Genomic DNA, 70702 nt, shown 5'->3' on the forward strand with positions numbered 1-70702 from the left:
GTTGAAATGCAAGGATGTATGTGCAGAACCTGATAACTGGAGTGGTTTTGATTTTCCCAATTCAGAATGAGGATATTATAGCAGCAATGAAGATGGGAAAATCTGAAGATAAGAAAGAGCTTTCCTCTGATGCTGGCATAAAGAAGGGGACCAAGGAGCTGGGAAAGCAGCTCTTTCCAACATTTCTCTGTTCTTATTTTCACATGTAATTTCTTCTGGTTGTTCAGGAACTATTGAGCAGTGTTTGAGAGTAATGTTTGCTTGTATTTTTGGAGGGCCTGTCCATCTGTATGACACATACTGTGTGCACTGTACTGTGCCTGAGTATCTTTCTGAGTGAGACCATAAGGAACCAGGACTTCCTACTATAAAACCTAATACCTGTTATATTTTGAGGAAAATAAACATTAGTCTTCATGGTGGGGGGGGAGGGGCAAAGGTGAGAGAGAGGGTGGAATGTGACTCCAAGCTGCCTTCTTTGGCTTTTTCAGTGACAATCCAAAAATCTTTCTTTGCCCTTCTTGCCTATCTATTGCAAAGCTTTTGAAGATATAATAAAAAATTATGTTATACATAGGTACTAAGAAACTGTTTAAAGGAAAGCACAGTTTCAGAGAAAACTGAGGAGAACTGCAGCCATCAGAGAGAATAAAGTTCAGTGGAATGTGAATACGTAGAGTTACTCAGTAATCACACTGTGGGAAGCCACAGATCTTTCTGTTGCGGGACAAATGTGTGTTACCTTTCCATGGATCCTCATGCAAATACCATTTAACATCTTTTGCTTTGCTTTTTGCCAGTCTACACTTTTGTAGGCTGTCACATGTGCTGGCGTGGTTCAACACTTGGCACAGAGCGTGTCCCTGGGGAGGAGGCAGAGGAATGCCCTTCAGGACTATGTCTGCTCCAGGCACCGTTTGGAGTTTCCAGCTTTTCTCTGCTCTGCGAGCTCTATTGCTTGGCATTGAACTTTTACAGTTTCCCACAGGAGAAGCATTTGCAGACACAGTGGAGGGCTTACCTTCTATTTTAAAATAAACATCCATGATTTTGTGGGAGCTCTGCCCTCCACAGTAGGAGCTGCTGCCACTACACTAGCAGCAGAAGGTTACTTTCCAGCTTCTAGTGTTTTTCACCACATTTTTTTTCATTTCTTGTAGATTAAAATGGCATTAAGGAAAAAAGATTGCATAATTATAATTATAATTTATACTGTATTTTTTTGCTGGTTCTGAATTATCTAGATATCCCTGAAATAAGTTTTTGGGGTTTTTTTTAACAATACAAAGTTACTTCTGCTGTAGTAAACTAAGTGATATACTTGTTTCAGCCACACCTTCTCCTTTGCTCACGCACAAAATTCCTGTTGTAAGACTTGTGCTTTTTGGGCTAATATGTTAAAGCACTTGCCTTTATCACATTAATTCTTTTTCTTTTACATTTTATCTGAAAATATATAGGCCTGATTGTGCAAGCTAATAAATTCTAATACTGTTAATTTCACTCTTCTTTTCTTTTAACCAAAGTAATTTTAAATGGAGACAAACCAGATATACACAAAATTCCAATGTCAGTTGTTGAAAAGCATGTATAGGTGTTTTTTGAATATTTTATTTATCAAAGAGCTAACAGCCTGTGTTTTGTGTTCTCTTACCAGGCAATGGTATGAAAACTGTGTCTCTATAGGTAATTTAACTATTTCAGGCTGTATTTCATACTGCAATTGCAGCCATATGAAGTATCTCCAGACCACAATGGGTCTGCTTTATTCAGCAGTTCAATTTGTGTTGAGAACTGTAATTTACTGTAATTTTTCCTGCATATCTCAGCATTTGGAAGAGCCCTTTGAATCATCAGTTCTACAATGGTACCATTGTGCTTCCAGTGTTTACCTTCTTCCCATCAGTGAGTAACAAGGAAAGGAGAAGAGAGTCATCAAAGGCTGGAATATTTTTCCCATAAAAGCAAGTATTCTTCATGTACCTGTAGATTTTGGATGTTACCTACTGCCAGACTGGGCAGGCTGCTCCCTTCTTGTGACCCTGTGCTATTCCTTCTTACCACCTACTCCACAACATCCAGGAGGTGGTTTAGGGAACTAGATCGTAAGCAAGAAAATTAGCTTTACTAGAAATTTTCCTCTTGATTTGCTTCCCAGAGAACTGCTCGTCCCCAAGTCAGGCAACTAATAGTAGTCAGGCAAAACTGGGAGAAGGTTCAGAGTTTATGTACCCTAATGTTGAATTGTCCAGTGCCTAAACTCAGTCTGGTGAATATTTAAAAGTGGGAGGTAGACTTCAGTGTCATTTACATTTTTTGAAAGGATTACCATCATTTTTACTTATTAGACTATTCCTCTGTTTACCTAATTCTGCAGACTACTACATTTACTATTTAGTGTGCAGTGGGCTTATCATGATAAATAGCAATAATAATAAAAAATAATAAACACAGACAACCCATTTAAAAACCATCACTACAGATTTTAAAAATTTTTTAATGTTAATGATTAATAAAATAGCTGGAACAAGAAACTCATGCTACCTGAGGCTGAAACAGAGCTGAATCTTAGAAGTGAGAATGGCTGACCACTACTTAAAATTTAATGTGGGAATTACATGTCTCATTCCCAGCCATCACAGCGCAGGCCTTGTCAGAAAATTGTTCCATTATTCTGAAACCCTGGTTTTATTATGTGGGAGTTTATGAGGAAGATGGAGAACTTGGTCACACATACAGGGTCTTTCACAAAAAAAAATAAGCAATGGGTCTGCCTTTCTTGAGTGCAAGCAAAATTACACCAGAAAATCTTCTGTCTTCTCTGCTCTCTGACAATAAACCCTGAGAGGTCCAGTTTGAAATGCTGCCCCCAGTCAGTATTTAATAGGAGGCCCTAGGGGAATATTTTGATACTCCCCTATAAAGTGGTATTTTCCTTGAGACCTTAGGTAGGTAAGGCTAAAAGAGACCAAGTGCCTGAGGTTATGCTTTTAATGCAGATCCCTATCCTCCTCTCTACTTCATGTGAGAGAAGGTATCACTTATCTTCAGGGCACTAAAGTCATGGGTTTATTGGATCCCTACAGCATTAGGAAAGGCTCAAAGTAAAATTTTCTTTGAAGATACTTCTAGAGGACTATAGCATTTTGGCAAATACCTCATGGTGTATTTTAAAGTAGATGTCATTTTCATGAGGTCTCCTAAAAGTAAAATATGCCTAAAATTCATGGGGTTTAGGGTTTTATCTTTAATTTGGGTCTTCTCAGATAGTCTTTTTATTTACAGCAAACTAGACTTTAGGATAAAATCTAGAGAAATGTCTTTTGTTTTGTCTTTTATCCTTATTGCTTGCCAGTTGGGATGTAAGTGGGAAGAAAGAGCCAATTTCCAATATAACCTCCACTTAAGGAGAGGAATATCTTCCAAAGAAGAGAATGGTGTTGGTTTGGTTGTGTCTGATGAAGAAGAGGAATGGATGGTCAGCTCTGAACTCACAAGTTACTGGGCAACACAGAGGCATTGCAAGAAGCCCCATGGAACAACCTGCTTCAGTGCCCTCTTCATTGACTTCCACGATTGTCTTCTGGATGGCCTTGGACACAACCAAGCCATCTTTCATAGAGATTCCTGACAAATCAGCTTTTCCCCAGTCAAAAACATTCATCACTCCCATCTCCTGGAGAGTGCTGTTGAGAACATAACTTTCCTCCATCTTGAACTGGGGCAGGTACACCTTCACTTTCAGTGGTTGCATCATAGCCGAGCTGGTCCATTCTGCCAGTTTTTCGTAGGTGAGGGCACATTCAAGCTGTATTGGGAGTAATGATTGGCATCATAATGAATGGAAGTTCAGTTTTTCCCCCTTGTCTTCTGACCACACTGGAGCAATGCTAAAGCATTGCTCTCTTATATATGTTACTAGAGAGAAAATGAAGCGTTACCTGTTCTAGGCCAGTAAAGTCCTCACAATCGTCTTCAGGAAGAAGAATGAACATGCTCAGTTCATTATTGAAGTATTGGAGCTCTATGACTTTTGTTTTCAGTTCCTCTATGATGGTCATGTTAAAATACCCTTCTTGAAACATCATCTGCACTTTTCTTCTCTCATTCTGGAACACATGAAACATATTAAATGGAAAATAAAGAAATTATCACCCTGGTTTAATTGGTTTCACCACTGAGCTTAGAGTCCAGCTCAAAAGCATTATTTAAAGTGGTCATGGGTTTAATATACTTGTAGCATTTATATGCTCCTCTCAACTGTAGTCCCAATGAAGTTATCCATTTTAGAAGCATAAAAACTACATTTCCCTTTCTAATGGTGCCAAATTACTTTACTCACAACTTCCTCATTACATCTTTCTTTTTTCTGGTGTGTCAGATGAGGAAACTGATACATCTTATGCAACTATAAATCAAATTCTTCATGAATAATGTATACATTCCCCTGAGATTAATACTTTTTTTCCCTGAAAGCACACACAGTTCTCTTCATAAATAGTAGGAGAGAAGCAGAACCCTCACTTTCAATCTCAACAGCAGATTATTTTTGAAATAGCACCCTTAGTTGCAAAATCCCCAACAAAGTTAGTGCATGTGCTCAGTGGATTTGGTCCAACAAGGATCTCAGCTGCACAAGAACCACTTCTGATGTGAATTGGTACAAACATTTATATATTTGGTTAGGAAAACAGAGAGAAATACAGTCTTCTATTGTTCTCATTTATGGCCACTGTTTTGTCTAAGGATAACAGAGAGGAGAAAAGTCCCCATCTGTTATTATAGGAGACAGACATCTGACCTGCATCCCCCAGCTGCTTCAGTTCCTGCCCATACTGTACCTTGTTCAGGTGGAAATATGCTTCCTTAGTGTCTTCTTTCTTAAATTCTACTTCCCACTTTCCTTTAAAATATATAGCATTGACCAGGACAAGTACAGTAGAGGGATCAATAAAACCAGCAGCAAACAGGTCTTTGATTTTACCTTTAAAAATAATGAATTAAGACAAATTATTACTTTGTTCTGGCAATCAGCTGACTTTGACTATTAATAGTTATTTCTTTTAAATTGACAAGTGGTATAATGCTGTCAGGCAAATGACAAATATTTATGTACAGCTTTGGAACCAAGGAACTCAAGGCATTTTTGTTCCACTTACTACATTTATTTCCTGTTGAAAAAAAAAATAGTGCAGGTGTTTAATATATAAAAATCTTGCTATCTTTGGAAAAAGAGTGATATTCGTAAGTGTTTCAATTGCAAACCAAAAAACCTGCACATTTTCTCTTTACCTTTTGTTTCATTTTCAACCCAGAAGTTAATTTTGTCTCTGACTTCTTCTTCAGTGTATTTAAAATTTACTGGTTCCAGTTCTGCTCGATAGAATTTCTTTGTGGAATCCAAGTATTGCTGGAAAGTACAAATTGCAGAAGTTTATTGCATTGTGATGATTTTTATAAGATGGGTAATTTCATGGCTTCAGAATAGTTCCATGTAGTAGATCAGCAAGAAAGAAATTGGTAAAAAAGGCATATGTCCCTTTGTGCTTCTTGATGGAAAACATTCTGCTGAGCTCCCCACTCCTAGTAACTGTTACAAGGGAGACCACGATCCCTTACCTGGAAGAATGGATAAGTAATTTCTCCAAAGAGCCTGTTGGCAATGGTGAGACAGCAGCCTGGTCCAGGTTCACTGATTTCGGCCAACAGAGCCTGGAACTGGGAATGGACTCCTTCATCTTTGTCACACTTCAAACAGGAAAACAGATGTTTCGTGGTAGGCTTGAGCTTTCCTATGCAAAGTTGGACCTGAGGGTGAATTGCAGCCTCTCTCTGCATGAGAAACCCTACTCCACCCAGCTGATTCAAGTACTGGAATAAATGCACCAGGACACCACCTCCTATTCCCCCTGTGCCACATGTGCAGAATGACAAAACAGTTCCCCTTCTCGCTCTTTACCTCCAAACCACACCATATCCTACAGTGGTGTCCCTGTGCACACTAAGGGACAGCAAAAGGCTACTGGCTTAGAGACAGGGAGAAGCAAGCTCCAAGGTTCTTTTGGCATGCTCAATAGGCAAACCTTTGCAGGTGGCAATTGAAGCACTTATCACATTTTAGATTGGCACAGCTGTTTTGGTTAGAAACCCATAATGAGAAAGCTCAACTGCTGAAATGTGTGATCTCACAAGGCCCCTTAAATAACAGTAATAAGCAGGTCAGCAAATCAAGATGGAGAGGCTGATCAGCCCTGCTGTGCTTTCTGATTAAGTGATTGTCTTCAAGGAAAAAGGCTGACAAACTGGTTCCTGTTGATTCAGCTCAGAGCTGCAATTGTGTCTTACCTCCTCAGAAGGGTATCTGTTTTCCTGTCTCGTACTGCTCAAAACTTCTTTGAAATGAAAGACCTGCAATGTAAATGTTGGGTGAATGCAGATGAGTGAAGGTACTTCAAAGCTAAAGCAGTGTTGCAAGCCTATCCCAAAATACAGCCAGACACAGGCGCTGCAGAAAGGCCCCTTTGCTCTTTACCCTAAAATCCTTGCAAGTGAACAAGTAGTTTTAGGAGATGGTGAATGCATGAAATCTTTGAAGTTTTTCTATATGAGAAAGGAAGCTTTGGGTGTCCAGAGAAGAAACAAAAACACATTAAAGGTAAGGAGCTCTAAGAGTGCAGGGATACCTCCAAAACACTTTCTTTAGCACACTGAAAATCAATTCAATAATTATAATTATGCTTTGTCTGAAGAAGTTTGGTATTAGGAACAGAATAATGTATTTTTTAAATGGCTTTCTGTATGCATCAGCCCTTTGGATGTTTAGGAACTGTATCACATGGTACAATCAGCCTCTTGGCTCATATCTTACCAGCATTCCCTTTTCAGAGCAAAGCCCTACCTTCTCAATCTGCTCAAGTGTGCTGCCCCTGGCTCCAAGGACAACCATTCCAAAGGCAGCTGACAGACTTAATGGGGAGAAGAAGATGTTTTCATTTCTTTTTCTTTTGTTCAGCTCTCTGAAAAAGTCAAGACAGAACTTGGCATTGGCTGCACTGAGAGAGCACATTGTGGCACTGTGATGACCTGAAACAAGGGTAAAAACAATTTAGGTTTCTCATCCTTACACCTGCTATGTTTAGATGCCCTGGTAAGGTTTTTTGCAATAGCTAGGCTGAATTATTCTGTACTTCATAGAAATTCCCCGTTCATTACATTTGGGATTTCACAGTGAATCTGAAAACCAGTGCCTTGAATAGCAGAAGAAACACATTTTGCCAAAACAGTATTCTGAGTTGAGCTGCTTCTCCAGCTCAAGCAATAGCTATGGCTTTGCCACTTAGCCCTAACTTTGTCCTAACCAAATTTCCAGCTCAGTTTATATCCTGATCTTTTTGCCTTGAGTCCTCTAGGCACAGCACTTATTAATTACACCCTTGATCATATCTTACTCTTTGTTTCTCTCTAAAAACTTTGTGTGTATTACTTAGCTGTGCCTCAGATACATGTCCTTCTAAGGCTGATTGCTTAACAATTGTTTGACAGAAAATGGAACTACAGACAGGCTCACTTAGTAAGATTTTGAGCAGAAACACATTTTGCATTAGTAGAAAATTCCAGACATATTTTTTTTATCTGAAGCTTAAACTCTTTTTCCGGCAGCTTGAACTCTTTTTCCCAGATATCCTTCAGTTACAATCACAATTATTACAAGCAGATCATCTTGAATGTTCTGCAAAGCTCTTCATAACTTAGACCTAGAACAGAGTTCCTGTCTCATTAGAGACTTAAAGATGTAGTGTCTGCATCCAGTGAAGTGTTGTAGAAACACCTGATCATAAGTTCAGTATTTCAGAAGTTCCACTATTCTAAGTCACATTTGGTTTGATTCTTACTGAGTCTGAATAATTTCTTCCACACATGTAGTAAGCATATTTCCCGTATTGCACAAGAAGAATAAAGTATCCATATAAACATTTGGAAGATAGAGCACTATAGAAAGACTGTGCTCTTATAAATTATCAGTCTGGGTCATACAGAAGAAGTGGCAAATGGTTTTAATCTTCTTTAGAAGCACACTCAGAAAGTAGAAGTTTAGAAGTATCATTGTACAAGTTAAGCACAGATTCATTACACAGCCCATACATTTTAATGTAGTCCAAAACATTGTCGCTTCCTCAAAATATGTCACATGCCATATATATGTGCAAAGGAGGTATGTATATTACTAATGCACATATTGATCCTTAGATCCTAGTTCTGTCATTTAGAATTAAAGATCACGGAGATATTTACCTTCTCAGTACTGACGGTGTCAACTTGGCGCTTGAGCTTCTTGATGGAGCTTCTGGAGCAATGGGATATAAAACCATTGCCACTCCCAGTGGCAGCATAAATTTCACTCATGATGAATCACATTCCTGTCTGTTGCAACCAGTTAGAATAATTAGGGGACTTGTTGTGGAATCTTGAATTTTTCCATACCCCTAGGAATTCAGAAAGAAGTCACAATTTTAAATGTATACTAAGATATTAAAAAAAAATCTAAGTAGTTATAAAAAAAAAAAGGCAAACTCCTAGAAACAAAGGCAATTTCAGAGAGGTTTTTCACCTGTAAATAATTAATTCTAGGAATTTTGTTGTTTTGAGATAAGAAGTGGCACCGATGAATGCAACATACAGTTTTTGTAGTAGAGACAATTACACTGCTATAACCAGCCCGCTGATTTAGTCCTGGGCTGAACTATATCCAGAACTTCCCATTACTCCTCATTTTTGTCAGTGTCTCTGAGGACACCTGATCACTGTCTTATACTGCTTCAGCAAGGCATAGGCAGCAGGGACAGAGCAACCTATTTATAAGAAGTAGTATATTTCTGGTTTTATTTTCCTGAGAAATGATCTTTCTTCACATTCAGGTTGATATGGTGTGTGGGTGGGCAAGTATTAGTATGAGTGTATGCAAGCACTAACAACACTGTTTTGTAACAAGTACTTAGTTATCACTACTAAGATATATTTATGCATCAACCCAACCAGATACTCTGGTTTTTAGGAAACTCTGAAGGCAGTTTCCTATCAGTCATAAAGTACTTATGGGGTTTAAATCCCTTTCAGTTTGAATTTTCCCATAGCTATTTCTTGGGAGGAAATAGAAATTAAAAACACACTGTTCATTCAAGCCCTGAGAACAAGAGAGTCAGACCTGCACAGATTTTGCCTGAAGCGATGAAAGCCGTGCAGTCTGGTTTAACTTGCTTAACACTGGGGCAAGAAAACTTCCCAAAGAAGCATCTGGCTTGCTTTCCTGGTTTCTGGCTGCTCTCCACACAGTCACCTAAAAACTCACCTACTGAGCCTGTTTCTCAGTGCTGACCCTGGTCCTGAGTGCTAAACCCTGTCTGACCATCCAGGAGCCACTCCAGCAGTCACATCTGCACTGTTACAAGCCAGGATCAGGGCCACTTCAGAGCTGCATCCCCCACACCCACAGGTACACCAGATTTCCTTACCATCACAGAGCCTCAGACATTTCAATCCTTGAAATAATTTAATCATGGTGCAATAACAAAATATCAGCTCGAGCTGGTGCCTCCAAGGAGGGACCCCAAAGAAAGGAAACCTTGGGCTTTTATACCCTCACAACCTGTGTGTGGGAAAGTCCAAGGTCCTTGGTTCCTGCTGCATCTCCAAGTGTCTGGTTCCCTGGCCAGGCCATAGCTCCCTGGGCCCTTTGTTCTGCACTGGTTGGGCATTTCATAGCCCCTTGCCTGGGGCTCCCACCCAGAGCTCAGCCTGCAGCTGCACCCTGGGCTACCTGCACGGAATGGATTCCCCAACACACACCACTGCCACCGACAGGGAGCTGCGGAGCAGGACTGGGCAGATGCTGTTCCCTTTCTTGTGGTGATGGACTGTTCTCTGCAGTCTTATTTTGGGCACTAGGCACAGTTGGAGGAAAAATGTTGTGGAATATAAGAGAGAGTAAGTATACAGGTAGGAGCTACAAGATGTAACAGTTTTAAGTCAGGGTAGCATCCAGGTGTCTCCCAGAACAGAAATTAGAGGGTTTTTGAACAGCAAGACACAACCAAATATTTGTCTTTTAGGAACACTGGGAATTTTTAATCCAAATTAATACAGTGAATGGAAAATTGCAATCCTGAAGCACAATAATTGATGGCCTTTGGGCATGGGGGTACATGCTAAAAGCAACAAGTACCCCTAAAATGCATTCTGTGTAGGAATCTGTTAAAGCAAAGTTCAGGTTATCTAATAAGCTCACAGAGTGAAACACTTTCTTAGCCCCTGCTTAGTTTTCTAATACTTTTAACTGTCTGTCTTAAGTGAACAGGTTTATTCAGGTTTCCTCAACATTGTTTGTTATTTCTCTGGTTTTGTAGGTACTCCTGTTTTCAATTCATTTTGAATTAATCTGAAGGTTAACTATGGCTCCATTTTTCCATTTGGTGGATATTTGTTTCACATGAATAATTTTTTGTTAGCAGCCAAATTACACACAATGTAGTTGGACAGGCCTTCATTCCCAGAAAGGAACATTCTCTGCTGTTTTTCTAGTCTCCTGCTTTGCTATTTTGTTCTCTTCTAGGTTAGTTTAGCATAGGTTGGAGTGTGGCTTAGACAGAGATAGTTTCTTAATGGGAATATCGGAGAAATCCAGGCTTTTTTGTTCAAGCAGATTGAAGGATCTCCTGAATTGTAGGTTTTAAGGGGACTCACTATGCAACTGCTTGCTGAGAAAGGCAAAGATACAGCCCATCCTGCTGTTGAACAGAGGGCTGGACTAGGATTTGCACTGCATTTTCCAGATCTGTGACTCCCTTCTTGCTCTTTGAATAATGCAGAGGCTCATTGCAGGCCAGAATAAAGCTATGAGGATTGAAGATGGTCACAGTAGTCTCAGAATCAGGAGACTCTCTTTATTCCTTTCCGTTGATAACCTTGGTAAAAGAAAAGGATAAATAGCAGGAGGACTTCTTCTAAAGGTCACAGAGAAGCAGTTGCTGAGATGCTGTTGTGTGGAAAGGAAGGTGAAGATGTAAAAGCACTGCAAGTACAAAGGCACTGACAGAATTTGTTTCAGATAGTTAAACTACTCTGTCAAGAATACAAATTTCTGCCCTTTTAGCTAGTGGTCAGATGCTTGTCATAGTAAAGTAGCTTTAAGGCACAGAGGAATGGATTGCAGACTGACTTGCTTCCTACACCTAAATTTCGACACATTTAGATAAGGCTGTAAATAGTGCTACATCCTTAGGGATAAGTTTTGCCCAGCACCATTTATCTGTTTGCAGTTATTGTGGCTGAAAGTCTCAAAATTTTACTTCACTTTCCAGCAACATGTTTTAATGTTTCTGATGGCCTTGGAGCCAGGACCAAGGGAATGAAGACTTCTCTACATGATATTTAAACCACGAAGAGTTCTGATTACACGGATGAGATAAGCGTAGGAAGGCCAAAGCAAGGAACAAGTTCCAACTGGTGATGTCAATCAGCAGAACACAACCTCACAGCAAGAAGCAATGACTCACTCTGTAGCAGAACAGACCACCAGCATATTCCTTGTGATTATCCTTTGCTTCAAGAGAATGCAAGAAACCTGGATGTCTACAGTTCTCCCTTGGCTTTTTCCTCACTGTTTGCAGCCATATGCTTCCCTTGCTGTCAGTGTCTGCAGGACGTAGCAGGGAAGCAGATTCTTGTCGAAGAACTGATCTCAAGTTTGACAGCAAAGGCTTGTCTTGTCCCTTTCATCTTACAAAATGCACGTTCTGCTACCACCCTGCTCAGGTGGTAATTACAGAGTACCTGATTTGTCTGAGGTTGCCTGTGAGTAAAGGTACCATTAGATAAGTGGAGTTGCTGAATAGTAAGAATAAAACAAGGACTCCTTTGATTTTCACTGGCCAAGAGGGCCCCCCTCCCTGTTTGTCAGACATCTGCTACAACAAATAACAAGTCTTATACAATATATCAGAGCAATTATGATGATAAAGTATCTGTGGTGATCAACAGAAATTTTAGCATGACAGAAAACATACCTCTTGAATTTGAGGAAGCTGGAGTTACTTCAGATGTTGCTGATGGTCTCAGCTCATTTGGGAAGCATCACATGAGGGGATTCTGATATTCATTTCCGTGATCTTCAGGTTGTATAAGTCAAGAACCAATTGAAACAGCTTAAATAAATAGCACTGCTGTCTGCTGATTCTCTAATACTGAATTAACTGGCAACGAGGTACAAGAATTGATGACTGTGAACTTTCAGAGACCTGAGCCACCTCATGCTGGTCATTCAACTTGCCAGGGAAAAGCTGAGCCCAGCACTGCTGTTTTTCCAACTGAACTTCTTTGTGCACCAGAAGCTTTTTCACGATTACAATAAACCCCATTTACTCCCCAGCGAAATATAGACATGACATAAAATAGTCTTCATCTATGTTTCACTTATCAGCATCCAAAAATAGCTCTAGCAATACAGCCAGTTCTGCCTGTTGTACCTTCCCTGCTCACGCCTTTTCTCACTTGTTCACGAGCTTTGACTAACAGGATATTACATTTGTAGGCAGGGATGTCTGCATGTGTCTTCTTAACAGACTTCCATAGTGTAAGGTGATATGACCAAACAGATAATTATTTCTCCATGATGACCCTGTTTTATAATACTGGTTCAGGCTTTGTGAATGATCTCATTTATAGTATTTCTGAACATCATTTCTTTGTGGCAATTTAAGTCATTTTATAAGCCAGGTTTCTTTACCTTAATAGCAAGTGCAGCATTTTTTAAAGCTGTGAGATACAGAATGTCTATAAGTATTCCTCTCTTTGGTCTGCCTCAGTGCATAATTTTTCTTGTCATTCATCATTGTGGAATGCAGTAGAAAGTAGGAAATTTCCTTTGCATTTTAAAAAAGAGGCTGTTGTCCTATATTGCTTAGACAGTGAAAAAGATAACATAATTTCATGCAATGGAGCTGTTGTTGTTAACTTTGGTTAGAAATTACAGAACTGTGGCTGGAAGGATCTTTGACATTCCTGGTACATCTGCTGCCCTAAGGTGGGATGAAATATCTATATTACAATTGATAGGTGTTTGTTGAACCTGTTTTTGAGGCTTCTGGACAAAGTGTTTTCAAATCTCTGTCACATTTCTGTTCTTCCTTATTCCTGAAGTTTTAACTCAACTTTGTCCTAAGTTGTCCTGACTGTAAATTAAAACAGTTGCATTCAGTTATATTTAAACTTTGATTTGTGCTACTGGCTAAGTTGTTCAAATACTTATTAGTCAATTTATCCTTTGTACAAGATGTAGTATTTGGGAGTGTCTCCCTGGTCATAAAATGTAATTATTGTAGTTGTACTCATAACCAGGAACTTAACATTACACTAATCACACTACCCAAAACCTATTCGTATTGTTAGCTACTGAGCTACTTTACCAAATTATGGACTTGGAAACCTGAAACACCCTACAGGGCTGCTCAGCCCTGTAGCACATTGTATAATCTTCACCATTCTGAGAAGAAAGGTATTGCTTTTGGCCATCAGTCTGGATGTTAAAAATAATTGCTCTTCCTCATTCCTGTGACAATCCTTGTGGTATGATTTCCATAGCTAGTCAAATTACGCTGTGGCTTAGTAGTCCCATATATTATTTGCATAAATGTTAGTGTGGAAATTCTTGCCAATCCTTACAGCTAGTAAAGTCAGATGTATCATAGGTCCAGAAATGGAGCTTGTTTGGCAATATTGTGGACATATTTTTTTAGTGACTGAGTTTTGAAAACAAAATGAGATTTGAAAATACCCTTCCTAAGCTGCCAAGCACTGTGAGGAACAGGCAGGTGAATAATTTGAAAACACAGAGTCAAATTTTCAGCCAGTGTAAACTGATTCACCTCCAATTGAGGTGTGAAAAGAGAATTTGTTTCCATGGAAAAAGGTTCCTCTTCAGGCCACAGAATAATACAGATGTGTAAATGGTATGTTTTCCATATGCTGCCGTGGAATTTGTACAATATATCATTTCTTCATTCTGCAATTCAAATTCTTACATGCCTGGGGTAACCAAGGACTACTGAACTGTCCTGAAAATAAGTTCTCTATATCTCTTCACATTTCTGCTTTCCCTCATTTCTACTGATTTTTATCATTAAGTGTTTGCTCTCATGTTATCCTGGATAAAATTTGACAGCCCTTTTCTCTTCTGGCCTGCCTGTAACCCAGACAAGTCACCTTATGGTTCCCAGATACTTGGCTGGTTGTAAACATTTGTGTATAATCTAATGGGGAACCTGTGACCAGCATCACTTACCAACATCCTTCATAAAACAAGGTACTTTTACTGCACAGAATAAGATATTTAAGAAAACTTGCTTTAAAAGCATTATGCTTCCAAAAACCACTACTATGTGCAAAACGTGTAAAGTAGTTCCTGCCGTTGTGTTCTTGAGTAACCACTGGATGCAAACAAGAATGTCTTGACAGAACATGATGTTCAATATCTTTGGTGTTTGGCCTGGGACACCCAAATGAAATGCACACACACAAGAGCCTCACATTATTCCAGATGAAGGCAGGTATCTAACTACAACATGCTGATGAAGGGACATGGAGGGTGTGTGAGAAATCATGACACAACACTTCCCTTGCAACTCTCTGTGTGCCAGTGGAACAGAGATCCCCAGGTGGCATTTGGCCCTTTCCCTAAATCTCTTTTTTTTTTTTTTTTTTTTTTTTTTTTTTGTGCAAAGTAAACATTACCAGTAAGCCATGTGAGGCAAACAGGATCTGGAACACCATCAAATGCCTGTGGGGTGACTTCAAAGCTCTGACCCTGCCAGCAAGCCTTCTCATTTGAGATTTGGGAAAGCCTCCTGCATCTTCATTCACAGAGCTGAAGTTTACTGTATATTTAAGACGTGGTTAATTTTTTCCTCCTGTATTTGCAAACCAGAAACAGGATGTACCCATAAATATATTCTCCCTTTGTCTGCTTTTGTGCTACGTGGAGAAACAAAACTCTGTGTATTCAATTTCTAAACTGAGACTTCAAGTTGGCCTTTTTTTCTTCCTGCTCAGCTAGAGAACTGGGACTGAATTCTGTTCTCAGACATGAGTGTAAATCTATCATAACTCCACCAATACGTGTTCACTAATGTTTTAATAGCTTATAAACAAATTTTGCATAATTGCAAAAAATTGTGTAGGCAGAATAAGAACAGAATTAGACCAGAATCAGACCAGAATTGCTTTTGCAGTACAGTTTAGCAGTGGCCAAAATATATCAACACTGTTTTAGCCAGAAATCCCAAAAGGCTACCATACAGGCTGCTATGAACACAGTCAGCTCCATCCCAGTCACACTCAGCGCACCCCAGTGAAGACACGAGACAATGCATTAATATATTCTGAAATTAATATGGTACTTTAGAGGGGCTTTCATCCATTATGGAATTCTGGATTGAGAAATACTTTCCCTTCAGCGGTTGCATCTCTATTGTACAGTAAGATTGTTTCCCACTCATGAGGCAGAGGCTCATAGAACTGGCAGGGCGAGAAATTATAGACTGAGAACAATCTTCCTCCAAGGCCAAACACCTCATGGTCTCCAAGGATCACGGTTTTTCAGGCACATGTCAAACACCAGAGCACTAGAGAAGAATTTTCTTAGAAAATTTCATAGTGATACCATACAAACCCTACCTTTTGCATTCATTATTATTTTCAGAATGACAGGTCAGAGAAATGAAGGTGAAAGACATCCAAGTTCTTGGTAGTGGTAAATTACACCTTGCTGTGCTTGTAGTTCATGGATGAAATACAACAGGCAAGAGACAAGACATGGCAGAGGTTCAAAAGCATTGAGTGCCTAAGGAAACTTTCAAATCAAGGTTCAAAAAGCCGTACAAAATAAATGCTTTGAATACTTTTATTGCTGCCACACTTTACTACTTCCAAAGGGAGGGCCTGGAGAGAGTATCTGAGGAGAAGAGTGTGGGACAAATCTCTACATATCTCCATGCCCAACATCTGTATGGAGACTCACTCAGGACATGAACACAACCTGTGGGTTTCACTGCCTTCATGGCAGCCAAGAGCCTTCCCTCATGGTGGTGTTTAGGCACTGGAGATGGGGTTACTGGAGACATGTGGCAGTAAAGTGGGGGATTCAGCACTGAGCTGTCTCTGACTTGGGACCTGGTGGCTGGGGACAGAGGCCTGCGACACCTCCTGGAGTGTGGCCCCGCCATCAGCATTCTCGTGTGGCTGAGGAGGGGAGGCATCATGCTGGACTTCTGATTTATATAGCACATCATCCAACTCTTTAGACAACCCCACTGCAATGGGAGTTTTCATAGCTAAGAATGAAATAAGTATCAAATAAGCTCCATTAAGTCTATTCACTTGTTTGAGAAGAGGTCTAAACAGGAAAGGCCCATTATAATTTTTCCAGTTGTCTTGCTGAAGCAATGTGGTGTTTTTTTCTTGGGTTCAAGAATATAGATATCAGGAAATGTCAGTGGAAATTGATCGCAACATGTTATTTATGCCTTACCCCTTTCTACCACAGTACTGTGCTCTCTTTGTGCAGAAAGAAGCAGAACCTGCTCTATCCTTAGGGGGAGCAACATTGGCCAAAGGAGAGGACATTCTTCCTTGGAGTATGTTTGATCAACAAGAGGAACAGGTGGTCAGCTCTGAACTCATAAGGAATTGCAGAGGCAAAGCATTCTTTTGGTCACCCCTGTAGCAGCAGCTGCCTCAGTTCCTTCTTCATTAACTTCCACAAAGAAAACTCTTCCCCTATCTTCTCCAGCTAGCTCCACAGTCACTTTAATCTCCTCCATTTTTTTCCTAAAGGCTATACTCTGTGTAAACACAGTCATGTAGTCGACATCCTGGGTTCTTAGCAAAAACTGCTACATGGTTTAGAAGCACTGACTAAGCTTCAGACACTGTGGTTCACTGAAGTACATCATACTGGATGTGGATTTTTCCCACAACACCACAGGAAGTTAGACACTGGTATGAGAGCCTAGCTGAGGTTCTCAGTTCTGGATATTTGCTGCTGTACTCCAGCTATGGATCTCATTTCCTGTACCCTAGGCCTAGCCCACATGTTTCAGCAGAACAGTGTGGGGAATTTGAGGCATCAATGATTATGGCTTGAAATGTATGTTGGCCTCCTGAGGTTTTTGTTGAGCCCCACAGTCATTGTCAGTCTGCACCTCTGGAAGGTTTGCACCAAGCAAATCAGGCAGCAAGGTGGAGTTGTTCTTGTCTGAGGTACAAGAGATACACCAAAAGCCCCTGGGCATATCTTTCAGGATCCTTCATATTCATCACCATTCATGAGCAAGGAAATAGCTCCATGCTGCCAAAGCACTCATCCTTCAAGCCTGGAAGCTGCTCTACATCACAAGCAGCAGTCAGTTTTTCCACAGTGTTTCCTCCTGGTGTCTGGAGGGTGGCTGTGGACTGAGCAATGCCTATATTTTAGGCCAACAGGCACTGTGCTCAGCACTGCTCTGGGCAGAATACTGCATTTCTCACAGAAGACCAGCAGCTAAACCCATCAAGCAAAATGCAGCTAAGTCCCCACTAGATAACATGCAATGATTGCATTAATATAATCTGAAAATATGACTGAGGAGACTTTTCCTGTCATGAAACTCTAGTTTGAGAAAATCTTTCCCCACAGTGGTCGTCCCACTACAATTTAGTAAGATGATTCCTCACTGGGCAAGCTGAAGGCTGTGGAAAAGGCAGGACTGGTCATTGCTGGCCCACTTTTGGGACAGCTTCGTGCTGACAGATTGCAGGGGAGAGAAGTGAGAGGCAGCAGAGTGGGCTGCAGTGGGGGTCTCCTGGAAAAGGAGCTGTCGGGGTGTGAGTGGAGGCAGAGCTGCAGCTGGTGCTGTGAGGTTGCAGGCTGCAACAAGGGCTGTGCCAAAAGCTACCTGCCTCATGAGGTATTGCACAAGAAAATAAGGCATCCATCAGGATTGGCAAGAGAGGTCCTTTGGGGATGCTTTTCCAGCATTTTTAAAACTGTCAGTAAGTGTGTGGAAAAGCTGGACTCTGTTTCCAAACTGTAGCACTCAAGTGAGGGAGGATTGCAAAATAATCTTGGAGATGTGTAGGTGGCAGTGCTCTTACACAAAAGCTGTAACTTGCCATCCCATAACTAAGAATATCTAATTTCATGCCTGAGGATTGAGATGAAAAAGCTGCACAGCAGCACTCTCTGAAGAGCTGAGAGGAAGCTCACAGCTGACCTACTTCATTCACTATGTTCTTTTCTAGGCAGATATTAAGAAAGTGAAAAAAAATTCATGCTATCAGAAAAATACAGACAAAAATTCTTCCATAGCATTCTAGTTAAGATAGACATCCCCATACAGATAATTTTTTCCTTTATTACTGGACTAAAACAGGAATGGCACCAGACCCTGGAAACCAGAACTCATCTATAATGCAGCTATTGAACTGCAAAATTATCAGTTCTGGAATTCTATTCTTGTGCCTTTGAGCTGCACTCCTTCATGTAAGGACTTCAAATGAAGGTGGGCAGTTTTGCCCTGCAGCCTATGCTAAAGCCTAGTGCCTGAGAGTACTTGGTGCATTCTCTTGAGAGCTGCAGGCTTGAATTCCAGCAAGGATATGGGATACAGGCCCTTCACCTCCTGAGCAACATGAATTTCTCCACTACAGAAGTTAGGTACTATTTTGAATTTTAAAAAACAGAAAAAAAATAAAAAATAGTAATTGTAATGGCATTTTTCAGGAGACCTATTTGAGCAGCTTTCTCAAGGTCTGCTTTGAATCCATTCACTAGATGTTCTCCAGGAATTTACACCTCATCTTACCTTGCTCCTGAATTTCAACATGGGCAAAGCATCTAATTGCTCACATCAAGATAGTTCAGAGCAAGCAAAGGAAAATGCTAGCTGCTAGAAAATTTACAAAAGGAGAAAACAAAATGCATACACATTTTGGATGAGGGAATTTTTCTTTCAGATGGCTTTTTGGATGTACAAGTTTAAAGCCAGCCTATATTCTATTTAGGAGAGACATATCATTTTTTTAACGTGTCTTCTCCTTTCTGAAGCCATATATAATTCTGTGCATTAAACATGTTATTCACTGATTCTCCATTATATATAAATTTTAAAAGCACATTACAAGTGTTAATTTGTTAAACCTCATCCCTCTGAGGAAGACGTCACTTAATGTTAAACCAGGAAATTATCAGTAATGTCTCCCTATCATCTGGAAAGAAATTAATTTTTCTCCCACAAGCATTCCCAGGTCATGTTTAACTGTGATTTCCATTATTTAAACTGCACTTTAAAAAAACCTTTCCTCATTCTTCAAAGCATGGAGAGAGCTCTGTCTCTCAGATTTGCATCTCAGAACTTCTAAATTCACCACTCAGCAAAATGGGAAAAAGAAAACACATTTCTTGGAAATTCATTGCTACGGTGTTCTACGTCGGTAACTTCAGTGGGATGCTTTGGACCATTTTCTTCCTGTTCTTTGAAACCTTGAGATAAATAGTTTGATTTATCCCCATATAAAAGACAGACTTCTATACTATGTAAATAATTAACCATCTTTAGAAATACATGGTTCCTTTAGAAATACATCTGTTCCTGCAGACACCATGCATACAAAATTCTCTTTGGAGTTATTTGAGAACTTAACACAGAGAGTTAACACTTAGGAGAGTTGTCCAGACAGGTGGTGGAGTCTCCATCTTTGGAGATATCCAAAAGGAATCTGGACTCGGTCTTGGGTAACCAGCTATAGATGGCCCTGCTCATACAGGGGAGGGGGACCAGATGACCTCCAGAGGTCTCTTCCCACCTCAACCCTACTGTCACCATGAGCACATGTGCACATCAAGGAAACAAAGTGTTATTCATATCCAGTGAGCTTAAGGTCAAATTTACTCGTATTCTGGATTCAGATCAATGCTTACAATTCAAGGAGCCTAGTGGCAGAGCATTCAATTCATAGGTTCTAAATAAAACTGGCTGCAGTGATTATTTTGAAGTACAAACTAGCTATCAAAGGATTAAGAAAGCATTTGGGAGAAAAATATGATTTCTGCTTTTCATCCAGGTGTTCTTCACAGTGTTAGAAAACGGCCCTGATTTTAAGGTGAACAGAGTTTGCCAAAGAAAATGATAGTATTGGTAGGATTGTGTCTAATAAAGAACAAGAAAGGGTGATTAGCCATGAACACCTCTGTGAGAGGCAGAGACCTCCTCACAATGGAAGCTCCTGTGCCAGCCGCCGCCACAGTGCCTTCCTCATTGACTTCCACATATGCCTTGTGGACAACATTTGACAGCACCAGAGATTTTGCAAATGTCATTGCAGAAAGGTCAACTTTTGATTCAGTGAAGATGTCGGTCATCCCCATCTCTTGTAAAATCTCGTTGAGGTTAAAGGTGCCTTCCAGCTTGAATCGGGGCAGGTAAACCTCCACTGTTGTCTCAAACATGTTCTCTGAGGAGGCCCACAGCATTAAATTTTCATAGGTGATTGTGCTTTCAATCTATAAGATGGGGGGAAAGGAGATTAAAATAGGTGGGAAGCTTTGAAAAATCAAGATCTTTACCCACTGTTAATTCAGACAACTGGCTTCCAGCCCTAGTCTGTGAGATGTACTGCCTTACCTGCTCCAGCCCACTGACAGATCCATCAGCCGCATCCTCTGGCAGCAGGATGATCATGCTCAGTGACTTCTGAGCATAAGGGAGTTCAAGGATCTGAGCACCCACCTCCTCAATGTAGCCCAGTTTAAATTTGCCTTTCTGATACATCATCTGCACAGGTTTCTTTCTGTTCTATTGAAAAGAAAATTACACAGTCAGTTAGGCAATACAGCTCTTACCAACACCTCTACCCCACAGGGGAGACAACTTAAGTTCCCAACACACCCACAGCTTACACACAGGGCAGCTCAGCCCTGGACATTGTTATGCTTGCTGCAATGCTCACAGTATCTAAGGTGAATAGTGTTAAGATTACAGAATGCAGATGTACCTGATTCAGTTTAAAATCCCTCTGAACTGTTTTTTCTTCCTCAAACTTGCGTTCCCAGGATGCTTTAAAGTAGATTACATTCACAAGCACCAGCAATGCACGTCCATCAATCACACCAGGTGCAAAGAGTTCCTTGATTTTACCTAAAGGGAATTTTGAAACACAGAAGTATTTGTTAGCTGTCATTAAGACTCTGGATTGAGACTCTATTATTGGTCTGTGAACCTGGTTTTGGAAAAACTTAGAAACACAGTTCTCAGTTTATTCGAAGGACAAAAACAATATAGGTAAACAAATTTCCTGTTTGTTTAGGAAGATTCCTCTGCCCTGTTACCAGCCAGGGAGAATGGGGGTCACCAAATTATCCCCTGGTATTCTGAATCTGCATTTATGGCTCTTTGCAGGAGCAGTTTGTTTGGTCAAGACTTATAGTTATTACTGCAATTATCAGGCCAGGCATAAGGGTGGGAATAAAAAATATTTTACAGCAAACATATCTTTAACTCATAAGTAATTTAGCTGGTAACTTACTCTAATATATCAAGAGAGATGGGAAGACAAACTACCCTTAAACAGCATAAGAGTGAACACACAGAAATGTGAACACACAGAAATGTGAACAAGTCTTTGATTTTCCTACCCTGGAATTTCATTTGTTGAACCCATGTAGGAAGGCAGGGATAGAATGGCTATAGTTTTGCTTTGTTTTACCTTGTGTCTCACTTTCAACCCAAGCATTAATTTTTCTTCTGGCAGCTTCAACAGCACCATGAAAGTCTACTGTTTGCAGCATTGCCCCATATAGTTCCTTGCTACACATTAGAAATTGCTGTAAAGCAAAATAAAGATTATTAATTGGTCAAATCAATTAAGCACTTACTGCTTATTGAAAGAAATCAATCTCTTGATAGTATTTTAGAAATGGTGAGGGACCTGTTGAATCTGTAAGGCAAAATTTCATTTTGGAAATGTCAAGTATCTAAAGTATATTCTGAGGATCTTTGAAAAAGAGATTCTAATGCATAGGTTAAAAATGTAAATAAGTAAAAAGAAAACCAGAAGAATGATTCTTGTCATGGAGAAGTGCATAACTGAGGTTGTTTGATGCTAAAGTATTGAAATAATTGACAGAAAAGCAAAGATGTGACTAACAAGTTAGCCATACCAAGTACTCTCAAGACCACTCAGTCATTCTGTAGGAAAGGAGCAAGAAGTTCAGCAGAGCAGTCCTGTGCGTGAACCTGTACAACCTTCCTGGAGATAAACCCTCTCCAAGCTTACTGCTGCTTCAGCTGTCCTACTTGTAAGACCTGAAGTAGGTAGTTTACAGACAGCTTGAATAGGCTATTTTTAGCTGTAGGTTTTCCTCTGGCTGAGTGCACACATATGAAAAATGTACCAAAAATGAACACATTCCTGCTTTATTTTTGCTCTATAACATTTGATATCCACAGGGTGGTTTGTTTCTGTTTGGGGTTTTTTTGTGTGTGTGTGTGTGTTTGGGTGGGGTTTTTTGTTTTTTGTTTTTTTTTTTTTGTGGGCTTTTTTGGTGGTGATGTGGTTTTGGTTTTTTTTTTTTTTAATAAAAGCATGGAAACTTGACAGTCTTGTCTCTTTCCCACCAGCCTCAAGAGTTATACCTCCATGTAGTATATCACACGCTCCAAAACACACACAAGAGGGGCAACAGTGAGGCTCACAGTTACAGGGAAGCTTGAGGTCATGGCCAAGCAGTTAGCAGGTGACTTACCTGCTGGAGCTCAAATCCTTGTTGTATAAAGAGATTGTTGGCCAAGGTTAAAACATATTTTTCACCAAGGTTTTGTAGTTGCAAAAGCAGCTCCTGGAACACTTTATGGTTAAGGTCTCCCTCCTTGTTACACTGGGAGTAACACAAACACAACAATTAAAATGATTCCTCTGTACAGCTTTGGTTGCTAATTTGCATCTTGATTAGATAACATTATAAGGATAACGCCTGCTGTACTGATTTTTAAATCTGGCTAGTCCAAGCTTCGTAGCCTGATCGTCCTTCAGATGAGATCACTGAAGGCTTTGGCATTGACTTACTGGCCCTTAATAAAATAGAACCTTGTGTCAGCCATTTCCCAGAGGATTAGGCAGACTCTGAGCATGTGATCTTGACTCCCTCCAGTGGCAAACCCTGGAGTTTTACCCGCACTAACCTGCCACGCAGTGAAGGCAGGGCTCCCCACCCAAGGACACACCTCTGAGAAGGAAGGCTGACTCTCCAGGCTTCCTTCTGGCTCCATTTTTGGGGCTGCGCTCTCGTGATCAGATCCAAGACTCATTCTTCCTGCAGCCTTCCTGACATGGAGCACCTGCAGGTGAAGTTATGTCAATTGTAGCTGGGATAAAACCGCATTCCTTGTTTAAAAGCTTTGCTGTGCCCTATTGGATAAGTGGTGTAGATTCATGAAAGATATTTTATCAGCTTCACTCATCAGCTGAAATGAAAGACTTGAACTTGTTCATACATTCATGTTCAGACTCACTTTTCTATATTAACAAACCAAGAAGAACGTGCACTCAATCCCTCAAAATGTTACATTTCACTACCTCAAAATGTTTATATTTGATTTGTGTTTTCATTGTTACAGTTTTCTTAAATTTCAAATCAAAAAGTTGCCCCAAGTAAAGAGATGAAAATTAATTTTCTTTAAAAACATCAAAACTGGCTTCTTGCAATCATTCCTGACATTAGCATCAGTTTAAGAAATAGATCAAAACCACAGTGCTCTTAATGGAAACCAGTCCTTGTTTCTGCTGTGCAAATACATCACTGAAAATTTTTCAGCAGTTTTTCTATTATAATTATCTTGCATCACACATAGACTTACAATCATTTTTTAGAGGATACTGATATTGAGCAATTCCCATTGCTTTCCTAAAATAAGCAGGAGTCCCTGTCTAAAGTATTGATGTGGCAGGGTTATGGTAGCCAGGGGGCTGTAGGGGTGGTCTCTGTGCAAAGAGAACAGACTCAGAGTGTCTGGGTGGACACCTGGCAGCCACAGCAAAGGTCAACCCACCACACCCTGGTGAAAAGCTCTGCCTTAGGATTAGTGGTCTTCTACCACTCATGGTAGAGAGGAGAAAGAAAAAAAGAAAAGAGAAGAAAGATTGTAGAAAGCAGAACTTGCACTGCAGGAGTTAAAGACACAGTGACTGGAGGGGTGGCCTTCTTCACTTCCTCCTTGCCCACCTGGGTCTCTGTGGGGTGAGATATTTTGACTCTTGAATGTCATAAGGGACAAGTGAGCTAATGCTTTCAGCCACCCAGGTGTACCCCCTTCAGGTGTCTGCAGCTCTCCCCACTGCCCACCCAGACTCCCACTCTCAGGAATCTTGTAGCAACCACAAGAGGAAACGCCTGCCCATAATTCTGAAATAAAGCCTGATATTCTGCCACAGGCTTGGGGAAAACCAGAGCACCCCACTGTGCTGTATCACCTCCCCTCAGTCAGCCCTTGCTCTGTGCTCTTGCAGGGGGTATGATGGGATTCACACCAGCAGATGGCAGGGATCACAGTGCTCCAAGCACAGCTGTGAAGGCAGCACCTGTGCCTGCCCTTGTGCAGGTTTCTTGTTTGGAGGTTTCCCACACGTGTGCCGTGCTGGGATGCCAGACATTTCCTTTGAGGGAACAGCAAGAGATGTGGCAGCACCTCACCATGGTTCATTCATACTCACTTTTTCTATCTGAGCAGCAGTGTTGTTTTTTGCACCAAGATGGATCAGGGCCAGGGCAACAGAGATGCTCATAGGAGAGAAGACAATATTTGTGTCCTCTGCACTTCTGTTGAGCTTTTTGTAGAGATCAAGGCAAAACTCAGTAACTGGTCTAGAAATGGAGTCCATCACGAAGCGGCTGCCGAGTGGGAGCACAAAAGAATTAAAAAATTTAGTGCAGCTGGCCTAGCTAGACCACACTGTGAAGCATCTGTCTGCCCTGAGACTTTCCCATAGCTGGTTGTTGAACACAGTAGACGTTTTCTAAATCCTGAAAGTTTTAATCAGCCTTCCACAGATCAGTCTATGATGCACAGCAGGAGCACAGAGGGTCTGCAAAAGGGACCTATGCTCACAACATATGGACATTCCTCAGAAAGGACCCTTTTTCTGCCTTATCCTATGCTGTGTCTTATTTCAACTTATGGTATTGAAATTAGACAGGTATGGATTAACATTTTCCTTCTCCACACTGGTTTGATGCATACACCTGCATCAACTCTTAACAACATACATTAGTGATAGAGACCTGGTGACAGAAAGCCTGCATATAACTGTCTGTGGTAATCAGAACTGTGGCAAGGGGGTTTCAAACAACAGGTTTCTAAAAATAAAATCACTATTAATCAAATGTCTTCATAGATGAAAAACACGCATTAACAGCTATGGAGACTGTCTGTCTACATATGGAAACACTAACAGTTTGAAATACATTTTTGACTTCTAATAAGTTTTCCAGGAGTCAGAGATTGAGGCAGGATGCACAATTAAAAATTCCAAACAAAGTAATAGCCCAAGAGCCCTGAAGTCTCTAAGTTTCTGCTCAGTGATATGACAAAATATGTGTCACTCTCTGCTTTTGTACTAGAAACATTACAGTCTGATACCTCTCCCATGGGTCATTTACATTCAATCCACTCCACTAAGAACAAGTTAGCACCAAGTTCAGCTCTGTCCTTGCAAGGAGGAGGCCATCTAAAAAAACGGGTGATTAGAAACTCCTTTTCTGAATCTTAGGAGAATTGTAAAGTTGTTGTGTAGATACCTGTGGGATCACACAAAATTTTCTGGAATCATTATACCAAAAAAAAAAAAAAAACACACACAACCAAATCCCACATCACTTTCAGTATCAAACAAAGATTTTGGACAAATAGCACTGGTCTGTGTTCCAGAAGGATTATTTATTTAGGGCAAAATACACAGGCACAGTATGGAGACAAGTCTTTCATGTCTTGTTTGTCACAGATCTTGCTGTCTCTACCTTTCAGCCTGCACTGGGACCAGCATGGGTCAGGCCCAGAGAAAGCTGCCAGAGTTCCTCTCTTTTGGAAAAAGAAGTGAGTGCACAGCTAAGTGGTTCTCCCCAGTGCCCACAGATGGCCACAGCACAGCAGGCACTCTTCCTCAGCCCTGTCTGCCCTGAAGCTGCAGCCTGCAAGGTGAGGTTACATGAGGAGCTCCAGTCTGTGTCACTAGAGGTTAAAGGTGGGAAGAGGCTGGTGCAAAGCTGAACTTCAAGGTCTTTTATCAGCAGGGCACTTGTACAGCCTGTCCTGGGCTGTTGGTGTCCCTTTGAGACTTGTCTTGAGCTCTCTGGGGAAGGGGTTCCCTGGTGCTGGGGACCTGCAATCCATTCCAGCCAAAATTCTCCGATCAGCCTCCCACTGAGGCCCAATTCTTCTACCACAGCCACAGCTCCCTCCCTTCACAGAGTTCTCTTTATGCAAAGAGCTGCTCAAAATGCCTTGCACTATTCTCAAGATGCAGCATGCACACTACCTCCAGCTCAGCCATGAGCCAGGCGTGACTTTGCATGGAAAGCTGGAACTCAGGTGCCAGAAGTTACTAGGGCATTAGGAGTTGATATGGCTCAGCCAAGATACAACATTTGTCTGTGAAACCACCTTCACCTGCAGCAAGTTCCAGACAATGGGAATGAACTCAGCCCACAGGAAAACAGACTGAGCCTAAAACAAACTGCTGCTTGGAAGAGATGAAAAAGTAAAGTTTAATGAAAGTACATATATGAAGGTACAACATGTGGCAGATGCAGGCATTTCTTTCCATTTGACTAACAACAGCAACAATCAATGTTTCATCCTGTTTCTGAGTGATGCTCTGTGGAAAGAACCTGTGATGCTGAAAGAAAAGTTCACAGATATTTCATACTAAGACTTTTGTTTTCCTCTGGAGTCCAGAAGTACTTCACATAAAGACCTAACAGGATCAAGACATTTGACCTAAGACAAAACAGATGAGAAATACCAAAGGGTTCTTTGCACAGACAAATTAAAGGTGAGTTTTATCTCATTTATTCTGAACACAGCTCTTTTAGCTCTGCTATTAGTGTATTTTTATGTAATATGGTTTTAATTTTCCTTTTAATAATGCAGTAATCTTACAACAAGACATTGCACTAAACAATTTCTCTTTTTTTCCACCTTCATATCCTACTATCCACAACCTTCTGAAAACAAAACAGTGCATCTTCAGTGCTGAAGTTTGTAGTGCTATACTTCCACATCTCTTGAAAGATCTGAAATGGAGCTGTGAAATCGGACACCGTGAATGTAGGGCATGAGGCACTTTCTAGGTGTGTCCCACCTTCAGACCGAGTCAAGGAGAAAAAAAAATTAGTTAATAATCTTACTCAGTAGGAAGAAGGCAGCTCCACCCCACCCTGCAGGGAAAAGGCTGAATGCCAAGAAAGGAGGGAGAGCCCAGGATCTGGGAACAGGTTTTAATGTGCCACTGATGTGGCCACTCCTTCAGCAAAAGCAGCTGGCTGTCACCAGGGAGTAATCCAGGTGCAAACACTACAGCCAACTCCATGGTTTTGTGAGTGGGAACTACTTAGAGAGCTGCCCTAGAAATCCAGAGGAAGGGAGGGCAGGTATAGGCTAGTGAAGGAACTTTCTTACTGCACAATGAAAGGATTTAGTGAAGTTCCTTAATCTAAAATGGGGTGAGAATAAGTGCATGAATGATTCCTCACCCCAAAGCCTTCTATGTAATTTGTGCAATAATTCAATCAGACTTTTGGAGCTACTGCAAGGACCACAGCATTTGGAGAGCATCTACACAATGGACAGCAAATGGTAATGTCACTTTTAAATCATCTTGGAGTGGTAAGGAGGGATGATACAGGATCAAAAGAAGTGTTCCAGGAAGTTCCTAGCTGCTGTTCTGCACTAGCCAAAGCACCTGTGCTGAGCATTATTAGTAGTGCAGAGCCCCTGATGACAGGAGATCCTTTGCATGATGGTTCAGCAGCTTTTAACATAGTCTGGCAAATGAAATTACTGGCACTGCAGTATGTGAGCAAGAAGCTACCCAGGAAAATAGCTTCCTTCAGAAGAAACCACTGCATACTATAGACCTCATAAAAATTACAAACTTCCTCCATGGTTGTGTGAAATGAGGAACACTCCTATAACTATTCATGATCTGTTCTCTCTTTATAGTTTGTTTTTGGCTAAGGTTAGATGAAATCAAAATAAAAACTATCAAAGAATAAAGAAACCTGTGCTGAAAGCTGTCATAATTAATGGTTGTATTAGATTATATTATTCAGCCAACAGGAGGAGGCAGTAAATAGGGTGGAGAAGGTAAGAGACCTGTAGCCTTGCTGTTAAGGTGAATCTGTATTTCATACAAGTAAGAAGGAACCTGTTTTGCTGATGCACATGATAATTCCTATTGCATGTTTTACGTATTCAATCTGCGTCCCATTAAAGTGCTTTAATATACATTCATTTCTCATACAGAGGGAGATAGAATTGGCAGAAATTACATGGTCTATTCTACAAAAAGACAACGTGACAGATAGTGCTGTCCCCTGACATGAAAATTGGTAGAAGTGACTTTCTTATTTTTCATGACAATTCATAAAAGAATACAAGTTTCTGTGCTGATTTGGAGTGAAAGGGACAAACAGCACATTAAAAAAATTACATTTCCTACAACACAGCAATTCTGATCATCCCTAAGTAGCACAACACATGCTTTAAATTATAAACCAATACATTTCAGTACAAAGCAGCTTTTCAAGCTAAATGGTGCCAAGTTCATTTTCCAAACAACCTAGCTTCTCAGGATGCTAACTTTATGCCAGAAAGCTTTTTTCTGACTGCTTTTGTTAGTTTGCATCAGCCCCTCTGGTGTCTTCTACACCTCCTTCTAGGCCAGTTATTTCTGCATAAACAGGCATGGATGTGCATTGGCCTGTTACAAGCTCTACGGTGGCAAGTAATTTGCTGTGCCTCTGTGCAGCTGTACAGACTTCTCTGCAAGCTTCTAAACAGCATTGCCAAACCCAGGAGCTCATATTTTAATAGCAAAGACTAGCACCCCCACTAACAAAACAAAATCTGAATGCCACTCCACCCTTTCTCTTTTATAGCGTCATTGTTTAAGAGCATAAACAACTTCCCTGGTAGTGGGGATCAGTGTAAAGGGGAAATGCCTTAGAATCCAGTCAAAGAATTGCCTGCCCTCTCTCTCATGTAGAAAACATTTCAAGGCTTTTTCTTGTGCTATGGAAATGTGAGTAAAGAAGGAAAATTAACCTGCATTTCTCATGCAGTGGGTCAGGTTGCCCAGGTCACCAGCACCATCACTTTATATGAAGCCTGTTTCTACCAGAGTGAGTAGAGGTGCTCTGAAAGTGCCTGTACTTCAGCCCTTCTGGAGAGACAGGCAAAAAAGCATATACTTTCTCATACAATCCACTGAACTCATCAGTCTTGTGGCAATTAGACTTTACTGGGTGGACAGAGAGGTTTTGGGGAAATTTCAGATGCAGAAGCCTGTGAAATTTAGGCAGGAATTTTTAGATGTATCCCTAAAATCCTCATTCATGTCCCACTGAAGACCAGCTCCCTTTGTGTGAGCTCTTGAGCCACCTGAATTTTAGCAGTGTGTTTTCCTGCCTGCAGCCTGTAAGGTTATCTCTCTTTCTGGCCAATATGTAAAAATTATGTTTACTTTACCAGCCTGTAGAGTACTTTGGATCAGAAAAGAAAAAAAAAAGAAAAAAGGAAAAAAAAATCACAGTTATTTTGGGAAAAAAAAACCAACAAAACAACATAGAATTTTTACCTTCTTGCCTGAAGAGGTTAAATGAAGAAGACAACAGCTGAGTTCTGGAGCACGTTCCTGTGAATGCTGTGTTTAAAAAAATCTCCCACTCTCTTGTGGGAAAGTTCAGCCTCTAACCAATAATTGCTGATAGCAGCATCTTGCTGTTTAATGCAAATGCCATTACCATGAAGTTTCCCCACAGAAGAATGGGAAACCTGTATCTAGCAATATGCTATTAGCATTTCTCTCAAGCTGCCCAACAAGTCTGGCAGGCAATATCTGCTGGCAACATCTCCTGATTGCAATGCCAAGCCACTCTCAGCTGGAAAACTGCTCATTAACCCTAAGAAGACCCATGACTGCACTGCTGTGCTTAGTCCCTTTCAAATTTTGATGGGGTCTGGCCTGGACAAAGGTGTGCGCAGGGTTCATGCCAAGATTGTTTGGAGCTGAGCTTGTTTTAGAGACAGAGCAAATGAATGGGAAATGAAAGCATGAGCTTTATGTTGCCTACAGCCATCTCTCCCTCTCAGGTAAGGAGCTGGCTTTATGTGCGTGGAAGAATTAATTAGAGAAGGGAAGAAATATTTCCTTGAACTGTAACAAGAATCCCCAGCCAGGGGGTATTCTTTTAAATCTTAAATCACTAGAGATAACAATAAAAGAAGGCCAGGAGTGGTTGATCACTGAGGTTAAGTCTCCAGCATAAAGTGAGAAGGAAGTAAAGAGATGGGAAGCACGGAGCTGCACTAGCACAGTGTTTGATCTCTAATTAGTACCACTGAACTCAGCTGCAACACTGGGTTTTGGCAGCTGGACTCAGAGATCTGAGCTAAACTAGGGTTGTATGTGGCTTTGCAGCACCAAAAATTTTATGTCTTTTCTCTCTCACCTCTTCTTTCTTCCTACAAATCATAAAACTGGCTTTGGATTCATAGGATACTTATGGGATCAAACATGGTAAGAGGAAGAAGGTCCTCAGCACCATCTTGCCCTACCCATGCTTTCCTCCCAGTGCAGAAGCTGGACCATCCTCTTCTTTAGGCACAGCAGTGTCCAGCTTTGCTGTTCCCCACTCCTCTGCCAAGGTCTCAGCCCAACTGGCCAAGCTCCAGTGCTCCAATACCCATCTGAAAACAAGAATCCATAAGCAGTGGAAGATACAAAGATAAAATGACCATTCTCATTACCTCAGTTATTTTCCTTCCTTTTTTTGCTTCCATTTGCCATTCACTTTCTTGTTTCTGTTTTTTCTTCCTGCATGTTTCTGTAGTGCTCCTTAGTCTTCTTTATCAGCTCTTTCTCTATTTTTAAATTTATTTATTTATAAACATTGCTGTGTATCTTCTGATGCTTTTCTAGTCCATGCATCTTTTCAGTGACAACCTAAGTATTTTGAGTATCCTGCAAGATTTTCCTTCTTCCAATTTCTATATTGACATCATTCCTCTACTGGTTTATTTTGCTTGCTCTGTCATGTATGCCCTCAGAGCTTTGCCTCAAGAAATGTCAATGTAGGTGCAAATTCTGTCTTTTCTAGGCCCTTAGGACAGCATATTCACAAAAATGTACTGCTTTTCCAGTGGGGCCAATTTGCCCCAAAGTTGCATTTTTCAAGGTTCAGAACTTCCCCACAAACCACTTTGGCTACCACAAGCCATTAAGACGTGCCCCTTCTCAACCAAATGCTGGGGGCGAGGAGCAGACAGTGACTGTGCAGGTGGGCAAGTGCTGAGGTGAGCAGGCACACAGCCCTGCCGCTTGCAACCGCCTGCCAGAGCCAGCCACAGCTCGCTGTTTTCCATCGGGGCATCATCCATCACTGGATGGTAATGCCCTGTTGAAAGGTGAGGTGGAGCACCCTGTCAATCTGAGCAAGCCCTCAGCTATGCTCCCTCTCTCTGTTGTGACCAACACCTTCCAGCACGTAAGAGTTCCTGCACACAGACTCCCACACGCGTTTTCCCACGTCCGCCTGGGCAATTTCTTGGCCGGGGCCCAGAGGCCAGCAAAGGGTAGAATGAAAACAGTAGACTGTAACATGGTTTCTCACAGCAGCAGGAGCCTCATGGATACTTCTCCCTCACATGCTGCAAGGTGGAAAAAGCTTCACCCTGGGACTGGCAGAAAGAAGAAGCAGAAGTGAAAAATGAACCTGAGGTTTTCATGAGCAAGCCACCCTCTTCATAAATAACCAATAAGTGAGTTTGCTTTATGTGGGCCAAGATAGCTTTGTATCTCTAACATCTGCTTGCCTTGCACAGGCTGGGATACCTTGGAATTAGTCAGGAGATGGAGAAAGACAGGCCCCACCCTGAAGCAGTGTTTCTCTCTGCTTTCATGGGATAACCCTTCCTGGCCAAGCTATCACAAGGAGAAGAATTTCTCCTTGTCATAAATTTCTGGGGATATGCCAAAAGCTCTGATCAGCATTTAAACAGAATACAGCTTCCATTAAATGAAGACTGCCTCCTGAACTGGAATGTTTTCATAACCTGAAAAAATTGAGAAAGCAATGTCTGAGCTTTTCTCCTTTAGGGAAGCTCATCCAGGGAGGAAAAGAGGGTAGGGACAATCTGCCAGAGGTTTTCATGGGTCTAGCAGACCAGCAGAGCTGTAGCAGTGTGAAATGGCCTGCTGGACAACTGCAACCACCTGACAAAGAGTCAGTGCCCAAGCACAAACTGTACAGTCCCTCTTCTCTATGCATGGACTGCCTATGCAGCTGCTTAGTCACCAACCCCATGCACAATGTCCTGATCCACCTCCTACAGAACCAGTAGAAGCCACAGTGACAACAGCCCTGGATACATCTGACCCCAGCCTCCAGAGCAGATCAGACAATGATGGGGTGTATCAATCATTACCAGTCTTTCAGGTATCACTGAAGTTGAGCCAGTAAAGATCTTTGCAGCTAAGTCCTTCTCAGACAGGATGGGCTCACATTAATTGTTGTATTTTTCATTTTTCTGACCAGTATCCTTGTGTCAAAACATCTGATGGATATAAGCAAAAACCCCCATAAATCTGCAGGGTCTCACTTCCCATTGTTTTTGATCCAAGTTAGTCTCCTCAGCACCCTCCAAGATGTGTGCCAAAGACCCCAGTTAACTCTCTGGCACTAAAATGCCTTAGAAACCATTAAAGGTCTTCCAAGGGAACTACTGAATTATTGTGACTAAAGGCTTCTCATGGGTTGTTAAGCTCAAAAATCAAAACAGAACTCCTATCTCTAAATTCACAATACCCAGTGCTCTGATGTTGAAAGTATGCATACCAGGGGTTGTTGCGTGTTCTCATTCAGAGATCTCTTTCCAGTTTCTTTCTGAGGCACCAAGAGGATTTCTCAAGTAAAAATGCTTCCATCATTTGAGGATACATAATAGAATTCTGCATGTATCCTTACCACCTAGTAACATAGTCCTGACTGGGAACTATCATCATGTGGCTCAGAAGGGCAATCCAGACATTCACTTAGCTGCTTTTTTTGTTATTTTGACTTTGTGGCCTAAGTGAATCTGCTTATTTTCATTCCTGTAATTTATTGGAAGTCAGGTGTGAACACTGACACTGTCAATGAACACACAGACTGACACTAGAGGTATTGTACATTTGACACAGGTTTTATAGTGCTTTATTCTGAACAGTATTTAGGTAAACGAGTACTGAACATATGCAGCAGGCCGTCTTTAGATAGAAATGAAATCTGATTACCATAATCTCATGTGGAATTTGAAGACTAGTAATTACAATGTTAATTTCACTCAAGTTGAAGTCCTTATTTCTTTCTCATGTTTTAGACATTAAGTAACTGTAAGGAGTTTCCTTAATGCTGATTCCAGAGCTAGAAATGGCAGATAACCTGTGCATGAAAAGTGTGGCACTTCCAGTATTAATCCAGCTGTGTTCTATCCTTGATTTGCATAATGTTCTTTTCCTTAGGACATATACAACAAGATTCCTCTTGTCCCATCTTCCATGTCTGAAGGGAATGAGTCAAAAAAGGCCACACAGCAGAGTTCAACCTCACCAGTCTGGGAACTTCATGCTGAAGAGTCTTCTGGGGACACATACTGTCCCCATGATTTTTGCCTCTGGTGTCTGTAGGCCTCGGTGTGGCTGCTGTTTCACAGATGCAGATCCTGATGCCAGCTTGAACTGTTGTAGCTATGCTGCAGAACTTGTCCACTTCCTCAGTGGATGCTGGCAGGGTCTGCTAGAGCACCCTGGGCCACCAGAGTGTGGCCAGGTACAGGGGGAGAGCTATCATACCACATGGCCACATTTCCCCTTTTAGGCATTAGGAATCCAGAGAGTGTGAGTCATGAGAGAGAGAGGTTTCACTAGGGAGCAGGAATGCAGCTCTTCCTCCTAGAGCCCTTTCCAGCTCCTGAGCTATCTTACGTCAGGCTCTCACTTCATTTGGGGAAAAAAGTGCCGCAGAGGAACAAAGTGTTTTTGTTGCTGAAGCTGGGATACTTCTAAATAAAATATGCTGTGTTCTTCACAGTGGAAATTATTCCGCTAAAGGGAAGGAAACAAAAGGAGAGAAACTACTTCTGCTGCATATGTAGAGTACAATGTATTACTCAGCCAATATATGAACCTCTTAGATTTCCTTTCAAAGATGATAGTCGGGAAGAAAAGCTTTACAGGAGTGTGCACCTGTAACACAATGTAATTGTGCTTTTTTTTTGTAATGAACATGCCCAGCTTAAGGAGAACAGAATCGGCCTGAAAGAATCACGTTGCGAGTTTTGTTGTGTCTGAACAAAAAGATAAATGGATGGTCAGCTTTAAATTCATCTTTGTGTTGCAGAATCCGATATCCAGGTACCTCTCGGGAGTCACCACCTTGTTCATTTACTTCCAAGGAGACTTTATGGATGATCTTTGACACAACAACACCTTTTGTCTCACACATCTCAGAGAAATCTGATGCGCTTTCATTGAAGATATTTGTCATTCCCAGGCTTTCCAGAAGTGGCTTCAGGTCATAGTCACCTTCCACACTAAACTTTGGAAGAAATACATTCACTTTGGTGTTGGCCATCATGCTGGGATTTGTCCACTGTAATAATGTCTCTGGGGTCAGTGCCTTTTCCAGCTGAAAACATAAAAGAACAATGAAAATTACTGAGCTGGCTGAGGAAAAAAAGACCCTTCCTGAAGTTCTCACTCCTATCAAGCCTTCAAAAAATAAAGTCGAAAGGCAATTTTTGTTTCTGAATTCACAGCAATAGCATTCAGTCTTAACATAGTCCCAATTATATTGATTTAAGTATTATTTAATCCACAGGACAGGCCTCTGGAGCAACTCTTCTGCATGTGCATGCTCTGGCAAGATTTTGATAAGCGATCACCTCAACAGCCATATGAAGGAACCTGAGGAAGACAGTCCCTGCCCAGGTTACACCTGGCCAACTGGCAAATATCCAAAAGTCTTTATTCCTGACCCTACAGAGTAATGAAATTGCTGGTATTTGGGACACAAAATCCAAATTCAGAGCCTGATCTCAATCAAACATGCAGCTGTTCAAGCAATTTTTTTTTAACCTGGAAAGGGAGAAGGCAGAATGTGGGGCCACAACAAACTGGTATCAGGAAAGGCCTCATTTGCATTTTATGATAGGTGTGTTCTGTAATTTACTCCAACATATAAAAGCATCTTACAGCTGCAAAGACAGATTCTTCCTGCCTTTAAAATTTGTGGCCAATTGCAGCAAATGACAAAGGAGACTTGAGTGATCATCAGTCTTTTAATCCTCAAATAACTTTACTATTAAGTAATATTATTAATTACTTAGTCTTTAACAAACTTTGAATAGGGGTGAAAATATGTCATAAAATTTTCACAGAGAAAAAACATAAGAAATTATTGATCTTGAAAAAATGCCTTATTTTCACATTTATGTGCAATTGGTAATAAAAAATGGCTCATTTGCCAGCACCTCTGCTCAAAATTAAAACTTAGACGTGTAAGACCTTAGTAAAATAAATCCTGGACACGTGTCAATTGAAAAAAAAAATAAGGATACCAGAAATAAGGGCACCTTCTGCACTTAAAACTGTTTTCTCTGCTCTCCCTATTCTAGAGCAAAGCCTCATGTACAACCTCACGCTGGACACAGTGAAAACGAAGATGCCACAAATATGAGAGGAGGAACAGAGAAGGAGAATGAGATGGTAAATTCACAGGAAAGTTACTTTTTGTTTCCTTATGCATTGCTTCGAAATAACAAAAACCTTCCATAAACATATGGCATTATATGGGCTATTTCCAAGGGAAGTATCATAACAATTCTATTTTTTCTCTCACCTTCTCCAAGCCAGTGGTCTCGTCTTCAATCTCTTTGGGCAGGAGAATGAGCATGCTTATATGTTTGTTAAGGCATGGGAGCTCAAGGATGGCAACATTTAAATCTTTTACATAGCCCAGGCAAAAAGTAGCTTCCAGATTCATCATCTGCACTGGTTTAGTTTCAGTCTGCAAACACAGAGGAAACAATCTATCATTCTTTTTAATTCACAGATAAGATGGTGACAGAGGAAAGTCTGTAAGCTTGCATGGAAGCGATACATTGAGTTACCACCAGAGAATTTGTTGGCTTTCACAGGTAATGAAAGCAGTAGCAAGAGTTGGCTTCTTACAGTAGGCAGCTTTCCAAACAACAGTGGAACAGAATTCTACTTAATACAATAGCAACATATGGGGGATGTGCCTTAAAAGAGCAATTTATCTAATATTGGTGGTCCTTCATGCCTTTTCACTGCGTACTACCAACTACACTGTCAACAGGGCAACTGTCTACAGGTTGTAATGTTAGCAAGTGTCAAGCAAGTGTTAGCAAGTGTCAAGCACAGCTCAATGGTGGAGGTCGAGCTGTTCATTCAAATAATTGATATTTTGGTTCAGGAGTTGAAACAGAATCAGAAGAAATTTCAGGCCGACCTAAATCTCTAAGTCTTTGCTCTTGAATGAAAATAAACAGAACAAAACAAAACACTTTATTTCATAGGGAAGACTTTAAAAGTATTCTGTCCACATGAAAATGTTCAACATTCAAATTCAGTAAAAAATGTTACTTTAGGGGAAAAAAATCTTGAGATGCTTCACTTAAAAATTTTAGTGTTGATTGTGTGACTTTAAAAACACATTTAGCTGGAACTATTGGCTGATGAGGTAATTTATGAATATTTTCAGTGAACCTGAAACTCCAACTGTGCTTATGCATCTCTATATGTATGTCTGTGTATATTTGGAATATAATTTCCTTATCTCACAAATATTGTGCAGCTTTGTATTTTGGCTGTAAGTTTTCTGATTACAATATTCATCACTGGTCACAGACTCCTGGATGCACCAGCCACAGGTGCTGCTCCCACATGGACCTCATGGCTCAGCAGGACTGACGTGCAGGGAGCTGCAGTCCTGAGCCTGACTGGAAAGAGGGAAACTGATGGGATGACATCTCTGAAGAGGAAAACACAGGGCCAGGCACCTAAGGGATGTAGTTAAAGAGGTGACACAACTGTACACATTTCACCAGCTCAAGAAATGCAACCAACTATGCTGGTTTTTGGATTCAGCTTCTGGTACCTGCAACCTTCCAATCCATGAGAATTTGCATCTCCTTGCAGACAACAGCTGCTTCTGACCACCAGTACCCAGATCATGTTGTCTAAACATACTTATAGGACAGTCTGGGACCCTTGCAACCTTGCAACACTGTATAAGATTAGACAGAGTCTAAGAATGCCACGGTAATACATATTTCTCATTTTCTCTTATTGGGATTTCTTTGGCTTTTTTTTTTTTTTTTTTTTTTTGGAACATACCTTGTTGACTTTAAAAGGACATTCTTTGATCTCTGCCTCTGGGAACTTCTTCATCCAGTTTGTGACAAAATAAGCTGCATTAACTAGAAGAATCTGAGTCTGGTCACTTACACTATCCTCATTCAAAACGTTCTCCATTTTTCCTGTGAACAGATTTACAATGGTTGTTAATACAACAGTACATTAGCAGTATATCAATTGCTTTAAGTGAATATGGCAACATTTCACTGACCTAAACACGTTTGTGTCCTGCATCTCACAGATAAAAGATTTTCTTTCTAATGGAAAATTACAAAAAGGAGCACTTAATTAAACTTGCAGGTTAATTTTTGATGTAGGTTTTCGGATCAAGGCAGATCTTCTAAATGACATGTTTTGTTGGTTTATATCACATGTGATCAAAACTGCATCTCCTGCTTTTGTTCAGTACCTTAAAGAAGGTGCTGAGTGAAATTCAACAAATTTAAGTGAAAAAAACACTCTGTCATTTGAAGAGCAAGACTTGAAGGGAAGTTTCAAATTAGCAGCTACTCTTTTCTAGACAGATACACAAGAATAAAACAACCAGGATAACAAAAAAATGCTGCTCTGATTACAGTTAATATCCAAATACTTCTACAGACTTCAAAAGAGGATGTAAATGTCATGACCCACTCTCTCTGTTTTAGAGCTGTTCAAGCACTGCCAAAAATGACCCTGAATTCAGAGCACTGGGATGGCAAGTCCTATCTTGGAGCTGCACAGGCAGGTGCTTCCAGGTGCTTCCGCGTGGGCATCTGTGCCAGCCTGGGAAGGACCAGACCGTGCATGGTGTTTCCATATTTGCACCACATGAGGACAACAGGTGGCAACCAACCCCAGGGCCATCTCTGCCGGGGCTTCCACAAGGTGGCAAATGAGAAACCCACATCTGCTTGTGCCACCTTGTGGCACCCAAAAGCAGCTGAGATATTAATTAACAGCCTGAAACTCAGAGTCCAACGAGTACTTCCCATTACAATGAAGCTTTTAAAGGAATTAGAGGGTTCAATATTTTGATTTTACATGTTGTGATGCTCCACAGCCAGGACCTGTCATTCTCCTAGACCATCCTGCTGCAGTCAAATGTGAGCAGCTTTCCCCAAGGCTAATGCAAGGTCAGTCTCACATTTCCACCTTCAGAAGTGCTGCAGCAGTGAAGTCAGTGCTGCTAATCCTCATGAATCCAAATAGCAGGCCTAGTCTTCTTTCACTATGTATTTACTCCTAAAGAGGTGTCACAAGGATAAAGATCTTTCTCCAAAGAGGCAAACAGCATTCCCAAGGTTAAGCTGTACCCACCATCAGTCAGCTCTGAAAGAGATTTGTTGATCTTTTCTCGGGTTTCCTCAGTTTTTTCTTTGAACTCCACTAATTCCAGTTCAGATGGAAAAGGTCTCTTTGTGGAGTTGACAAAGTCCTGAAAGACACAAGTAACCAGTCATTCTTGGTTAAGTGCCATTGGGTAGTTGAGGAGTTGATTATTATTTGAGGAAAGGTATTAAATAACTGCAGGAGACAACAAGGACATACACCTGCATCCAGCACATCACTCCCAAGGTTGTCTTCCGACCAGTGGTGCCACATCAGCAGTTAAGTAACTTTGGATATTGCAGGAGTGACCATGTTGCCAGAGTTTACAGGATAGAACCTCAGTCCAGACCTGAGCAAGACTGAGATAGAAGCCATAGTCTGCTCACATCATGTCTGTCCTCACCAGGGAAGACACTTACTGCTCTGGGTCCTGGCCTTGCTGTAGCAGAGGCTGAACAGCAGGTGATCTGATCACAGCATCAAAAGCATGTTGAGTTTTCTGAAACACCTCTTTTAGGCTGATGTTGTCCTTGCTTGGGACTCTACTCAGAGACAACTTTGGGGGGAAAAATCCCAACACACGCAGCATTCTTCTCAGTTTTTTTCAAAGTTCATAAGTAAAAAGGCCAAACCACCTTCTTCACTTGTGTTGCTTCAATAGTCAGGCTTCTGCCTTCTCAGGCAGATTAAGAAAACTGAAGCTTATGCAGTAATTACTTGGGTGTGTGAACTGGACATACACTTGCACCACCAATTTTGTTTTATACTCATTTTCACTCACACTTGCAATGCAAAGACTTTGATGTGGCATAGAAGTTATGTTGCATTCAAAACCAAACTTGCTACTGAGCTAAAGCATATTAATGAAAGAATTAAAAGTGTTGTAAGAGTTGCACAGCTTGGGGTCAAGCAGCAGACTCATCTATCCTCCTACAAACCTTTATGGCAGCAGACAATATTATGCTGTTTTTCATTTGACTCCAGTCAGCCAACAACCAAAAGCACAAGAATTAATTTTAAATAACATTGCAGTCTGACATCATAACAATCCATCCACAAAATGGTCAAGTAATTCCTAACACCAGGGTTTTCCTGGAGTACTTACTGTGGTAGGATTGAGAGACTTGTCTACAAAGAGCCGTTTAACCATTTTCAATGCAAAGAAAGAGCTGAGTTTGGAAACATCTGAAGTTATTGTTTGAAACCCAAAAGAAACATCTTTGACATCTTGTAAATGGAGCACCTGTTAAATGAACATGATAAAACACTAAGCATATTTTTTATTATTATTCTCTAAACATTCCTAACATCTAAGCAAAAAATGTTAGTTAGTGACCAGAGCTGTTGCTTTTTGTGTTTAAGCTAATGACAGAGCCTCTCAATGTTGTTATGCAAAAATCATTTATGTATTTGACATGCTCACATAAATCTAAAAACCTGATCCTACCAGAACTTTCACCAAATGCATTTCTTTCCTATGAGCAATCCAAAGAAACCAATAGAGATGTTCATGTTGCTGATGTGACTTAGTCAACTATACTCCATAGTATGGAGTCATAATGTTTTTGTCGAACTTACATTCCCACCCAAAATCCTGAAGCTTTTAAGACAGATACGTGAGGGTCCCAGATAATCTCCTTTCTAGAACTGGGCTATACCTTTAAAAATGCTTGACAGATCATCAAGTTTTCTGACTGCTGTGACTAATACATGACATCACATGATATTTCAGCAAAAACTGATCAGATAAAGATAACTCTGTTTGGTTTTGTAGACAGACTATAACCATGGGTAGGGCTGCTGACCCACAAATGGCTACCTCCCAACTCCTGGGAAAGACAAGTCCAGGTCTAAGAAATACTGGGATGATTATGCCTTTGTTTGAAAATAACCCTATAAATACAAATTCAACTTTTAATGCCTAGTTATTACAGGCTCTTTGATGGTGGCTGTTTCATTAAAGGAAGCCTGTCCACCCTCCTCACCTGCCTCAAATTGCCTTATGAAGCACAGCAGGCACTTGTGACCTTCTTTTCCTTTTGTACCTCACTACTGCTCTTTCTCCCAGAACACATCACATCTTCACAGACAAAATTGCTGCTCTGCCTTAGTCACCCTTCCATGTCCTCCCCTCTCCTTGCTCAGTGAGAGTAGAAGGAAATAAACTCCCATTACAGCAGCAGCACAGCTGTCATAGTGAACTCCATCTCCTTAGAAACAACTTTCTCAACTTATTTCCTTTTCCTCCAACGGTTTTATTTCTTTGCATGTTAAGTGTGGAAAGCTTCTGTGCCTGGGATCTAGGTTGGAGGAGAAAGCTACTGCAGCTTCTCTACCTGGGAGAATTTTTGGCACAAGTTTGTTGACAGATGTTCCAGAGTACAGCTGCCAATCTGGCTCCTTTTGTATCTAGTATTTAAAACCCAAGCACAAACTCAGGGGAAGGCAGAAGCTAGAACAGACATGGAAAATAGGAGATATTACACTTAAAAGCATACCAAGCTCTCCTTAGCATCTGTCGTCAGCACTATTTAAATACCACTAGAGAAATATGAAACACAAGTGCGCTTGTGTAACAGAGCTCAACTTGTGGAGGTGCAGGTTAACTTGTTATTATGGAATGGTTCAAAGCAAATTGCAGACACAAGTGAAAGCAAAATAAGGGCAGGGTGATATTTTTAACTTTCCCACCAGAAAGACAACGCTTGAATTTTGAAATGGTAAGGGAGCTTCAGGGTACCATTTAAATTTAAATTTTAACTCTTTTTTTTTTTTAATACTGTTCGGAAAAATGTGCAGTGCTTACAAGATCCATCCCTGAAAGTCTTTAAAGCCAAGTTGGGTAGGGTCTGGAGCAACCTGGTCTAGTGGAAGACGTCCCTGCCTGTGGCAAGGGGATTTAAGGTCCCTTCCCACAGAAGCCATTCTATGATTCCATGACTTCCATGGACATATTGCTGTGCAGCTTGGTGAACAGCACAAGACTCCCTGTAATCTGTGGCATAAGTAGGGGCACAGAAGGCTGTGCTCAGGGGTACTTTCAGTGAATGAGAAACTACATGGAGGAATTTCCAAAGGAGGGAAAATAAATTCAAATATATAGATGGTCTTTCAGAGCCAGGTGATAATCAGCATACAAATGCATACTTAATTTACATTTCATGCACCTTTAGGTAACTGCAGAAACTGTGGGGACCCTCGCTGGGATTAAAAAGATCCAGCTCAATCTCTGCTTACACAGAGGCATCAGACAAGGCTGGAGGGCTGACTCCCTGCACCACAGGGTGAGTTCCATAAACTGATTGAATCATGACTACCATGCTGGATCATGATGCTGGAAACCCCTTGAATATTATGAGCTGCTTGAAAGGAGAAACATGGATGAAATTGTGCCTCTTCTACTTTATCCATCTCCTTTTTACAGTATTGTGGGAGAAAGGGGAAAAGTCAGTGCTGTTACACATACTTGCTGCTGACAGCAATGGCAAAATAATTTTTGATTCTCTAAAGCTTAAGCATTCTTGAATAATGAAGAAACAGTTATCTAGAAAATGCAGTGATCAGGACAGTGACTACACTAAAAGGAGACAAGGCTTTAATGCATCTGTAAGGACCCTGCTATGTCCACTTGCACCTTATACTTGCCTGAAAAGATTTGTCTTTAAGACAGAGTTTCACCCTTTTGTTGTGCAGGGCCTTGGAGTGTAGAACTATTCAAGAAATTTGGATGGATGATTTGAAGTCTCTCTTACAAGGGAGGCAGACAACCAGGAGAACATTAACAAGAGTTACTAAGAAAGACACCTACAACAGCCATATAGTTTTGCAGCCACGGAACAGGTTGCTGGCAGCTTACCTGTTTCATCTGCTCTGCAGTATCACCTTTCGTAGCTTTATATGCCAGAGCCAGAGACGTTGAGGTACACAGTGGGGAAAAAATAATGTTGGCTGTTTTGTCCTTCTCACATAGCTTTTTGAACATATCAACTGCAAAGGCAGTGTTTGCTAGTTGCAGAGCGTCCATTGTCATCCTGAAAAGTAAAAGGGAAAAGAGAGATGACTCAGGCTGTAATTCTAGTTTCTGCTGTGGTGGGGCTGAAAGCAGAGCACTGAAAGAGGCTGGCACCAGTATCTGGAATGGGTATCTTGAATTTTCAGGATGAAGGAGAGGAGAGGAGAGGAGAGGAGAGGAGAGGAGAGGAGAGGAGAGGAGAGGAGAGGAGAGGAGAGGAGAGGAGAGGAGAGGAGAGGAGAGGAGAGGAGAGGAGAGGAGAGGAGAGGAGAGGAGAGGAGAGGAGAGGAGAGGAGAGGAGAGGAGAGGAGAGGAGAGGAGAGGAGAGGAGAGGAGAGGAGAGGAGAGGTTCAGTAACAGCCATTATCTTCAAGTGTCAGCGGGCAATGCCACATGTTATGTAGAGCCAGTATTATCAGAAGCACTTGAGAAAATCTATGTGGGTCAGGGTGACCCACACACACTGAGTCAAATTGGATTACATATGAATTTAATCTGTTTTTAATTGATACTCTTAAAATCTGCAACTCAGAAGGTAATTCACCTATGCTTTAGGATCTCCTGGCTCCCAGACAGGTCTTTAATGGTCTCATAACTTCTCTCTCTTGCTTCATGGCTAATTGTCCATTAAAACTTTAGCTTTGGTACATGTCCGTCCTCTCAGGGTTGATTATCCCTGGCCTTGCTAGAAGTCTCCAGAAAGCTGTTTGGTCCTGTATGTTGAGATTATTTTAGAAACTTAAAGGAGGGCTTCTAAAAAGTAGGCTGTGTGCCCACCTATCACTTACACTGTTTTAACTCAAAGGTTTTCCTAGCCACTCTCAGTAACTGCAGTTGCCACAGGGCTATTACATGACCTGTGCAGTCAGGAAAGCCAAGGCACAGTTGCTGCTGTCCGTGCTCTGGGAAAGCAGAGACTATTCCCATCTTCCAGGCTGCTTTCACATTCCCAAAGTTGCACTTTTGTATAAGCACATCTGTGTAGATTCAAGCCAAGAAGGGTGACGCCCAGAATTTCAGTCTGGCTTTAGGCCAGCAATCACACAGAAGATGACCCCTTTGGCATAGTGAATCTGACAGTACCATGCCCCCAGTACCATGTATCCCTAAAAAAAAGGAAACTGTTAAAACTGGTGCTAAACTGCTCCATCAAAGCTATTGACAGAAACAGAAAGGAAATGGAAATTTTTGCATGTGTTATGCTGCTCAAATGTAGCTGAACATCTGACACTATTGTACAGAGACACTCTAGAGCAGCTGTGGTACTTGACAAGTAATGACTTCCAAATAATTTGTGGTAGTTATAAATTTTTATAACTATTTTTTTTTGGGAGTAACAGATTGGGCATGTAATTTGCCTGCAACACAGTAGAGAAAGAACTTTGATTTACTCGTAAGACCTGTTTGACTACAGAAGGCCTTTTACAAAATAAATGTCTTTATTTTTATTTTAATTAACTTATATATGTTCTTGGATCTATTAGGTAAGGCAATTGTTTTACTTGACAACTAGTTTGTTTTGGGCTAAAACATGCAGTATAAAAGGTTAGTGAAATGCACTGCATTGAATCAAGTTTAAAAAATGATATAGTGGCATTAAACCAAGGCTTTTTAAGTCAGAATTTGAAAAGCACACCTTACCAGCCCTGCGCTCTTGCAAAATGTTCTGACTGTTGGTATTAGCAACAAACTGTTTGCTAACAAATCCCCTCCCACTGGAGGAACAAAAACAAAACAAAACAAAACAAAACAAAAAAAAAAAAAAACAAGAAAAATAACTTGTCTCGAAGACAGCAAACATTGAACGTATTTTATTGGAGAAACTTATCCCCACATGAAAATACAGAGGAGTATGCTTTGCAACATCCAGATGTTTTGTCAGGCTCAGAATTCAGAATGGGTCTGGTTGGCTCATCTCTCTTCCCGTACTCTGGCAGTCTCTGGCAGCTGCTTGGTAAAGAGGAATTTTCCATGAGTGATTCCATTTTACAGCATCAGCAGGCATTGAGCTGATGTCACAATGAGGTTCAGGAAACGTCTCAGAGATTTTATGGGTGTAAAGAGAGGCCCAAGTGCCAGCCTAGCACTGCAACCACCTACCTCACTTACGTAGACACAATTTCTCAGGCATGAAAGCAACTAATTAACAGAAAAGTCGAGCTTGCCAGCAACCATGGGCTCATCACACACCTTAAGGGAGAAGAGCTTTAGGCAGGACAGTGGCAAAAGACAGAACAAGTTTGAAGGACTGAGAATGCTGATGAGGGAGTAAATTGGAACAACGGGGCAACGAATCAAACATAAACTCATTCCTTTTAATGCCTCCTTGCAATTGCTCATCACAAATGTGCTCTTTTGTGCCTATGCATATCTTAAATAAATTCCCCTGCATAGGCTACCTACCTTGTCTTTGCCATTAACTCAACCATTCTCACAGGAACAGACAATACACTCCTATACTGTGTCTGCTTCCCAATCTCTCTCTCTCTCTGCCCCACCCCACTCCACCCCCCAATACTGAAGATTAGGGGCAAGTACTAACTTCACAGGTATTTCTTACTGAGGAACTGGTGGAAAATTACCCAGGGAACCAAGAATGCGTCATTCAGTACACATCTACCACCCTCAAAAAGACAAATAATACAAAAAGTCTCATGAGTCATGCAGTACACCTGAAAAACATTTAATTTGGAGTTTAATTTTAATGGAATATTTTATTTAGTATTAGCCTGCATGATATTATCTTATTCAGGCCTCTGGATCTCCCTTACAGGGTAAAAATAAATATGAAATCATACCCAATTAAAAATTCCCCTTGTTCCTTTCTGGCTTAATGTAGACTTCGAGATGTAGATGCACTACCTGTGTTTCATTCCTTGGGTTGCAAGACATTCAGAGTAAGAAAATAAAATAGGAAATTTTACATAATTTAATTAAATTCTTTTTCCTTATGCCAGTTAAAAGCTGTACCATGCTTTAAAAACTCCTCTGGCCTCATGAGTAACTCTCATATTACTCATGTTGGATGATTTTTTATAAAGTTTCAGTGTTTCTTTTCAGTGAGAAAAACAGGAGGTATTTCATGGTGAACCTTTTATGTACCTTTGTTCATCCAGTAACTGCTGATACTCTCAAAGCTTCTTTGGAGGAGAGTGAAATTGTTTCTGGTAGTGGCAAAGCTCTCATTCTAATTTCTTCCTTTTAATGCTACTATTGAAATAGGGACCATTCAGGGCATTTTGTTGGGGAAAAAAGCTCAGTTGCACCCTTGACCTTGAATTATTGGCTGGATAGCAAAGAATAATCTCTATTCCACCATCTTTTTCAACTTGTCAGCCTGCTTTTTATTCTCAATCTATTAATGACTATTATACTATATTACATTATATTTTCATATTATATTTATTATATTACATTTAAGAGCTTACAACATTCATATTACAGAAAAGAATTGACAGTATTAAATATTAAAAAATCCTAAATCTCTTTAAAGCCTTGAGCACCCCAAGCCTTGCAAGTCCAGTAAAGCCAGTTCCAGCAAGGTGAGAAGGGCTGAGGCTCCCAGTGAGAGGAAAGCCCATTAGCTGCCCATTAACAGCGTCAGAAATCAGACATAGCTCCTGAGTCAGTAATCACAGGGAACCCTCAAACAGGGAGGAGTCAAAAAACTGAAAATGAAATTTTACAAAGGCCTGCTGCATGGATTCTTATTGGGTCCCTCCTTTCCCAGGAAAGCAGACTATCAGCATTTCCAGAAAGACCCGCAGCACTGGGGCATCTTCTAAGCACTTGGAGCTTGCAATCCACCCAACTTTATTTAAAACTCTGACTGTCACAGCGTGAAAGAAACATTTTCAGATACAGAAGGGAGCTGAAAGGCTACAGAACCAGTTCAGAAAAACCTGATTTAAACTTGTTCATTGGTATAAAACACTATTTTTGCTTAGTTACTCTTGCATTCAACAACTACAACAACCCCTCCCCCCCCAAAAAAAAAACAACAACAACAGGGAGGCTTTTTTGACTATCTGCTTACTAAGGGAAAATATAACTTACATTTAAAAATATAATCATAAGAATATCAAAATCTGTGTGCAAATGTCTGACAAGTCAAGTTAGTTGTATGGCAGGAATAATCCAATAAAGCAGACCCAAGTATTTATTTTATTCCTTGTCTCGGTTAAGCAGTCTTTCCAGGAGAAGACACCTGTGGCAGATAAAGCATAGACAATGCTGGCCATCCAGTCCTGGGGGGTATATTTGGTTTACATCTCAGGAGCTGTGAGTGCCAGTGCTGTAGTTTCTCCAGTCCAAACAAAATTCCAAGAGGATGAATTACATAAAACAACCCACATGCAAATGTCACAAGTGAGGCATTAATATTGAAACTAGATCAAGAGTTTAACATGACCCTACTTCAGTTCTTACTCAGCATATACGATACAAAGGAAATAAAAGATTTCTGTGAGCCTTTTCTTCTTCTACACAAATGACAACTCTCCACCTGGCAAATTACCTAAAAAGCCAAGGACAAAATTTTGTCTGAACAGACATCGAGGAATGCAAGACATCAGACTGATATGGGACCAGAGCATCTCATATGGTTGAGGAAAAAGCACTGTCAGCAACAGAGAGGGGAAAGTCACTCCAGGAAAGAAAGAGAAACAAGCTACTGCAATATGCTTTGTTGTACTTCAATAGCCAATGAACTGTTCAAACTAAATGGTCACACTGAAAATAAATTTGTAATTACTAGGCCTAAGCTCCTGTCCTTCACTTTAAACAAGTTCAGATTAGTCACTTGGTTAGTAACTCGGAGCAAACAGAGCAGAGCATACACACCTCTTCAGAAAACAAGAGGAATATTCCTTTCTAACAGGAGCTTACAAACCAACCTAAATCCTACTTTGGTACATGGAGGATTTTCATGGCATCATACACAACCTGCTTTTTCTGATATGGGAATAGCCATTTGCAATAAACCACCATATTTTAATAATTCCTAATGCCCTTGCTGTCTCACCTGTCAGACCTTATTCGCTGCTTCCAATTAATCTTTCCAAAAAGAAAGAAATCTAGCAGAGCAATTGCAGCAGTTCTAAAATGAAACCAAAACAGTGTCATTTGGGAAGGCAAAAAAGCTTCTTTGATTCCACATGTACATTTTTGGCACAAATTTCCTTATCCCACTCCCTCCATGCAATTATGTTTCACAGCCAAGATTTGTTAACTATTAGCTCAGCATAAATTAAAGTATCAGAGAAATAAAAAAAAAGCCGTACTTACTTTGCAAGGCTATAATCCTGGTAAACGAATCAATGAAGTGAGCACAGCACGAAGAACCAGCTGCCCGTGCTGAAACCTTGCTGAGCAGAAGACTCTGTTACTTGCCTACTCATTGACACCACTCCCACTTTCCCAACCTCAATTTGTCCACACACACACTCCCTCTCACTCTCGCTTTTTTTTCCCCTCCCTTAGTCATTCTTCATGGCAACTCCTACATTGGAGGAGCAAAATGATTCACACCACAGTTGTCTTTGCCTGCCCAGCCACTGAAGACAACAACAAGCTCTGGCAGGAAAGAGCAGCCCTGTGTGCTGCCTTCAGCAAGCGCAGTACAAAAGGCACCAGACAAGAACGAATGAAGGAGCGAAAGCAGGAGTTGATGAGCAATTTAAAGAACTTCTCAGCAAAACCAGCACTCCAAGAAACTCCAATTGGAATTACAGCTATTTGCAGAAAAATTGTAACCATGAAAAAGAGACCCAGAAGAAAACCAAAACACATAGAAGTGTGTGGCTGGGCACTTTGCATCTGTATATACATTAAGACAGTATCTTAACTCTGCCTACGAGGCATATGTGTGTGTTTGGCTGCCTAAAAAGCCCAAGGTCAAACTGGAGTTAATGCTCAAAGGAAAACATTGCTGCAAAGCAAAGTTCCCTCCCATAAGCAGCCAGGTGCTCTGCAGGGGAGCAGCCTTCCCTGCTCCAGTTGTCCCAAGAGGTGGTAGGGGAACAGAAAATTCCACCTCTTCACTTCTAGAATGGGCACCACTGGGTTCATGTAACTACAGCCCACGTTAGTACCAATGAACATGACAAGGTGGGAAAAGAAAGGGACAGGGAGAGGTGCCAGTGCAGCCCACCAGTTCTATTTTCTATAATTTGAAAAACATCTGCATCCTTACCATGTCCTGTCCCTGCTCCACACAATTCCTTGGCTGGGCAGCCGAGCTGCCCACAGTGGACAACACCAGCAAGTACCCCCAGGGAGGCCATGGCTGCCCCTCAGTCCCCATGAGGAAATGGCCCCACACCACAGGCACAGCTTGAGTTCACACCTCAGTAACCCCAGGTGGCCCTGCATACTTTTAGACTACAAAAAGCACAAGCAAGATAATTGAATCTGCTTTCAGGTTTGAAGTGCTGGTGCGCCCAGCTGCCCAAATGCAAGGGGTAGAAAACCAAAGGATGCATTTTCACCAGCATGGTACTCCCTTGGTGACAGTGGGAATTGGGGAGATGGTATCTCCTTCTGGAACGACATGTTTCTGCAATGCTTTGAGCATAAATCAGGCCACACCACAGCATCCTCATAGGGTCCTACCCATGTTTCCTTCCAAGAGGCTCTTAAGCTCTTATTACCCAAATGATTTTTTTTTTTATTTTGCTGTGATGCAGATGGAGTTCACCTTCCATCACTGCCAGACAGCAAATTTAAAATTCATATCCTTTTCCATAACTGAATTCATAACAAAGACAGGGTGTGGATATGTTTAGGCAATTAAAATAAGATACAGGCCAGCTGGCTAAACTGTGCCATCTGGAACATCATTGTTCTGTATCTAATTAAGCTTTCTGTAAGAGAAATGTTTATGAAAATACACAATAATTTTGGCTGCCAGACTCTTCTCAGATGTCTGCAGGTAATCAAAAGCCAAGTGTTGCCATCTCTGCAGAAGCAAACCTTTTTTCAGACCCAGGTCTAACAAGTATAGTCACTGTGAAGTGGCTCAGGAGCTTCTGGATAAGCTGCGGGGAGGTGGACGACAGACAGACTGCCTTCATAGAGACAGCACAACTCAGCAGATCCACTTCCTTCTTACTGATAGGCAGGAAATACAGATATAAGTATGTGCCTTAAAGTGGAAAAGGGAAAGGGCTCTGCATTGCCAAGTAAACATCACTTACACTTCAGTGGGTAACTGCTCTGCGATGGCTGAGATCTGGCACCACGTAGCAGTACAGAATCCTTCAGTCTGACCTAGTTAGTGCTGAGAAAGTAATTAATTCTGATCATGGTGCCATGAAACTAGTAATTACTGCTGCATTTGTTATGCTTCAAGTGAAGAAGTACACTGGCTCTGGTAACTGAGTGACTCACAGGGCAGTTTTGCTTCCCCTAAGAATGGACAGTTTGGGCTCACTTACTCTTGAAGGCAGTGTTAAAATAACTGTGACTTCCTGCTAGCTACTTATTCAGATTTATGGGAATTGCTGGTATATAACTGGGTGTTACTTACAGACCAACAAGGAAGATGTGTGAAAACAGAAGATGCTAACTTGAAAAGTAAGAAGATGCTGAATCTCAGGTAATTAAAGTTTGCACAGTACAAGCGAAGCAGCTGTCCCGCTGTCCACGAACACTCTTCCTCAGTCTGAGTGAATAACAACTACTTCTATCAGTATCCCCATGTCCTTCATTTACTTTTCACTAAATTAGTTCTGTTCAGTTTAATCTCAAAGTATTTTCAACTCACACCTATCATGACCTATTATTCTACCACCACAATAAAAAAAATAAAAAAAAATAATAATAAAAAAAAAAAAACCCAGAACCAATAACAGGATTTTTCCTTATGAAAAAATAAAAACTATTTCTTTTTAAGCCTCCTGTGAATTGGACACTTCCTATCAAAAAAGAGGTAAAAAGAATAGGATAGAAACAATGGGGATGTCACATGGAACACTTTGAATCTTAGTGTGAAGCCTTTAACACAGACAAGTTACAGTCTACTGGCAAAGTAATAAATGAGCTACTGTCCTCACTCTTCCAGGTCTCAAGGAAAAATCCAAAGATGTTGCTGGATCTAGCAGTTACATTTGTGTGCCTGCATCTCTGAAATGGCATGCCAGACACACTCCATTGCAGAAGGGATGCAACTCACCAGGTGACTCTCCTGTTACTCAGCCTGCTCTCAGTCCTCACTCCCCTGGCTCTCCCTGCCACTCCCTCCTAGGAACACTGTTCCTACATGCTGCTGGAAAGGAAAAAACACCAGCTGCTTTCTCCCCACTCTTGCTGCTGAGAGGGAATACTCTTGCTGCTCAATACAGCATGAAGAACTATTTCAATTATTTCAGAGGCTCAAAGCATCCACTGTAGTCCTTATTTTTCCTTCCCCCTAATCACTAATTCTTAGTGCATGTCTGATTGCAATTAATGCCCGCATATTTAGAAGACCACAGGGGAACTCATCTACAAGTGGGACTGAATAATGAATAGAACAAAACTGGTGCACTCTTTCTATGCTTTCAGTCATGAAAGATCTTCTAATCAAGTTACAGCTTTCACAATAAGCTTTGGATCTTGCAAGAAAACCAACGGTAGGAGGTTATTTGTACACTTTTGTTTTGATTTAGTGGCTACAGCTTTAATATAATTAGAAATATTCAAAAGGTAAGAAAGACTGCAGTGTCTGTAAACAAACATACACAGCAGAGCTTTTCATAGTTTTCACATAGCATGGGTCTATATTACTATTTAATAACAGGAATAAGCCATACCCAAAGTATTTTTCATTTAATAAGAATTGCAAGTAAAAGATCACATCGACCACAAGTTAATTTGAAAATAAAATAACATTACAATAACAATAAAGCATTACTCTATACTTCCATTGAGAGAGACGTAAACTGAACAGCAACAAACAGCATATTTTTTTTCCCTCCCAAAACATCTTCACCAACACATGTAAAAGGTGGTGTCACATAGCAACACAATGAACCAACACACATGGTAGCAAAATAGTTTTCTTTAGATATCTCTGCTAACGTCAAAGTATTACTCATCAGTGGTTACTTCTAATAACAGACAGGAAATTCATTTCTCATACTTCAATGCTTTCACTTTTGTGTTGGGTTTTTTGGTTTGCTTTTTATTTGGTGAGGCCCTTCTGAACAGGTATGTGTTTCATTGAGGAAAAAAAAAATGGAAATAGGCAACCAAACAGCTGACAGATTTCAGTGAGAGTAAGGCCTTTAATCTGCTCAGTAGGAAATGAATGATTCTGTGTGCTGAGATAAGGTTGTTGAAGATTTGACTACTTTCCCTAAAGGTGTTGCTCCCAAGACTTAGCACCAGGCATAATGCTTTGTGTAAATCAACTTAATAAAGATACAGATTTGACTGACTACTTGGAATAACCTCACAATATAACTAGGAGTTTGAAACACAAGGGGAAAATAATATATGTAAACCAGACTAAAAACTCTGACACATTATTCTGAAACTGTACCAAGATCAATTTCCGTGAAACAAAAGCAGAGACACAATGCTTTTGATTAATAAATTCTCACTAAAACACCTGTGATCCATTCCTTACATGAAAAAAACCCAAGTTTGAACCCATTCATGTCTGCACTGCTGGTTCAGGGTGCCATCTCACGGGGACAAAGATAATAGTCTTTTTCCTTTGTCACCAGTGCCCATTGTTACTGCATCAGCTTCCTTCACCAGGCTGAATCTATGATTCAAAATCACCTGCCCTATTTTCATCCCAGAAAAAATGCAAACACACTCACATTCATTATGTTTTCTCAGTATTTTTTTCAATTTAGTGATATTTTCAAATGTTTGGAGTATCACTCTCTAGTATTGTTTAGTTGAAATCACTTAACCACAGGTGTGCTGCTATTAGGAATGCTTTCCCTACATGTCCACAATTTCTTGTGCTTGATTATAGATTTGTGGAAGACCTTGCTAGTGAATTATTGGCAGCATAATAATCCATCAGTAAATTCCAAACTGAGCATATGAGCAATTTTAGAATTATCTGCCTTCAAATAGCAAAATAAAATCCGTATGTGGATAAGATTACTCTTGTCAATGTGGAAACTAGAGAGGGAGGAGATCACATTGACATAAGGTAAATTAGCAGAAGTATCTTTCCCAAAAGAAATAAACAGACCAAGCAGCTTCCTCCCTCAGAAACCAAACCAGTTTTAACTCAAGATTCAGCAGATTCTGGAAGGGATTATATGACCTTCATTGCTCATTGTAGAAGACCTGGACTCTGACACACAGTTTCTATTCCACCTCTGTGTTTTTTGTACTACTCCCTTAAGTTCTCCTTATCAGTATAGAGGAAGGGGGAATGAGACTTAGGGAATTTCCTCCCCCTTTTTTATTATCCATTGCCATCTGTAGATGAGTCACTTTCTTCTGTAATTCAAGTAGTTAACTCTGTGTGATTAATCTTGGTGGAGGCATATATTTTCCCAGGCTTGCTTAGTGCAGGTTCACAGTCTGATTTTATGCACATTAAAGGAATATAAAAGCTTAGAATTAATGTTTGCTGAATATTTCATTGGAAATGGGCAACTTCACATGTGAATTTACTTCTCTTGTACATTTTCAGGGTAGGATGAAGGTCTTTGTTTATCCCTGCATGCAGCTAAGACAAGGGGTGAACATGTTAATTCTTGCTTCTCCAGGTGAAAGGCAACCAAACCACTGTGTGGATTCTTGTGCACAACTTGGAGAAACACACCCTGCACGTTGTCTGTGCAATCAGTAAATTACAGAAGTTATACCTGCAAACCTATCTTGACTCCTGGTTTCAAACTTTACCAATAATAGTCAAAGACTCTTGCTAATGCAAAATGCAAACCTAGTGCCCATGAAAGTGAGACAGATATTCCCATAGTCAGTTCATTCAGCTCCTATGACCACTGACCCAGGACTGCAAGACTTGCACCCCAAAACATGTAGAAAATAATATTTTATTAGCCCATGATAGGAAAAGTATATAAATGCTGTAAATTGTGAGACTCAGTTATATATTTTACAAAAGAAAGTTCTAGGACTTGACAATAGAATTCTTCCTTCTTACTTTCCCACTTACATTTACCCAGGCAACAGGTAGTCCACTGAAAACTAGTTTTCCTCAGTCCTTCTGAGATCTAATTGTCCCATTAAGCTCTATGGAAAAACTTCAGAGGATACTGCATGTGTATTACAAGTTAATGAACTTATTAGCACAATAACATTAACATTTATATAACAGGAGTAGGGCATTACATTTAATAACACAAAAATGTAATAAGGAAAGATGTCATTACTTGTGGTAATGCAAATACTTTCCTATTTGTCTATCTAAGGCCAACATTCAAAGTCCACTGCAAATGTGGCTACTGACTTCAGTGGATTTTGGGTAAAAAAGGGGCAACAGACTTCCTAGAGACAATTGTATTGAAAGGCGTGGAAGCACTGTACATGTGGAAGCACTATAGACAGGTTATGGTAGAATAATAGCCTGGTTCCAAGAACTTCCTGCTTAAAATTAAAATTATTCTGTTAAGAGTGGCTTGGATCAAGAGAAAGTTAAATGACCTCTCTATCCAGTTTTTCCTCCTTTCCATACCTAATTAAAAGGCTTGGGGATTAATAAACAGGGTTCCAGTAGGGCAATTCTAGCCCAGGAATCTAGTGCAGACTACACTGCAGTAGCTCACAGCTAGTCTAGTCCCAGACCAGCTCTCTTTCCCTTTATCACCTTAATCATTCAGACCACAAGCCATTCAGTTATGTTGGAAACACTGCTCTCTACAGTCACACAGGCAAAAGCCACTCTGAATTTAGCATGAAAAGTAAGTCTGGAAGCATCAGAAGCAGCCCATCAATCTTAAAACTTACTCATGCGGATGAATCTCTTGTTTTGCAACAGCCAAGTTCAGTTATTCTGCTGTATATTGGAATGGCAAAAGTTATTCCCCTGTCATCTGGTTAGAGGAGTCTGGTAATACTTTAAAAAGGACCTACTGGAACAGAACTGCTTTTATGCTTCTCCCTGCCTAATACAATTCAGATTTCTGGTACTCTGGCAACAGTAAACACTACAGACTTTCTATTGCATAGGAAATTCATGGAAAGAAAATCTGGGTCAACTCACAGATCTGTGTCTTTTTTAAGACAGTGAGACACATGCTGTGACAACCAGCTGGCTTGAACCCTTTCATAACACAGGTTGTAGAATTTTTATACCAATTTTATGAGACCCATGATTCCTCTTTGGGTTAGAGCATATATTTTTGAAAAATCTGGCAGTGATCAAAACAGACCCCCAGCTGATGAGAGCATCTAGAATATCCTTAGGAGTTGTTCCAGTGATTCCACAGGTCATCAAAATTTTAAATTAAGGCAGTATGAAGCAATCTGAAGTGCACAGTCCAAACTTGAACATTTCTACACTCAAAGAAGTGTTGGCTGGGGAGCACTTTTTAAACTTTTAACAATAAAATCTCTGAGGTGAACGGGGCTATATAAGGCTGTTAAGTCCTGTGACTATGAAAACGTTTCAAAAAGAAATGCTGCTACACCAAACTCAACAATGCATAGCACAAAATCCCTGAACTCATATATGTGTAAAAGGGCTGGCAGTTTCCAGCTGGCAAAATTGTGTATTTTAAATGAAAATGAGTCAACCAATACAGCCCTGAGGCCACATCTGCTCAACTGTACAAAAAGCCATCATCGAAGAGATTTTATTCCATTCAATCTCAACAAGTTATCAAGACGTAACAAATTAAATGCTATGCAGAAAAGACCTAGGTGAATTGTTTGCCCTTGGTCTCTATACAGAATGCCCATGAGTGTCCCCGTCGGCTGAGTTCAAGATGAGAAAAACTTAAGAAATATCCAGACTTATGCTTATAGAGGGCAAATACTGCCCTTGAAAATAACACATGTGAAGTTAAGAAAAATACTGTTTCAGATTTCATTTTTATTCATGACAATTTCTGCTGGTACTCATGTAACAGTAGGAAAAAAAGTCCTGAAATTCACTATGCTAAATGTCGTTCAAAAAACATAGTAGAAGCAGTGGACTGTATATGTCACAACTTAAGAAAATAAGCTACATTTTTATTTCTATACTCTGTCAAAAGATCAAATGAACATTTTCAAAGTGTGGCCTGAGTTATACCTGCAATCATTTTCTTAGGCTATTTTCATGTTGTGCTGGATTAATCTCACTATAAATTGCAGGAATATACATCCTAAGTTATTCCATTGGCTGGAATAAACAAACTTAGTCCAGAAGACAACACATTTTGTATACATGCACACCTGATTTGAAATCTGTGTGCCTTCAAGCACTTATATATTTTGAATTTCCAAGTTTAAAAACTAAACCAGAAGTAGAGTGAAAATTAACATAACTAAAAAATATGAAGATTTAGCTCAAAAGTGACAAATTTAAGTTATCTTTTCAAGGTAGGCACAGACACACCCATTACTGCACTATGGCAGGAAATATTGTCACCATCCACCTCAGACCCATGAGATGGGGCAGAGTTGGAGAACCACAAGCTCCTCAAAACCCAGTGCTTCAAGTCTTGCCCCAAAGCTCATTCTTGTCTCTAATGCCATAAATGTAACACAGCTTTATTTTGTTGTCAGTCTTTCTGGTCCTGAATACAGCTTTAATTCTTTCTCTCCTAGGTTCTATAGCTGCACAATACCTTCTCTGCACTCAAAGCACCAAGTGCTTTAGGAATAAGAGCTCTTAGGACACAGCTCTCCTCCATGAGGCTGCTGTGGTTTCAGTGCTATTAAAGGGGTTATGTATGGCACCCATCCACCTGAAATACCACAGCAGCAGGACTCCCACAGGCCAGGCACTACATAACAGTTAGAAAGGTTCCCAAACACAGCTGGTGGCTTGAAGTGCTCCAGCTTTTCAGCCCAGCATGGTTCAAAGAAGGGACCCAGCTGCACCACAAGTGCATTGCAGGTCCTGTCCCAAGCGCATGAGCTCATTATTTGTACACCAAACTGGATCGAGGTGCCGCAATGGAATTTGGACAACTTGAATTTTACTTCTTAGTGTTACTACTGACAGCCTTTGTTACCTAGGTCAGATTGATCTGACCAGATTCAGTATCATTTCATCAGCTAGAGAAATACAGGAAAACGAGGCTATATATTCCTGTCTTCTCTGCCTTGTCTGTCTGCACTGTAAAGGTCTCTAAGGCAGTGACTTCCCTTACCTGCATGGCTCTCACGTCATTTAGCTGATGCCAATCTCACTCTGATGGTAACATTAGTCATCTCTAGCCACTCCTCAGCTGCCACGCCGGAGGAGAATCATAGATACGACACCTGTTTGTGCTGCAGGCATGACTTGTTTTGTTGATGTATCCATCTACTCTTAGCCCAAGGTGTCCAGGCAGCATGCAGTGTGGGCCCCTTCCCTCCAAACCAAGGCATGGCAGCAGGAAGCATTCTCCACAACAGCTTACTCAGCCTTAGGAAACACAGATCATCAGTACCTGTGCCACGTAATGCCATAGCAATGTGAGCAATAATGCCCCAGGCAGTTATGGGATGGACTTAGTTGAGGCCAGTAGGTACCCATATTAACACCTTTAATATGTTTTATTTTCATTACACTTGGTTGTACACAATCATTCTTAGAATATGGTAACACAGGAACTTCAGCACTGGGAAGTATTAGATAATGCGACAGTACTTGTCCCTCAAAATGAAGTAATGCCCTTAACATGACACTTTGTGTGCTTCTCAAGAAATAATCTTGATGTCATTACTCAGCATTCATCTAGTCTTTCCTCAGGCAAAACTAGCTGCGAAGTCAAATTAAAGCAGGAATATTGTATGAGTTAGACTTAAGTAAGGACTGCAAGGTTTAGCCTATTATCTGTAAATTACAGAGGTGCCTTTTCTGATTTACTTTCTTTAATCACATTTGCAGAAACCAGTCATTTTTTCTGGAAGCCAGTTCAGTGTGACTGGAGAGGCATACTTACAGTCTTGTGAGCCATGTATTGTTTTAGACCTCGGTCTAAAACCTAAATATAACATTAAAGAATTAAAAATCATAGGTACAGATGACACATAATTACTAGCATCAGGAACAATTCTGAGAATACTCTATTACACCAATCAGAATGAGAAGGTAAAGCCAAAAAGGAAATTATACCCCAAGGAAGCAGCCTGTTTTAAATAAAAATAAGGTTAAAAGTAACCCAAAGGCTTCATGATGGCATAATCAACCATGAAAGAGTGAAAAGGATGGTTTTGCCTCATGCTTTGAAGATGGAATAAGAAAGAAATGGATATACAATATTTAACCCAGTTTTCTTGAGCCCCTCCCACCATTGATGCTATGCTTGAATCCTGATGACCACATAGCTATAAGGTTCCTTTAGAAATCATCATCTCTCCTTTCACTTTGGCCAATTTCAGTTGTGTTTAGTAGCAAACTCTCGTTACCATCTCATTTCCCAAAGCCTGATTACATGACTTAGTCTTTCCTACATCATGTCTTTACACATTTGCAGTCGATCCAAGGAGAACAGCTGTTATTGACCACGTCTAAAAATCAACCAAAGCATCCTCAACTTGTGAGGACACTTACCAAAATAAACTGCCAGCCAGACAACGTAATGAAGAGATTCACCACGACCTTCCCTGGTACAGGGGGAACTGTGGATGTGCCTTTTTCCCTTGTGCCCAGAGTACACAGCCTACTGACCATATCAAAAAGGTTCAGAGGACTTTTATTACAAAATAAAATCAAAAAAGTTACACTGGAATTATTAAGTCCAAGCTGCACTGTGATGACTTGGAGGTACTCGGAAGAACGGGTTTTATTGCAGTTGAGTTTGCCAGATACTTTTTTTGCCCTAAAGGAATTAATGTACCAGAGGGAAAGATATGGCACTTATTTAGCAGACATCCCTACATCCATACAGCAAGTTGGTTTTCCAGAACTGGTTTGTAATTGCTTGTGTGTTGAGTCACTTCCTCCTCTCCACTCCGTAAGCATCACACGTCACCTGATCTTCGCTACTAACCCACGGGGGAGTGACACTTGCCCATGACACTGTCATGACTGATTAGACAGGATTGGGCCTGTTTAATCCGGAGAAAGGAGGACTGAGAGGAGATCTTATTTAATGCATATAAATATCCCCAAGGCAGGTGCCAAGACGACGGTGCCAGACTCCTCTTGGTGGTGCCCAGCGACAGGACGGGGAGCAGTGGCCACAAACTAAAGCACAAGCAGCCCCACCTCAACCTGAGGAAGAACTTCTTTACGTTGAGGGTAGCCGAGCACCGGGACCGGCTGCCCAGGGAGGCCGTGGACTCTCCTGTGGAGAGATTCCAAACCCCACCGAGGTGCGTTCCTGTGTCACCTGCTCCAGGTGACTCTGCCTTGCCAGGGGGATTGCACCGGATGCTCCCCAGAGTCCCCTTCCAAGCCCAAACGCCCCGAGCTGAGCGCGGGCCGGGGGCACACCTGCGGCCGGGGCGGGCCGGGCGCTCGGGGCGTGCCCGGAAGCGGAGGCGGAAGCGGCGCTCGGCGCTCGGTGCGGAAGCGGCGGCGGAGGCCGCGGTTTGGGTTCCGCCCGGCAGCCGGGCCCGCTCCCCGCGCCACTCTCCTCCCGCTCCCCCCCCTCGCCGCTCCGCCATGGCGGCCAACACCGGCAACCTGCAGGTACAGCGACGCCGGCCCTGCCCGGCGCGGGGCGGACCCGGCCAGCGGCGGCGGGCGGGGGGCGGCGCCAGGAAGGAGCGGGGCCGGGAGTGTCCCGGGCCGGGGCTGCGGGCGGAGCCGGGGCACAGGGAGCGTGAACGCCCCCTGCTCAGCGGGCCGGGGGCACCGCAGCCAAGGGGGCGTGGGGGGGACTGGGCTTGGGCTCGGGGTGGCGGAGCCCACGGGGTCAGCCCTCATCGCCCTGAGCCGTGAGACCCTGGGGAGGGGGTCCGGGGAGGGGGTCCCTGGGGGCACCAGCCCTGCGGGACGCGGGCAGCGAGGCCCAGTGCCCGCCCGGGAAGCGCTGTTGCCTCTTGTGCTCTGGACGCGTGGTTTGGCTTGTGTTGCCGTAAGGCTCCTGGTGGCTGTAGGAAGCCCTTGTCTGCTCTGCTGTTCCGCTTGTGTTAACTCTCGGCTGCGGGGCTGTAATCGGTGCTGCGGCTGGCCGGCAAAACAGACCCCGAAGTGAAATAAGTGCGTTCCAAACACCCCTTTTTTCTCTTCGGCTGTTTGAACCGTGATCATTTTTGTATGCAGTGTTTACACTGGCAGTGTGATGTTTGCATTGGCAAAGCTAGAGGAGATGTTATAGGATTTAAAATAAGCAGGAGAAGAATGACATCTCTTTAAGCTGACATTCTTTCCTTGGGTGATGTTCATCAAACTGTAAACCCATGGCCTGATAAAACATAGTTTGTGCCTTAGGCATAGTTAGAGCTGGTCATCTATGCCCTAGTTCATACAACTTTCTAATAATGATTTTCTGATGGATAGCAGTGATGTTCTTCACAGTAACAGGCTAAGATGCAGCTGATGTAATGAGGTGTTAGAGCTGAGAATCTATTAGCCAGGTAATAGTCTTTGCCTGTTTACAAAAAGAGTGTAGCAAAACCAGGCAGTACGTGATGCAGGCTTTTGCCTATTTCAGATGAGCAGGTCTGTGACATGCCCTGTTTTCTCACAGTTCTGTTTTAGCAGGCGATCTTTGACATTTATTCTTTGGAATTAATGTCACCTGTCTTTCTTGTACTGGATCCAGGAATTACTGGGCTGCCCCATGGTAATTAAAGTCACTGATGAGACTTAAGAACTTTAATATGAAAATAACTTTTGGGGGGGTTAATTTTTGCTCTGTTGCTAGGTTTGAATGGTGCACAGAGATGTGTAAGGGAGTCGGCATAAAATGGGCAGCAAGGAGGCAACTGTCCATTCATACCTGGGAAACTGCTCTTGAGCTCCCAGCCTCTCCAAAAAGGAAAGACTTAGGTTCTGTTCCAAAGAAACAGATACTTACAGTGCTCCAGCACTTGATAAAACAGAGTCATAGTCTGTTTAATTGGTTCATTGTTTTTAAATACCTTTGATTTCAAGTAGATCTGTTGAGATGATCTTTCCTTCCAAGACAGCAGCACAAAGCAATAGAATGCAATATTTTGCTGTTCCTTTCATGGCTGTTGTTTACTAGCTTTGTTCTGCCTGAAACAGCAGAGTGTAGGTAGTGGCAAGAATATCTGTACTGGAATGTCTAATGGAAACTCCTTGCTGCAGTTCAAACTCTCAACCTTGCTCCCTGACATGACATAATCATCCTGAGCATACTAGCAATGCTTACGAAAGGGAAAAATACATGAGAAACTATAGAATATTTAGTTGGTGTTGGTTAACTCTGGCTGACTGCTTATTTTCAGCTTACATGAACTGGTGGTCAAAATGACAGTTTTAATTGTCTGGAAGTGGTATGGGCATTCCAAGGAGGAAAGTGTAATAAAAAGTAATAAGCACTTATGAGTGAGCAATGGAATAGTGGTGATAACAATAAATCCACTGGGCAGTGTGTGCAATACAGTGGCTTAGATCTCAGTCAGATTTACTTGAAAATAGCTGAACAAATAAAGTAAAAATCCATTCATAGCTTCTCATAGAACTCTTTGACGCTTGAGATTTGGGTATGTTCTCTGTCTGTTTTGGGCTTTTTTTTCTCCTCTCCCACCGGATAATTAGAATTTCTCACGAGGATATCAAGAATCTAAATCCTTCTAGAGAAGCCAAGCAACTGGTCTTTGAAGTTGTCTCCCAGCATAATGATTGAAGAGTGACAGTGCTAGTTTCAGTGATTGTAATCAAGTACTTCCTGTATTGACTTTGCTGTTTAGAGGGTTTACTGATGTCATCAGTCATAGAATCATAGAATTGTTTAGGCTGGAAAAAATTGAGTCCAACCATTAACCCAGCACTGTCAACTGTGCCCCTAAACTGCACCTTAAACAGCATATCTGTATCATAGTTCAAAGTTTCTATGTCTGTGATAAAAAAACCCCAAGCCTTATAATGGATTTCCAAATCTTTCCATAATAAATGCAAGAGTTTGGTAAGACAGACTGTATAGTAGTGGTAGTAGTTCCAACTTAATACACAGAAACTTGTTCTTCTCACATGTGCTTTTTTGTGTGCCAGTAAATTTCAGCAGGTTGTAAGTCCTGCTGTTCATAAAAGGATGGAAATATTGTGTCTTGTACAAAACACCACCTAGGACAATCAATTGCCTTCAACTTGATGGGGGTAAATGTTGAGGAGCAGAAAAGCTGGCCATCAAAGGACAGTAACAGCTTAAATGGTCTCTGATCATGGAAAATGCTCTTGTACAGCAATTAATTATTTGTTTGTGTTACAGAAAGCAATAGACCTTGCTAGCAAGGCAGCACAAGAAGATAAAGCAGGAAACTATGAGGAAGCCTTCCGCTTATACCAACATGCCGTGCAGTATTTTATCCATGTTGTTAAATGTAAGTGTGATGTGTTGGATGATTAAGTAGAGTTTAGTCGTCAGATTGCACAAGAGTAATCTCTTATGTTGACATCAGTATTTAAATTTTTGCTCTCATCAACAGTTGATACTTGCTAATTGTAGTTTGACTGAGGTCATATATTTTGCACCTTTTACCTTTGTTGTGTGCTTGCTCCATTCTTGTAAGAAATTAGATTCTTTTTTACTTGTGTTTTGTTTTAGGTTTTTTTAAGACAGGAGGCAGGTGTTTGCTGTCTCTCCTCTGGACTTTTGTAGCAGTGTTTCAAGCTGGCCACTGCACGAGGAAATATGACAATAAGTACAGGGATCCCTGTATTTCTGTTGTGCTGAAAACCATGTTACACATGAAGTCTTTGCTGTATCTGCAGAGTGCTTTTTGCTCCTTTAATTCATGCTGCTTGCTCTTCTAAAGCCTCTCTGCTGACATGTTTTGCTCCTTAATGTCAGTCTTGGTGTTTATCTTGGCAGAGAAAATGTATGAGATGGACTTGTATGTAATAAATTTTCTTCAGTTTCCATATTCTCATTACTTTATGCCTTTTCACACTGCTGTGTACCTTTTGTGCCACATTCAGTGTTTGTATGCAAGGAGTGGGCTTTCTTAATGTGGGTACAGCCCTAGTGTAAGTGGGCTAGAGTTGCTTGCTTGACAAAAGTATACTTAGAGATCTTCGTGATTTGAAAAAAAATAGTTTTCTTTATAGTCTTTTATTATTAGGGAAAATGTGTTTATCACTTCCTGTCCATTTAAATCTTAGAGACTTTCTCAGAATATCTTTCTATGCTTTTAACAATACTGATGTACTTTTGGAAACTTAGCTCAAAAACCTGACATGTTAAATTTCGATTGTTGGTTTGAAATACTGTAATAGTGATGATGAGAACAGCGTGGCTGTTGAAACACACTTAGTTCTTTCAAATGTTTTATGTAATGTTTCTTTATCTTTTCAAATTAGCAGGCTATGGAAGAATCAAGTATGGTTCTAAATAAAAATTGCCTAGCACAAGCAGCTTCTTGATTAGCTATTTTAGAAAAGTAGTTATTAAGGCAATGTCTAGCAGCTTGAAAGGCTGACAGAAAAGCTTCCAGTGCTGATGTCCTTAATCCTTTAGAGTCAAATTTTAAGCTAAGGCAATGTTCAGGTGAATATTTGTTTTCTGTTACATGATGACATCCTTCTGGTCAGTTCTTTCCAAGTTACAATGGAAAAATAAGTAGTTGAGATGTTTGGTTATATCGTGAGCCCTGAGAGAGGTATCTTGATAAGAGACAAAGAAGACAGATCTTTAGTCTTGTTTTTTGATTGATGCACATGTGTTTTGCTGATAACAAAGAATTGTTTCTCTTCAAACTCTTAGATGAAGCACAGGGTGATAAAGCAAAACAAAGCATTAGAGCAAAATGTACAGAATACTTGGACCGAGCAGAAAAGCTGAAAGAATATCTGAAAAAGAGAGAAAAAACTGCACCAAAACCAGTTAAAGAGTCTGGTCCTGCTGAAGGAAAAGGGTATGTTTTTGGAGAAGGTAAAGCAAAATAATTCCTGAATTCAGCTTATTCTAAACTTCAACTATTCAAAGATCATTTTAACTTGTGTTTCTGGAATGCTTCAGATGACTACTAATGCTGAAGTACAGTGGGCTAATAAAAATAACTTGAATTACAATCACAAGCATTTCTGTGCTTGTTTTCTAAAATGTGAACATTTGCATACTAAATTCACTGAAGAATGAAAGCTGCTTCAGACTAACAGCTGAATCCAATGATTATTGGATTTAATGGCAAGGAGACTGATGACCTTTAAAGGCTTTCTGCATTTAAATACTTAGTAACTAGAAAATAATTTCAGACTGGTAATTATTGGGGTTACTGAGTATGATCTGTCTCATGCTTGATAAGAGATGAAAAGCCCTATGTAAAGCTGTGTAAGGTGGACTGAATCCTTCCAGTGTGTTGCTGCTGCCTGGTCTCTCCACTGCTTCACTTCTTGTAGATTTGTTTCTCACTTTGCATAGCAGAGTTGAACAAGCAGAGCCACCCAAACAAGCCCAGCCTCTTTTGCATTTGCTACTCCCTTTATGGGGATAGGAGAGAGGAAGGATTTGGGATTATACCTTCTGGTGGGACTGCCCTTTCTAGGAGTCCTGAACAGCTAAAGTTGCTCAGTTGTCTCTTAAAACTTCACCTGATTTTCAGTCTTTTTCAGTGTCTGCTCATCTCATCAGCCTTATTTTTGATCTGTACCATCTTCTGCTTATTTATAATAGAAGGAAATGGTAATACCACGAAAGCTATATGTATTTTCATGACCTCCACTCCAAGTGTCTTCCCTCTCTAGTCTCTTTTCCTTTAACTTCCAGTTTCCTTTGCTCTGATGAGAGTTTCATAGTACTTGACGGAACTGGCCAAATCCTGTTGCGTGTCCAGATAGAGGAGAAGTGCCAATGTCTACAGACAAACCATTCCAGCACCTCTGTGCTGGTGGATATAAGGGCTGTTTCCTAAAAGCTGGCTCAAAGCACATAGAAGTGTGTTAAGAGGGCTCAGACCCATAAGAGGAAGTTGAAATGGCAAAGGAGGGTGAATTTGAAAGAAATCACAGAAAAGTGTACTTCTGCTTTTCTACAATCATATAAACCTGTAGAGGTCTGAAAGCATCTCAATGTTTCTTTCATTCCTCAGCCTGATGGGTTTTCTGCTTTTTGCATTCTGATTTTTATGCTAAGACAGAAGTCTCTCTTATTGTATTTCAACATTTTGTTTCCTAATCAGGAATGACAGTGATGGGGAAGGGGAATCAGAGGACCCTGAAAAAAAGAAGCTACAGAATCAACTTCAAGGTAATTTAAAACATCCTTTTCATTATATAGGAACCACTTCAGTCAAGCAGGTTCCTATATTTTTACCATCAAAATTTTATGGATTAACTTAATGTCTGTAAGTGGCTCAGCTAGTATGTAATCTTCATGCGCAAAAGCCTAGTCTTTATGGTAGTAAAAGGACTTGTGTGCTGTGAACTTACACAGTGACTATATTTAAATGTATCTCCTGCACCCTACACTTCATGTTAAAATTGTATCACCTATCAAGCTAGCATGTTCCAACAGAAGTTGCAAAATCCCAGGTAGCTGTTGGCTAAACTGATTTAGTATTTTTTACTCTGAAGTGCAATAGCATGTTTCCTAGAGGCTAAGGAAATGATGATACAAACACTTAGTGTAAGCAGGACTGTTTTCACAAAAAGACTGGTATTCGTGTTTAGGAGTAAGAAATATAGATTCTTGCCCATTTATAATAACAGGCATCATTTTCTTATATGGAGTGATGATTCTGCCCCAGTTCAGTAGCATAGTTTGGGTTTTTGAACTCAAATACAGAACGCAGTCAGTGAAGCAGTGTATAGCAGCTACCAACAGTTTGGTGTGCAGTAAAAAGGGGGCTTTTTGATATTTATTTACCTTTAACAATGAAGAACTATTCAGAACTTCCCTACTAGAAGGTGCTTATGGATCTGAAGAAACCTCATTGTTCTCCTGTTTTTGACTGTAACAAAGATCAAATGCATTTACCAGATCTTGTGCCTGTGTAATTTCAGGAGCTGTTCTATCACCATTGGAAACTGTACTGTGCTTTTTCTACTTCTCTGCATGTTATTTAATCCTATGCACAGTTATAAGAGACAGTTTTATGGTTTTTTAAAAGTGACAGAAAATTGATGAGCATTGAACTCCTATCCTGTCTCTCACTATACAGACTTAATTTCTTCCCACGTGAATCTGACCTCAAATAGTAGAAGTAGTGGCTAGGATTGCAAAATCTAATATTGTAGATCTAATAATCTATTACTACCTGAGTTCCAAGTCTTCCCATCTAGAAGTAGTTGAGAAAAAATTTTTAGCATGTCAGACTTACCAATCTGAAGAGAAGGCTGAATTTTATCTCAGTTGGCTGAACTCATTGACTGAGGAACATGAGACTTAGTGCAAAACTTTGACTGTGCCTTGACTAAGAAAATGCTTCTAAAGCTAAGCAGGATTCATGTAATCTTTCTGATGCTTTTAGCCCTAGCTCTCAAACCTCTTTTCCATTAGATGATCCATTTGTTTGCTGCATGTCTGGAGATACCAATAAATTACTTCATTTGCTGAAGAATCTTAAACAATCCTGAGCTAGTGTAGCTACATTGTTTAAAATGAAATTTCAAATTTTTTGGGAAGTGAAGTGGTGGTTTAGTTATGAGATGGTGCCAGGACTTCAACTAACTCACAAATGTTCTTATTTTCCATGGTTTATTTTGATGAAAAATGTGATGGATTTCTGTGAAAAAAACATCCATTTGACTAATGGAATTCAGTGTTCCTATCATCTTAGAAATGCCTTGTTTTTATTCTCTATAGACATGGGCATGGAATTCTTTTTTCACCAAATGGAATTTATTATTGTGAGAAGATACGTACATCACTAACTTAGACAATCTTTTCTTACAGGAGCAATTGTTATGGAGCGACCAAATGTCAAATGGAGTGATGTTGCTGGCCTCGAAGGTGCCAAAGAGGCACTTAAAGAAGCAGTCATCCTTCCCATTAAATTTCCACACCTGTTTACAGGTCAGGATTACAGCATTTATTTACTATTGGCCAGTCAGGACTGGCACTGGGGCCTGTGAAGTGTGTTGTACCAATGTATCACAGACTCAAGCCGATCTCTTAACAAAGAGATTGTGATTCGTCTGACAGAAGTCTCATGGGTAGATGCAGAAAACCTCCAAGCACCCTAAAGAAGCATAATCAGAAAAAAGTCTTTTGAAAACTGCTGGTTTCTCTCTTGCAGGCAAGAGAACACCCTGGAGAGGAATTCTCCTATTTGGACCACCAGGAACAGGAAAGTCTTATTTAGCAAAAGCTGTGGCGACAGAAGCAAACAACTCTACCTTCTTCTCAGTGTCTTCATCTGACCTTGTTTCAAAATGGTTAGGTGAAAGTGAAAAGTAAGTTGGAGTTGCCAGAGGTCCAGGAAAATATTGTCAAGAAGAAATTATTATAGAGTGAGATAAGTTGCCATAAAGAATTTAGGAGAATGGTCTTGTCTTTTTAAAAACATGCTATAGATGTTCCTATGCTTCATGCTACTGTGCCATGTAAAGATACCATTATATGCTGCATTTTGAGAAACTCTCTTCAGTGCTCAGAAAGATTTTGGGAGCACCACAGAGCTCATGATAAGTCTTCATTTGTTACTGTGTGATGTATGAAGAAGACCAGGAAGCCAGAAGACCATGAGTGACATGTTGACTGCAGTCTAGAAGTCCAGGAATTTGTCCATCTAGTCTTCCAGAAGAGATTTCCTGAATTAATAAAAAGCTCTGGGTTTATAGGGAAAGGATTTTCATATAACAATAAGCATACTTGTCATAACCATGATTTAATAGTTTGAAGTGTAGGACAACTGAGCAACACTATTTAAAGCTGATAGAATGAGAAAGAAAGCCTGTTAGATAAAGTGTTTGAAGTGAGTTATTTCTTTCCCAGAAAGCTGGAAAGCTTAAGCTGCTTTTCTTCTGTTGCAAAAGGAGTACAGAACTGGAGACTAGCTTGGCATTAGATTTTATGCTTGACTTCATTTGAGACTATTGCCTGAGATTTAGTGCTGTAATATGAAGAATTTTCCAGCGTGGTCCTATTTCTTTTTTAAACTAGTAGTTTTTTTTAAAAAGTGTGTTCATGAGAGATGGCTAGGAGTAAATGGGGGTTTGGTTTAGGTTGTTTTGTTTATTTGATTTGAAACCAATATGTCTTGTAATACAAAAATTATTTAGTTAGTGAAGTTGTAAAAAGTAAAGATACATGTTATTTCTTACAAAATCTCTAGAATTAAGTTAGAAATGTTTAGAGAAAGCTTTTTTCTTTTGAATCTTTCTAAATTGGTGGTTTTGTATAGTCCAGGCTGTCATGTATAAGTGTAAACTGAAAAAGGGCTTTATCTTGCAAAATCATGCCTGGAGCACTCCTAATTTTTTTTTTTTTTTTTCGTTATCCTGGGCTCTATTATTCAGTGTATTTCTAAGTCATGGAGCTGGGAGAATGTTGTGTCTTTGAGTACCTTTATGTTAATGCTTTTTTCCCCTTGCTTTCTCTAAAGGAAAATACTGTATCACAATCTGAAGTTATGTGTTTCTGCTGTTGTAATTATTAATATAGCTGAAGCTGTTTCCTTCTTTAAGATTAGTGAAAAACTTGTTCCAGCTTGCCAGAGAAAACAAACCTTCTATCATCTTCATTGATGAGATAGATTCCCTCTGTGGGTCAAGAAGTGAAAATGAAAGCGAGGCTGCTAGACGGATAAAAACGGAATTTCTAGTCCAGATGCAAGGTAAGTTTATTTCGTTTTCAAAATCAGACAGAGAAATTAAGACATGTATTTTTAAGTATAACTTGCATTAAAATACTAAAAATATCTGCAATTCCACCCCATTAAATTTTGATGGCTTTTTAAAACAATCTCTGTTTATCATCTAAACTGTGAAATTATTTCTGCCCTGATACAGGGGTTGGTGCTGACAATGAAGGAATCTTGGTCTTAGGAGCAACAAACATACCCTGGGTTTTGGATTCTGCTATCAGGAGAAGGTATGATGGCACTTTTTTTCATGGAGTGCAATTCAAAATTGTGAGCCTTCAGCCAGAGAGTGCTTAGGGTGTTCATCCAGCTCATGTTTGCAGACACAGTTAATGTTCTGCAACTAAATTCCATGAAGTAGACTTAGCTAAACTGATAGTCACTTGCCCCTTTAGAGATAGGTAGGTTGTTCAGTCCTGTAGTTTATCTGATTTCTTGGTTTGATGATTATGCTTGAAGAAACAGGAGTTTTCTGCTTGCTTTTTAGTTTTCTGGGGGACTTAGGGGACAAGTTAGAAAATACACACCTTAGAAGGGCAAGAGAGGGTAAAGCTTTCCTTTTCAGCTGTTACCAAACTGGTGAGTAGCTTGAATTTTTTCATGGAAGTGTAACCTTACGGAGAAATGCCATGTTTTTCTACTGGTCAGGCATAACTTGTGATTTTTAACTGCTGTTTTGCAGATAAAGGACTTTTGCAGATACAGGACTGCCTGTACCTGATTATTTGGATCTTTCTCTGAGCTGCAGAGCAGAGGACAAATACAGTTATGTGACAAATAGGATTATGTTGTGATGAGGACACAGCTTGGATAATGGCCATTTTTGTTGGCTAAAGAATATTTTTTTTTGCGACTGACACTGATTTTATTTATGTACTGAATTCAAGGTGGCCATACTTCAGTTTGATTTGGGGTTGGACCAGGTCACCTCCAGATGTCATTTCTCATCTGCATGACTCTAGAGTTGTATGAGCCAGAATTAGAAGTGAAGGTATTGCTGAGAATTTCAAGTCATTCTTGAAATTCCAGCTTTGCTTGGGATCCACAGTAAAAGACCCACATGGACCTGATAGAGTGTGTTTAGGAGGGGGGCATGAAAATGATCAGGACACCTTTCTTCTGAAGGCAAGTTATAAGAGTGGGGCTGTTCAGCCTGAAGAAGAGGAGGATACAGAGAGACCTAATTGTGGCCTTTCAGTATATAAAGGGAACTTATTAGAAGAGTGGAGAGATGTTCCTTGTTTTTTTTTCCCAGGCTTGTAATGCCAGGACAAGAGGCAGTTGTTCAAACTGAAAGAGAATGGGTTTAGATTGGGCATAAGGAAGAAATTTTTATGATGAGGGTGGTGAGACACTGGCACAGGTTGTCCAGAGACGCTGTGGCTCATTGGAAGTGTTCAACGCCAGGTTGGATGGCGTTTTGAGAAAGCTGGTCTAGGGGAAGATCTCCCTGTCTGTGGCAGGGGGGTTGGAACTAGATGATCTTCAAGGTCTCTCTCAACCCAAACCATTTTCTCATTCTCAGCAATATGAAAGAGAAATTCCCTAACTCTTGCCCACAAGACTTAAAGGAACTTGTGCAACAGTGGCTGTAATAAAATTAATTTTTCATGG

General features: G+C 40.7%; 4 protein-coding genes across 7 annotated transcripts in view; 1 reads left to right on the top strand and 3 right to left on the bottom strand.

Moving 5' to 3' along the window:
* Positions 1–2472: 2472 nt before the first annotated feature.
* On the bottom strand, positions 2473–7066 carry LOC128798638 (leukocyte elastase inhibitor A-like). Of its 2 annotated transcripts, none has more exons than XM_053962398.1 (7): positions 6899–7066; positions 6346–6408; positions 5620–5748; positions 5293–5410; positions 4842–4984; positions 3942–4109; positions 2473–3808 (listed from the first exon to the last, which is right to left on the bottom strand). In XM_053962398.1, exons 1-7 carry the CDS (start codon positions 7064–7066, stop codon positions 3404–3406), a joined length of 1194 nt encoding a protein of 397 aa, XP_053818373.1. In that variant the 3' UTR covers positions 2473–3403. The 2 variants fall into 2 exon arrangements, with proteins under 2 accessions (XP_053818373.1, XP_053818453.1); XM_053962478.1 differs by having other exon boundaries at positions 5620–5808.
* A 12859-nt stretch (positions 7067–19925) lies between these two features.
* LOC128798516 (serpin B12-like) lies at positions 19926–29995 on the bottom strand. Its single transcript, XM_053962164.1, has 8 exons — positions 29935–29995; positions 24793–24970; positions 23307–23420; positions 22829–22960; positions 21790–21907; positions 21079–21221; positions 20709–20879; positions 19926–20587 (listed from the first exon to the last, which is right to left on the bottom strand). The coding sequence occupies exons 2-8, from the start codon at positions 24958–24960 to the stop codon at positions 20183–20185; spliced, it is 1251 nt and encodes a 416-aa protein (XP_053818139.1). The 5' UTR covers positions 24961–24970; positions 29935–29995; the 3' UTR covers positions 19926–20182.
* Positions 29996–33520: 3525 nt separating this feature from the next.
* On the bottom strand, positions 33521–48470 carry SERPINB5 (serpin family B member 5). Of its 2 annotated transcripts, none has more exons than XM_053965727.1 (7): positions 48386–48470; positions 42944–43118; positions 40193–40330; positions 39076–39193; positions 37756–37898; positions 36236–36403; positions 33521–35023 (listed from the first exon to the last, which is right to left on the bottom strand). In XM_053965727.1, the coding sequence occupies exons 2-7, from the start codon at positions 43115–43117 to the stop codon at positions 34631–34633; spliced, it is 1134 nt and encodes a 377-aa protein (XP_053821702.1). In that variant the 5' UTR covers position 43118; positions 48386–48470; the 3' UTR covers positions 33521–34630. The 2 variants fall into 2 exon arrangements, with proteins under 2 accessions (XP_053821702.1, XP_053821711.1); XM_053965736.1 differs by lacking the exon at positions 48386–48470 and adding an exon at positions 43644–43662.
* Positions 48471–59690: 11220 nt separating this feature from the next.
* The window catches only part of VPS4B (vacuolar protein sorting 4 homolog B), an 18743-nt gene continuing 7731 nt past the window's right edge, over positions 59691–70702 (top strand). Inside the window, exons 1-8 of one of the 2 annotated variants that reach the window (XM_053952581.1) lie at positions 59691–59846; positions 62557–62668; positions 64051–64201; positions 65465–65532; positions 67180–67299; positions 67523–67679; positions 68913–69061; positions 69237–69318. In XM_053952581.1, coding sequence (XP_053808556.1) covers positions 59820–59846; positions 62557–62668; positions 64051–64201; positions 65465–65532; positions 67180–67299; positions 67523–67679; positions 68913–69061; positions 69237–69318 — 866 coding nt within the window. In that variant the 5' untranslated portion in view covers positions 59691–59819. Of the gene's footprint in view, positions 59847–62496; positions 62669–64050; positions 64202–65464; positions 65533–67179; positions 67300–67522; positions 67680–68912; positions 69062–69236; positions 69319–70702 lie in introns of those variants that run through there. The other variant, XM_053952571.1, reaches the window with a different exon arrangement.

Source organism: Vidua chalybeata, chromosome 1 (assembly GCF_026979565.1).
Source record: "Vidua chalybeata isolate OUT-0048 chromosome 1, bVidCha1 merged haplotype, whole genome shotgun sequence".
Classification (NCBI taxonomy): domain Eukaryota; kingdom Metazoa; phylum Chordata; class Aves; order Passeriformes; family Viduidae; genus Vidua; species Vidua chalybeata.

Excerpts from the sequence above, each read along its gene's own strand:
- SERPINB5 (XM_053965727.1), bottom strand. The coding sequence starts at position 43,117 with ATGACAATGGACGCTCTGCAACTAGCAAACACTGCCTTTGCAGTTGAT. Across the intron at positions 37,899-39,075 it reads TCTTTCAGAGCTGACTGATG|GAAAAATGGAGAACGTTTTG; the intron begins GTGGGTACAGCT and ends ATCTGTTCACAG. Across the intron at positions 36,404-37,755 it reads GTCCTTTTAAAGTCAACAAG|ACTGAAACTAAACCAGTGCA; the intron begins GTATGTTCCAAA and ends CTGTGTTTGCAG.
- LOC128798516 (XM_053962164.1), bottom strand. The coding sequence starts at position 24,960 with ATGGACTCCATTTCTAGACCAGTTACTGAGTTTTGCCTTGATCTCTAC. Across the intron at positions 21,222-21,789 it reads GGTTGAAAGTGAGACACAAG|GTAAAATCAAGGAACTCTTT; the intron begins GTAAAACAAAGC and ends AATTCCCTTTAG. Across the intron at positions 20,588-20,708 it reads CTGTCAGTGGGCTGGAGCAG|ATTGAAAGCACAATCACCTA; the intron begins GTAAGGCAGTAC and ends CCCATCTTATAG.
- LOC128798638 (XM_053962478.1), bottom strand. The coding sequence starts at position 7,066 with ATGTGCTCTCTCAGTGCAGCCAATGCCAAGTTCTGTCTTGACTTTTTC. Across the intron at positions 6,409-6,898 it reads CACTTGAGCAGATTGAGAAG|GTCTTTCATTTCAAAGAAGT; the intron begins GTAGGGCTTTGC and ends TTTACATTGCAG. Across the intron at positions 4,110-4,841 it reads CATATTTCCACCTGAACAAG|AATGAGAGAAGAAAAGTGCA; the intron begins GTACAGTATGGG and ends CATGTGTTCCAG.